This window comes from Balearica regulorum, chromosome 5, assembly GCF_011004875.1.
Source record: "Balearica regulorum gibbericeps isolate bBalReg1 chromosome 5, bBalReg1.pri, whole genome shotgun sequence".
Lineage (NCBI taxonomy): Eukaryota > Metazoa > Chordata > Aves > Gruiformes > Gruidae > Balearica > Balearica regulorum.
In genome coordinates this window covers 53199693-53250350 of record NC_046188.1, presented here as the reverse complement: position 1 = coordinate 53250350, position 50658 = coordinate 53199693, and the positions used below count along the sequence as shown (strand labels likewise).

At 53.7% G+C, this 50658-nt stretch overlaps 3 protein-coding genes and 1 long non-coding RNA gene across 5 annotated transcripts in view; 2 read left to right on the top strand and 2 right to left on the bottom strand.

Annotated features, from left to right (window-relative positions):
* Nucleotides 1-918: 918 nt before the first annotated feature.
* On the bottom strand, nt 919-3186 carry LOC142602085 (uncharacterized). The gene is made up of 2 exons (XR_012835758.1): nt 2776-3186; nt 919-953 (listed from the first exon to the last, which is right to left on the bottom strand). It is a non-coding gene; the product is annotated as an uncharacterized LOC142602085 (long non-coding RNA).
* Nucleotides 3187-13111: 9925 nt separating this feature from the next.
* Nucleotides 13112-19219, bottom strand: SYT8 (synaptotagmin 8). Its single transcript, XM_010308927.2, has 9 exons — nt 19112-19219; nt 17350-17484; nt 16833-16984; nt 16590-16685; nt 16178-16345; nt 15793-15960; nt 15474-15591; nt 14928-15061; nt 13112-14830 (listed from the first exon to the last, which is right to left on the bottom strand). Exons 2-9 carry the CDS (start codon nt 17435-17437, stop codon nt 14597-14599), a joined length of 1158 nt encoding a protein of 385 aa, XP_010307229.2. The 5' UTR covers nt 17438-17484; nt 19112-19219; the 3' UTR covers nt 13112-14596.
* Nucleotides 19220-21218: 1999 nt separating this feature from the next.
* On the top strand, nt 21219-28946 carry LOC104640541 (cytosolic 5'-nucleotidase 1A). 2 transcript variants are annotated; one of them, XM_010308926.2, is made up of 7 exons: nt 21296-21450; nt 23243-23300; nt 24013-24180; nt 24562-24691; nt 25266-25388; nt 26477-26655; nt 27213-28946. In XM_010308926.2, exons 2-7 carry the CDS (start codon nt 23256-23258, stop codon nt 27513-27515), a joined length of 948 nt encoding a protein of 315 aa, XP_010307228.1. In that variant the 5' UTR covers nt 21296-21450; nt 23243-23255; the 3' UTR covers nt 27516-28946. The 2 variants fall into 2 exon arrangements, with proteins under 2 accessions (XP_075611033.1, XP_010307228.1); XM_075754918.1 differs by lacking the exon at nt 23243-23300 and having other exon boundaries at nt 21219-21450.
* Nucleotides 28947-36772: 7826 nt separating this feature from the next.
* CTSD (cathepsin D) overlaps nt 36773-50658 on the top strand; it is a 16310-nt gene continuing 2424 nt past the window's right edge. Inside the window, exons 1-9 of the mRNA XM_075754915.1 lie at nt 36773-37017; nt 37443-37599; nt 39908-40031; nt 41611-41729; nt 45720-45919; nt 47070-47192; nt 48377-48521; nt 49469-49567; nt 50212-50658. The exon at nt 50212-50658 is cut by the window's right edge and continues 2424 nt beyond it. Coding sequence (XP_075611030.1) covers nt 36956-37017; nt 37443-37599; nt 39908-40031; nt 41611-41729; nt 45720-45919; nt 47070-47192; nt 48377-48521; nt 49469-49567; nt 50212-50373 — 1191 coding nt within the window. The 5' untranslated portion in view covers nt 36773-36955 and the 3' untranslated portion in view covers nt 50374-50658. The remainder of the gene's footprint in view (nt 37018-37442; nt 37600-39907; nt 40032-41610; nt 41730-45719; nt 45920-47069; nt 47193-48376; nt 48522-49468; nt 49568-50211) is intronic.

The window sequence follows — 50658 nt, the reverse complement described above, 5'->3', positions numbered from 1 at the left end:
AGGCACCTGTTGGACATCATCACCATATTGTGGAGTTTCTATGTGTCCCTGAAATCCTCTTTTCTCTTGGTGAAGACAAGCTTGAGCTTGTTGTGTTTTGGACGTATGGGGAGGTGCCAAGCAGAGCTGCAGGATGGAGCAACTTGCTAAGAGGAGACACAGAGTGACAAAGCCATGCACAACTCTCCCCACACCTTCCCTTGTGTTTCCCCAGCCACTCGCAGGCTTCACGCCCAGCCCTGCTCTAGCTCTGCCAGAAGCCAGGGAGAACTTGCTAAGGATGCAACCTCCACCCTGCTCAGGCTGCTCTGGATCCAGGGGTCACCAGATCGCCTTTGAGAAGCGATTTGGCAGTGCTCGGTGAGGTGAAAACGAGGGGCTAGGTGTGGCTAAGGACGAGAGGATGCTCAGCCAAGGGGCTGGGTGGTGGATGGGTGATGGAGGAGAGGTGGCTCTGGACCACTGCCTTCCCAGCACCATCTCGTGGCCGGCTGGGGAAACGGGAAAGGAGGGAAAAAAGCATCTGACTCCAAGCCAGGAGGCAGAAAAGACCTTCAAAATGGATTTTTTTTTTTTTTTTCTGTTTCCCATCTCTACCGGAAAGAGTCAGCAAGAAAGTCTTGCCATGAACCGTTCTTACACACACAGACCCAGCAACTGCTTTTCCTAAGGACAAACGGTGAAGCCAGGATTGATGCCATGAGCATTGCTAAAGGAAAAGACCCAGCAAGACACACTTACCTCTTCACTGTTCAGCATGAGCAGGTGGACAAGGAAGGGAAGGAAGAGGAAGGGGAGAAAAAGGCAGTTAGCATCCTAATAAGAAACAAGCAGGGAAATCTTAACGAGCATAAAAAGTTGGCGGTTGAAAAAAAGTTTTTAAATGCCAACAACATATTAGAGACAGAAAAATGGGAACTTACTCAGACATCTTGCTTTAGATGGTTGTGAGCCTGCAATGAAAACCAAGGAAAAAAGAAAAAAAAGAGTCACAATTATTCATGCTGGTGGTGACTTTCTTGGGTTTAAAAAAAAAGCAAGATGCCTCTAGAAAGAAAAAAAAAAAAAAAAAAAAAGAGGAACAGGTTTGTTCTTATTTCCCAACTTCTCCAAATTTTCATCATATGGGGAACTAGGCCACAGTTTATGGACAAGAGCCAGACACGTACCTACTCACAGCCATACAAACCTCAGCATCTGGGGACTTCTGGCCCAGCACTATTTGGTCTGGTCACAAAAAGAGATTTTTTGACAGTAATTCCTGGAGGCATCTTTCTTGTTTGACCCCCAGAAAACCATTTTATGCAATGAAGGAAGAAGAGGAAAAAGCTATTTTCAGTTTACAGCTTCACTTTGCCATGTGGTCTTGCCCCACTCCATGAACAAGAAATATCCCAGAGCCTGCGGAGGGTTGGGACACCCTGGGAACGGAGCCAGGCAGTGACCTCAGGTGACAAGGAAGGACTTCAGAGGATGCTGCTGTAAGTATATGCATCCATTACATGGGGCAGGGGAGCCTGTTCCAACAACCTCAGCACAGATGACATAGAGTGGGGTTGAAAGTTGCTGTTGAGTTGGTAAAGGCACAGTTTCGCCAGGTAATTCCTCACATTTCCTTTAAGCGGAAATTTTCTATGTGCAATGCAGAATATTAGGGAAGAGATGGAAGAGCACCTTTGTTTTGCTGTAAATTATTTCCCCGTAAGTGGAATTTTACTTTTCTAGCAGGACAATATCTCCTGCTTGTATCTCCTAATGGAAGGATGCAGGAGTGTCAGCCGAGCCCAAACTAAGCTAGTCCTTTGCAGAGCAGGCAGGGCCCCAAAACACAGCCAGGTGCAGACCAGGGAGGCTCTGTTGGGAGGTGAAGCGTTAACGGGGGCTCATGCCCGAGGGAGGAGGCACAGCTTGCAGGGCCAAGGAAACTTTATCCTGGAAAATGTGCAGGCCCAACACATTATTTGGATGGGGGGGGGGAGGTGGAGGAAAGTGCTTCTAAAAATGGTCAGGGAGCTGCAGAAGGAGCTGCAGCTGTCTCCTCGGACGGCAGCCTTTCCCCAGTGCCAGCCCCCGTGACTCAGGGAGGTCGGGGTGATGTGAAGCAAAAGCCACCGCAGGTGGCTGGGCTACAGCTGAGGGACAGGGCGGCCGAGGAACGCCAGCTATTTTTACTTGCATCCCTGCCCCGTGCCCGCACCCACTCACTTCGGCAGCAGCGATGCTCTGAGTGCTGAGGAAGCGAGGGGAGAACGCCAGGCTGCGGCTCGCTACTGCAACATGGGCTTTAAATCACCTGTTCTTGGCGGTGGGTTGGGGGGGGAGGCAGACAACAGTAAATTTGGATGCCATGCCTGTCTGAAAGTGTTTTTGGGGAGGAAAGCGCTGCAAAGACAGAGTTGGATGTAAGTAAGGAGCATCACCAAGTTACTGCAGGCAAGGATCCCACATCCTATGGCCCTGGGGATGTCGGCGTTAGGGAGTCTGTGGCTCCGCTTGCCCTTGCCACTGAAGCTGGAGAGCAAAACCAACCAGAGGAGGGGAAGGCATGAAACCAAAGAGAAAGAAGGTCACTGGAAAAGACAGAGGGAGACTTTCCGATGCACAGACCCTCTCCAACAGGCAAAGGATGGAGAAGGTTTTATTAGCACCCCCATTTCTCCCAGCAGGTCACCCCCACCTGGCATTTATCTCCCTAAAACTCAGGTGAGTGAATCTGCCCCCCCATCACCCCCTAAGAGCAAGCTGGGTCATTAAGAGACATGCAAAATGGCTCACCCGAGTCTGGAGGAGAAAATCAGAGTCCCACTGGCCGGACAGGACTGACTGGCAAGCCACAGGCAGCTGGTTGAGTAAGGAGGTATAAAAGGGCTTCTCGGGTGGCTCAGCAGAAAATCCACCTTCTCTTTAAGGGCATGGAGACCTTCTCAGACCAATGATGTGCAAGAGTCCCTTGTGCACCTCCCTTGGCTGGGGCAGGCCAGACAGGCAGCCCCGGAGGACAGGGCAGCCACCAGGGACAGAGGGGTGGGGAGGGGGAGGACATCTTCTACCCATGGAGTGGGTGGAGTGGGTAGAGTCACCCCGGAGGAGCCGGGGAGGTGCTTTTCCTCCGGAGTGCTGAGGAGGGAGCCTTCCCCCCTCCTCTTCATCCCACCAACCAGCCACACTAGATACCGCTTCAAGGTTGTGGGGAGTCCTGGCTCCCTGCATACAGCCATCCATCTGCAAGGCCTCTAATAAAATTTCCCCTCGGAGACACAGAGTGGCTTATCCATGGACAAGGGCACAGCTCCACTCGCCTCCAAGGGTGTGGGAGCAGCTCTGCCCTTCAGCAACGAAAAGGGGAAAGAGCCTGGACCCCACAATCCACCACCAATAGCACGTGCAAGAGCAATCCCTGAGCAAGCCATCCATCACTAGCATGCTCTTTTAACATCACTTACCACACGGGAAACATTTGCAGCTCCTCCCTGTGTGAAATATTTCAACACAACTAAGTTTTTTTTAAAAAAACCAACCTGTGGAGCTGCTGCAGGCAGCCCCAAGGCTCACTGCAGCGTGGGGGCTGGGGAGAGGCAGCAGAGCATCGGGGACCAGGCACCACACTACCAGCAAGAAAGGTATTTCACCCCCATGGGATGCCCCAGACCCATATCTCCGTGGGTCCGAAGGAGAGGCAGGTGGAAATATAGTTGGAAATACTCACCAGCCCCAGTCACAGCACATGTAGTCCGTGTGTGTATCCCATGGAGACAGGAGCCCAAACAGCTCCTGCCCTCCTCCCCCAGCCCAGGCGCTCCCCTTTCAGCCAGGGTTTTTTAGGCTGATTCAGACATAGCCCTGACAATATTTTCCAGGTGCCTCTCAGAAGTTACACAGATAGCAGCAAATCCACTGCTGCAGGCTTCCTGTTTCACCACCTTTAGCATCGTGCAAGTAATGCTGCAGATGCCGGCGCAGGAAGAGCAAGTCCTTGAGACAGGGCTGGTGTCTTGCAGGGGTTTGCCCCCGTAGCAGGTGGAGGAGGGAGATACCCCTAGTGTGGGCAAGGCTGGGTCCACTCAGTTTTCTCCCTCTGAAACGTGAAGAGGTAGATGGTTTGGGTAGCGAACATCTCGGTGTTGATGTATGCTGGCCTGTAAATCTGAGATACCCCCTTGCAAATCCACTGTGAGACTCCTGGAAATGCACAGCAAAGGTGCAGTTCAGCAGAGGTTTTGGCTGGTTTTGCCCTCATCTGGGCTCCCATGCAACGGCTGTGGGTCAGCACCTAGTGAAGGACCTGGGCTTGGGAAGAGCTGTAACGAGGATCAGCCCCATCTAACCCTCCTCCTCGCCCACCTCCTGCACGTGCATGTCACCAGGGCAGTGAGCTCTAATGGAGTCAGGGGTCTGCAGCTCCAGGCAGATCTAGAAAACACTGAGGTTAAACCCTAGCAGCTTCTGCTCCCCTAGGCGCATCCCTCACTGCAGCTGCTGAGGAAGACTCATTGGTAGAGGCATCACTGCACGCATCTCCCATCTGGAATTCAGCAAAAACCAGTTTGGCAGGAGGAATGTCTGCTTGTCCCAGCTAAAGCCGGTTTCTCAGAAAATGAAAAAACAGAGACAAAAGTAAGCACGCCTGCAGACAGAGAGCAGCCACTCTCAACAGCCAAGAACAGAAATCACCCATTCAGGGACAGCTTATCCGCTTCACTTCTCAGTGACAACTCCATAAGCCATGGTTGACTCTAAAGTTAAACCAACTCTTTATTATTCTTTCCAAAGTCTCTACAGCCATTTTCTTTAGCTCCCTATGCAGCTACACACATTCCAGCCCCTGCTGGCCCACCAGTACTCCAAAGAACAGCTCAACTATTGGTGGAGGGATCAAATCTGGGAGGCTTATCCATTCAAAAATTCCCACAGCCGAGGAGTTTCCTTCAGCCCTGTGAAATAAAGGCTTTCTGAACCTCCTGGAGTCCAGGCATGCTGCACAGCAAAAGAGATTTGCTCCAAGTTCAAGGTTTTGGTTATCAACTTGTGATTGGGAAATGTTGGCCTGAAACAGCTGAATAAAGAAGTTCAAAGAAAGAAGCGCTATGACCAAAATTTTGGCTAAAAGAGATGTGTCTGTAAGATATGGAAGGAGTGGATGGTGAGATGTGGTAATAGGGTGAGCAGAAGGTCAAGCCTCCGAGTCTGTGTAAGGCTTTCCCAGGAGGTTAAGCTGTAGGGCAGCTCTCCAAAAAAAAAAAAAAAAAAAAAAAAAAAAAAAAAAAAAAAAAAAAAAGACCCCAGTCCTAGCATGTCATGAGGGAGAAACCCAGTGCAAACCAGGAAGAACAGAAAACCAAAACCATCCTAAAGTAGGAGCTATGGTTAACATTAAGAAAGACAGAGGTTTCCAGAGGAAGTAGTGTAAGTGTTTGAGTGATGAATGAACAAGTGCCTTGCAGAAAACCTCAAGGAAGACATAAGAAAGCTCCAGGCAAGTCCTTCAGAGAGATGCTTGGCACTGTGAATATGAATTATGAGTGAGGGTATTGCACAGGGGCCACAATTGGACACACTGTTCACACTTGGGTACCTTTCCTGTGGAGCAGATGACTTTGTTCCCTTCCTTTGTTCCCCTCCACTCATGCTAGAGGAATGCACCATGAGTATGGCCCACTATTCCCAGAGCACTTTCACCAACTTGTGAGGCCAGACAGGGAAGAGGTGACATGTACAGGAGGTTCTGTCCTATGATTTAGAGAATCTCACTGGCACTGGCACCTCCAGGGAACCACCATGCATTGGAAGGACTAGGCTGATGAATCCATGCAAGCTGTCCCTCATGGCCATCTCCTACACCCTTACAGTTTGCCTCCTCTTCAACATCCTACAAGCATCAAGCGGACAGGCACTATGGAGTGACATGATACCAGATGACACTATGTCTTATTTCCAAGGATGACACTGTTAGCAGAAACAAGCTTTCTGCGCAGCAGCAGTTGAGCTCCTGGTAAAAGCTCAGGCAGGACTGCTGAGCGAACCAGTGTCTGATTTCCCTTTGCTTTCCCAAAATCACATCAGACTGAAGCAAAGCACATGGCTCCCATCCTGCCCAGATGCCCTCCCTCCAGTGTATCCCTAAAAGAGCTCCCCATCCTCTACTCCTGCCAACGCCAGTCTCTAGGAACTCTAGGAAGGCCATTGCCTCTGCATCTTGTGCCAGTGCTGTCCTACATACCCCACAGCTACAGTCACCTCATCCACCCATGAGATGCAGTAAAGGCTTTGGATGCTGCCAAGCAACATGGCCACCCTGTCCATTTAGCTCCATGCCACCTTCCTTGACAGGGAGTGCTTCAGGCATGTGATGTTGATGCCCCCAGGCTGCAGGGACATCTCCAAACCCACCAGCAGGTCCTGATGACACTCCTGGATGTTCAGTGGGTACCACGCCCTCATGAACTCGTAGGCTGCCAGCAGCCTCATGCTGTGCTTTATCATCAGGTACAGAATGGCACAAGTAGAACCTAGAGAGTAACCATCCCTGCAGTGGATGAGTACGCGCTTCCCTTTCTCCAGCGAGGCTTCAATGCACTCATTGATGTCCCGGAAGCAGGGCTGCCCCATTTCGTGATGATCCCCATGGAGTGGAGCCTGGATGTCGACCTTGAGGTGTGACCAGCTGTGCCTGAACCCTCCCCGGCGGCATGTACAGGGGATGACGCTCAAGCTCAGGTCACTGGGCAGGCTGCTCATGTCGAGTATGCTGTCAATGTTGTTTGTGCACAGCGCCCGCCCACTGTAGGCAGCGCTGAGGTTCCCCAGGTAGATGCAGTCAGTTATCTGAGCAATGATGGGTCCTGTGAAAGGGGAAAATGCAGGCTCTCCCGATTTCAGACCAGTGGGCTCCTCAGGATGTGGGTTGTTCTTCCAACTCCCTTTGAGGGATTTCTTGGAGCTGGCATGGGGCACGGAGCTGGAATCAGGCTTGGAGCTCCATAACAGCAGTGAGAAGAGGGAGAAGCAGCTGGAGATCTTGGCCTTGGAAGAGGAGTCTGCTGGACAAGGTAGAGGACAAGCAAAGGTGGGACGGGATCTGAGGGGACAAGAATGGGGTGCCCGCACCAGGAACCCCATGCTGTGGGCTGCCCCTCCACTCTTAGCCTCTTCCATCTGCAAAAAAAACCAGGAAAGGACTGGTGAGACAGCAGAAACTCAGGTCTCCAGCTGCATGAGCAAAGAGACATGAGCTGGCAGCTGGCTTTGCCCACAACAGTGCTTGGAGACACTAAAGGCCCTGAAGGCCTTGCACATCACCAGCCCAAATACCCAGCCACCCTGTTCCCCTGGGACAGGCACAAGCACGCTATAAAGGCTCACCTGGACCCGCAGACTGCTCTGCCAGTCCTGGGGTGCTGGCTTGCTGGAGCAGTCATCCCCTCCTGCTGAAGGCACTAAGCAGAGTGATTGGTGTGTCCTGCCGGGCTGTGCACCTACGCACACCACATCCCCACCCTTCTCTTCATGTGCTTCACTTTTACTCATCACCAGGTTTGGACAAGAGCCTGTAGGAACAGAACAACTCCATACGGACACGCACAAATACTCACACGCAGGTGCTTTCAATATAAAACCTGGCCTTGAAGAGAAACAAGGTATTTTAATGATCCCTTCTACTCTCCGGTGTGGGCTGCTGGAGGGGTTTGCAACTCATTGCAAGCTGGAGCCAGGAGGAAGGACGGTGTTTCAAACTGAAAATGTGAAGGGCAGCTGCAGGGAAGGGGCAAATAAAAGAAGACCCCTCTGGGTGAAGCCTCTTCTGACCACAGCAGCACCTGAGGGCTTCAGTCTCCAGCGATGGAGAGGCTGGAGAGCCAGGGTGAGGATCGCTCAGTTCCCAGCTCAGCCTCAGGCACAGGTCTCACTCCTCACAGGAGCTTTTCCCACTTCCACCCAGGACACTTGGACCAGAAGGTGCCTCAGACCCTGCCACAGCCCAGCCCCTTCTCCACAGCCCCAGGCTGAGTTGGCAGGCCCTCCAAAAAGCCAACAGCTGACTTCTCTGCCCAACGGTGGCCTGTGCCCAGGCCTTGAGCAGCTGAGGTGATCCCTCCGGCATTCCCACCGAGCCTGCCCCTGGATAGTATTACTGCAGTGACCTGACACCTGATCACAGTCCTTCGTCTGTCTGCACACCCTCCAACCCTCCTAAAGACCAGGACACGACCCAGAACGTGTCTGGAGAACATGCTGAGACCTCTGTGTGCTCAAATGAGGACAGTTGCAACATGTTGTTGCTCTCCAAAGGTCTTTCAGGCTCTCTGTGCCAAAACGAAGTAGCAGTGAGAACACTGTGTTAGTAAAAAAAAAGTAATAAAGCATAAAGCTTTTCTCTCCCCAAGGTCAGCAACTGCCCTACAAACCCGTGGCTATGTAGGGAATGATTCTCCAATTCTCCAGAAATTATCCATTTCAAGCTCACCGGCTTTTTGCAAGTGCTGCATGACCCCAGACACCACATTTTATAAAAATGCTGGGAGCTGCAAAGACCCTCAGCAGCCTCACATACCTGCACAACACTGAGCGCCACAGGAGAAGACAGCTGCAAGGGGATGGGCCTCTGGAAGGTCTTCTGGAGATGCTTCGCAATCAGGCCTGGAAAGGGAGAGGATGAGCTCAGACTAGGAGAGGACTGAACCAGGAAAACTCAATACCATCCCCCATGCTGCTTACTTCAGGGTATATCTGAGACAAGAATTTTCCCCTACAGAGCCAGACCCGAGTTTAGCACATACCCGTAAGTCAGGGTTGCTGTGGGATGAGTACAACCAAAACAGAGAGACCTTCAGAAGATTTTGTTTCTGGCCTTTGCATATATGAAGATGTCCTTTGTCACATCCAGAGTAAAGTTCCCCACCAGATTTTTATAACACCAAGGACAAGTGTTTTAACTGGGCTGTCTTAAGTGATGCCTTTCATGGCAAAATTCACGCTCCTATGTCAAAAGTGCTCTGACTTATGTAAGTTAAGAGGAAAATGCTCTCCATCCAGGGCAAACCCAGATGCCAACTGGCCAGAGCCTCCACCTGAGCCAGCCACCTCCTTCACAGGTGATGAGGAGAACTGGCTCTTCCAAGGGTGCAACTCTTCTCAATCTAAGCAAATTATGAATGTTTGACTACTCGAAGTGCCCATTTCCCACAGAGGGCTAGCTGCTCCCAGATAACTGGCTCAACAGGGACACCCGCAATGTCCATGTTTATGACAAGGGTGATGAAACCCTCGTTAGCAAACCTACCATCTTCCCAGACATTGCTCACAGGACTTAAAATAAGATATGGGTTGAGGTGTTTGCAGGTCAAGACCTCATTTCAGCTCAGTTGAACTCCTATTCCTAATTGACTTTGTGCTTGTTTCTGCTCAAATTGAACTGCAATAAGTGCCGGGGGGGGGGGGTTTCTTCACCTTTGTGTGAAGATAGCAAGGCTGGTTGAGAAATCCCCATCTTACTGACATGTAGCAAGTCATCACAGATAGGCATCTACTCACCCGTAACAGCAATCTTCTTTGGAGGACATCTTTTGCCTGGCAACATGACAGCAATGAAATCCTTGTGCTGCTTCTCCTCTGGCTCCATCCTGCTGAGACCTGAAATATGGAGAAATGGGGGTTTTAGGGTTTTTAGATCTGCTCACAAAGTTCAAATGGAAAGAGCCATCAAGGAGCATCTTTGCACACCGTTATCAGTCCTGTTCCTCAGATGGGACTGTTTGGGGCAGGAGGCTGCTACCCCACAAGGAAAACCCTCCTCCCTTCCTGTCCACAGCAGTGAGAGGTGCACCGGGATGTAAAGTGGTCCTAAACACACCTCTGTGTCACCGGACTGATCCAGAAACAAAACAAGCCCAGTCTGGGGCAGGAACAGTCCCAATGTGAAAGTCCCAGCAGCAGTCAGAGCAGGGGCAAGCGGGCAGAGAAAAGGTGGCTGAGAAAAGAGGTAGGGGGCAGGGGATGGGGGGAGGAAAAAGGGGGGGGAAAGAGTAGGAAAAAGGAGATAGGGAAAGGAGTAGAGATAAGGGTAGGGATAGGGGCTGGACTTGTTGCCTTTCTCTGAGAAACCAAAAGTCACATCCACAGCAGAGTCAGCCAGGGCAGAGGAGGAAGCAATCACCCCGCAAGGCAGCGGCACACCATCCCACAGCCACCCCACCGGCTCCCAGCTTCAGCACAAAGCCCCGGTCCCCTCCCTCCCGTGCACCTTCCCAGAGACCCCAGCACCCAGGCACCTCTCCCCTCCACCCCTTTCCCACCGGCGCCCATCGGGGGACTCCCCTAGCACCCCTTCCCAGCACCCCCCCTTTCCCACCGGAGTTTCCCAGAGGCTGCCAGCCGTCCCTCCCATCCCGCATCGCGCAGGACCCTGCAGCAAAGCCCCCCCCCCCCCCCCCCGCCGCGGTGCGTTACCGTAGGCGAGTGCAGGGTGCCAGGGCCGGCGGGTGCCCCCCCGTCTCCCCAAGACGGCCCTCCCTGGGGAGCCGGCAGCAGGGCAGCGTGCCGGGCAGCCTGGGAGATGTAGTGCCATTGCAAGCGTGGCCCGGGGCTCCCCGAGAGCGAGCGGCACACGGCGGGGCTCCGCGACGGAGGCGGCGGGGGGGAAGGCTGGCTGCAGCCGCCTCCCTCCCCTCCTCTGCTCCGGCCGGGGGTACCGGCTTTACTCCCACCCGCCTTGCACCGGCAGCGTCCCACGGCGGACCCCGGGCTGGCTGCCGGGACCCCCGCTCCTTTGCAAGAGCCTCGAACAAAAGCCAACCCTTCTTTCGCTGTGCTTCTGGATTTTAAGCCTGGAGGCATCGTTGTCTCATGGGTTGGTTTTTTTTTCCTCCCTCTGCAGCTACAAAGGATAAAAATGTGTTTTAAAAGACAAAGCTGCAAACCTGCATAAGACTTCGCCAATCCAGGAGCTGGGACATTTGAAAAGAAACTGTTGCGTGGCAAAGTACATGTTTCACCATAAAATTGTGAGATATAATGATGCTAGTTATTGAATATTTATAAAACAGGCACGCTTGCTCCTTGTGAGAAAAGCTTAGATACTTTCCAGCTCTCAAAAACTGTGAGACTAGCCAAAAAATCTGCGGCTGGAAGACAGCCAGCACATACCCAGGCTGAATGATGACAGCCCGTAATCATTTTTGTCTCATGGCAGATGACTGGCAACAAGCATGTATAAGGTGCAGCCTTCTCCTGGTGCAGCTCTTCTGTTTGATTGCCTGAAGTGCAGGGATAAAAATCATAAAAAATCACTGAACAAGGGAATAATTTGCTTTGGAGGTCAGAAGTCTTGGATCTGGATGTAAATAATTGAGATTATCAATCTTAATGGCAAACACCTCGATTTTCAGTACTTCTTGTCTCTCCTTAACAGACCTCTGCCTGGCCAAAACCCTGCTTTTTGCCTTGCCACCATCCTGCAAAGCTGCTAATTAAATGCAGAGGGACTGTCCCTTGCCTGAAGCAGAGGAACAAACTCCCCACCTGCCACCCAGACACCTCACACCATGCAGACTGGCTTTGGATACCTGCTTTTGCCCCCCCTTAACCCTCCAGCAAAACCCCCTTTGCCCCTGTGATGCAGGATCAGGCAGGCTCCTGCCTCCTGGAAAAAGCCATGTGAACACCTCCAGCATCGCTGCCCGGGTGTCAACTGTCTATGCAGCAATGGGAACGGGCTTGCACCAGAGCATCACAGCTTTCTGTCCCTCTCACACACACGCTCCATCTCCAGAAGAAGAAATCTTGTCTGGTGAGGCTCTGTGGGGGCCACAGACCAGATGACACAGAGACCAGCTTGGAGCACGTATCTGCCCTGCCCTCTAGACGCAGACAGGGGAATCCAGCACAGGCACAAGCTGAGGAGGATTTGGTTTCCCCCTCCTTTAATTTCTCGTTGCATCTTCCACTGGGGAATCCTCCTGCTGCAGGACTTCCAAGTATATGAGGAGCATTGTTTGGGCAGGAGATGCTTGGACATCTGGCCTTAGTGGGTGCAGGACAACTGGCCTTGCCAAGGCCACAGGGAGGTGAAAAGGAGATGTTTGCACACGAGATGGGGCTGTCCACCTTCCCATGAACAGGCTCCTGAGCGGGCTGCATTCACTTTGGGTGAAATAAGGCGTGAAACGAAGCCCAGCTCCGCCAGCCCTGTTTCAAACAGCTGCTGGCAGATTCAGAAAGGATCCTGCTGGAGGAGGAGAGCACTCAAAGCCTTGTTGAAAGAGCATGAGGCAGGTTGAGAGGGGAAAGCAAAGATAGAGGAAGAAAGCAGCTTTCGTGGTGCATTAAAAACTGGAGCTGGGTGGAGATCATCCCCACCTGCTCACCTCTCCCTCTTGAGCAAACAAATCAGCTTGCTGAGTTTTACAGCACCAAGGCTCAGCCTAGGCTGCCTGGAGCTGGCCCAGCCGGTCACTCACTCCCAGGGTCCCCAGCTTCCCCCAAAAAGCACCACAGGCTTCCCTCACTGCCTTGGCTCACCCAGGACTGTGCCAGTGATTTAGGCTCTTAGCAGGGCCAAAGCTGGACAGAGGAACAGTGGGCAGAGTGGTATTGGGGGCAACGTTTCTCAGGGAGGGGATGTCCCTGCACCTTCTTCAGCCACATCCATTTTGGGACTAATATGCACATGCTTTTATGCCCAGCCCCATAAATTATACAGTGAACCTCAAGGCCACAACTTCAAAAAAGGGGGCTGGAAAAAGCACACACACACAAACAAGAAATGCCTCTTCCCAACACCTCCAAAAGCCCTTCTGGGTCCTGCATGGCCCTAGATCACCACACAGCATCACCAAAACCAACCTGGCAATGGATTCCGGATCCCAAACCCAATTCAGAGATGTTCCCTTCTGCACAACCCGTTCCAACCTGATTTAAGGCTGAGACTGAAGGCTGAGACTTTGCAGCATGCCTTTACAAGTCTTTTCTCAGGGGACTGATTTCCTCTTCCATCTCATTAGCAGCCACCAGCAGATGCTGTTTCCCCAGCAGAAGCTACACTCGACTTGTTACAGCCATCTTAAAACCACCCTGTTATTTCTTCCCTCATCACAGACACAGCAAAGCCTGGAGAATATTTATCAAGAAGCAGATGCAGCAGCTTTATATAGTTAATCCCAGGTCATTAATCTCTATCAAGAGTTTTCATGATCTTCCTCAGCTTCACCACGTTTGTTTAACTCTCAGACGGTCACTCTGTGGAGCTCTGGGTAATTGCAGATTAACTGCTTTTCAATATTAATGGCTCCTCATTAATGCGCTGGGCTCCCTCCCCTCCAGAGCCTGGGCAATAGCTATTATTATTATACTTTCTTTTCATCCTTTGGGACTAAATACAATGATACAAGCCCAAATCTTCCACGTGCCATGGCTGCTTTGTAGCAGAATTATTTCAGAGCAAGGGCGATCACCTTCTCCAAGCAAATGCAGCAAGCTTCCTCCCACAGATGGCTCAGAGGAGCGGCTCCCAAGCCACCCCAAACTGCAGTGTACTGAAGGATGGGTAGGGACAGTGGCACCTCTCCTCATCCTTCTAGCATCCCTCCCTAGGAGGGATCTTTACCCATGTAGTCCCTATGCCAAGGCCACACGAAGCTGGGCAGGGCAGGACCTGTGGCCATAAAAACCTCCCAGATTCCATGAAACGTGCCCAGAAGTGATGTAAGGGCTGCAACCCAGCCTTCATCAGGGATCTCATCATGGCATGAAAGCAAGAGCCTCAGCCCCTCCACCCTGGCAGCACCTCCAGGTACCAGGGCTGCAAACCTTCCTGCACCAGCACAGCAGAACCACATGGGGTGGACAGAGCCAGCACTGTGCTGCCTCATCTGCATGCTCTGTGGGGATGGTCACTGGCAAGTCCCATCCTCTGAGGCACATCTTGGGATGCACGAGTCAGCACGGGCTGGGAGCAGGCTAAGAGCAGAGCCATGTGGACAACCAATGGCTGATTTTGCTGTCTCATTTAGCCTCTAGCCAGGATGCAGAGCATGCTTATTGGACAGGCACTGAAGAGCTAGTCTTGAATGTCTGACACCTTCCTCACCAGCTCGTCCTCTTTGTCTCCCCTGAAGCCTCGTAGGGTGCTTCAAGATCTTGGTCTTGTTTAAAAGCCTTCCCAGAACATGTAAGGCCTTCCTACGAACTCATCTCTTGCCGAGTTATTCACAGCCAAAGAAACTGCCCACCCCATGCTGCCAGCACATCCTCTGCTTTAAAAATATCACCAGACTCAGTGTTTTTGCATGAGCTTGAAGCTTTGTGTGTATTCGTCCCCCCAGCCCTTGAGCGGCTGGATGAGCTGGCTCCTGTGCCCATGCCATCCCCTCCAGCATCCTCTGCTCCGCATCCAGCCTTGTTCAGGGTGCCAAGCGCCCGCTCCAGGCATTACACAGGGCATGAGCTGCACCAGCAGCCAGATCATCTCTTGGCCAAAAAAGAGCACCGAGTCCCCTATCTGCTGACACTGAGCTGGACCGACACGTCCAGATGCTGCTCAGCAGAAGCCGCTCGCCCCTCCACAAGCCCTCCATCCTCCCCTCCAGGTGGTGGAGTCCCCCAACTATCTGGGGGGCAGGGGCAGCTTGAGGTGGGACTTCAGCCCCAGGGCTTTGTCGACCACGTCCGGGGGCTGCAGGCTGTGCCACTGGGCGAGGGGCCGGCGCGGGTTGGACAGCATGTCGGACCAGTGCCGCAGCTGGTTGCCCGTGGCCCGGCAGCCCAGGAAGAGTTTGCCAATGGGCTCGTTCTTGGTCACTTTGTCGTGATCCCAGACGGAGATGACCACGTCCACGTTCTGGGGAAGGGAGCAATGACATAGGAAAGAGGTTCAGTGGGAGGGGGCTCACCGCAGTAGGGACCAGCTCAGCCCTGGGCACTGCAGGGAAACCCACCTGGATCTGATTGAAAGGCACGTCAAAAACAAACATCTCATTGAAGTAAGGTCTTAAGGTGTTTTTCTTCACGCTTGTTGTCTTCTTCTTCCATTTCTTCCTGTTCAGGATGAGATGTACCTTAACAAAAGGATCTGAGGAGACAGAGGACATGGTTGGCACAAGTGACAGTTTTCATTGAGATCAGCCATGAAACAAACTCCCTGGGCCATTCTCAAGCAGAGCATGGCATCCTGCTTGTCACTCCTCGTGGTGAGCATCCACCTCTCTTCCCCTGCCAGCCACCCCCAGAGCTCACCTCCTCCTGCCACGAGCTGCCTGCACCATCCAGCCATGACATCTCCTCCTGGGAGATATCTCCAGCTCTGCCCAAAGCTGGAGTATCTGTGCTGGGGAAGGCTAGGAGCCAGCCAAAGGCTGAATATGGTGGTGAGAGAGAGGAGCAGGTCTCTGCACCAAGAGCTTTCAAGGCCTTGCAGCTCTGGGTGCCATCATTAAGGCCTGGGCAGGGGTAGGGAGATCTGAGCATAAGCAGTCCCTGCTGACCTGAGAGTCCATGGGAGTCCATTCGCTTCAGTTTCTTGGCTTCCAGGATGAGCACTGTTAGCTTGCCGGTGCTGGGGACATAGCGCAGCGAGAAGCAGATCTCCCCCAGCTGTTCTTCCTGATGGAGAGATGCCAGTGATGAGCACCAGGCTGAGGAGCCTGCTCACCTGAGGCTGGAGCATGATGCTGGACTCGGGTTTCTCAGGTGTCCCTCACCCTCATACTTGCCCCCAAGGTCCTGCTTCTTGACGTGGTGGTAAGCAAAGCAAAAGCAACATCACATCCCTCCTGGCAGAGTTTCCCACCCACCAGGACCAACCTCCACTTTACTGGCCACTGCCAGGTTGCTCCACTGCTCAATGACATGCTGCAGGCTGACACTGGCCAGGGGTAGGCGGACCTCACCGATGATGTCATGCTTGGTGAAGCGGTTGAAGTCATAGATCTGCATCACCAGCGTGGATTCAGGCACCTCTGCCTGGGGTACCTGCAGGAAAGGACCTGAAAGCCTGGACTCACTCCTCAGTGGCAGCCCTGCCCCATGGGACAGGGCAGCAGACATGATAACAGATCTTTCTGTCTGACACTTCCCAATCCCAGTTGCAAAGGCATCTCCCTGCCTGGAGAGGTTTATGCATGGGACACGGTGCCCATTCAATGCTCTTGATGGGACCACAAAACCTTCATCAGCTATAGTGTCCTACCTGGAAAGTGAAGCTCTCGTTGAAGATGGGGTTCAAGGTCTTGCGATAAACTTTGGTCTCGTACTTTTTCTTCGTATCAGATGTTAGGTAGACGATCACATATGGATCAGATGTGCCTCCACTGTCCATGGCCTTTAGCTCGGCTGCCTGCTTCACACCAACTTTCAGCTTAAAAGGAGCGATACACAAGGTCACTAGGTGGAGAGGATAGAGCCAGATGACTGAGGGTTCAGTGGAAAGCAAGCAAGTGCAGCAGGGAGGATGCCTCCACGCCTCGTGGGCATTAGAGCCGACAGGCTGTGGGCAGTGGAGGAGGTGCAAGAGGGTATGGCCCACCTCAGTCGGCAGCAAGGAGGGACCACACAAGAGCAAAGCCTTTTCCCTGCTGTGCCATAGCCACAAGCATCCCCACCTCCTGCGCGCAGAAGTTGTACTCCAGGGAGTACTGCAGCTTTCCTCGTCCCGTCTGCTCCATGCCCTGCTCCAGGTCCTCCATCTCAGGCTGGACCTGCAGAAGAGAGCGGCACTATCCCTCAGGACGTGCTCAGCCACATCCCCAGCCGTGCCATGTTCCCACCACCCCCAGGACCAGGCAGTGCGGCAGCAAATCTCTCAGGGAGGAGGAAGGTGGGGGAGAGGGGAAAGCACAACGCACGAGGCTAGCCGTGGTGGAGCCACTGACAGCGCACAAGCTGACTCTCTCCTTCTTCTTGGACTTCTTCTTGCCACAGCAGCACCTGATGATGCAGATGAGGAAGAGGAGGAGGAGAATGGCCACTGCCACAGCGATGAGCGCCCATTTGGGTACTGGTGTGATGTTCAGGGAGCAGAGATGGATGGAAGAGTTAAACCCAAGCAAAAACATGTAGAATGCATTTAAACCTCTTCCTGGTGCTTCAGCGTTAAGGAGTTGTACTTTCAAAATTGCCCCTATAACCCTGGAGAGGCCCCACGCAGGGAGGCTGCGGCTAGAGACCATACCCCAAACAGGCAGCAAGGACGCCCTGTGCTCCCAGAGTGCCACAGTACCACTCTGCAGCATCTCCACCCTGACAGACCCCGCTGGAAAAAGGGATTTGGAGGGAGGAAGATGTGGAGATGAAGCTTCAGAGTCTGGGAACCCCCCTGGATAATGCTGCCCAAGAGAGCGGGGCAAGCACCACCATACTCACATGGGATCTGGCTAAGCCAGCCGCCCAGGAAGCCTGGCTGAGCCGTGGTGGCGATGGCCGTGGGGCTGCTGGGGAGCAGGGAGGCCATCGCCTGGCCTTTCCTGGCTGCCACCGCCGTGACTACGCTGGGGTGACCTGGAGACGCAAGCAAAAATAACAGGGTGGGGATTTCCTGTCCAGTAGCACATGCTGGTGGCCCAGGGCTCTAATGAGAGCAAACACAATTAAAACATAGAACCCAAGCATTTAGGGCTTGGCCACTTTGGCAACGAGGCGTGAAACAGGAGGGAACCACAGGCAGAGAGGGCTCTGTGCCAGCCAGCCCCTTTGCCTATGGGCTTTTCATTTGTATCGTTGCAAGCCTGCCTTCGGAAAGCAGAGGGAGGGGGGGATGAATTAGGGAGTTTTAGCTTATTTTTGAGAAGAGGAATCACCTGGCTGTAGGGGGAATAAAAACAAGAGCTGTTTTATACTGGCTCCTCCCTGGCCAGGAAGCAGAGCTTGCCAAGGATTTGCCCAGCCCCAGGCAAGCCCCACCATTAGCCAACACCCTTTTTTGGCTATTTTTGCCTCTCTCACAGGACTGAGGAACAAGAGGATTTGCTCTTGGGCTTCCAGCGAGCCTGGTGTCCATGTTGCAGGTGGAAGTGGAGATGGTGGTACCACAAGCTGGGGTCATGCTGGCTCGGAAACATGACCCACGCACATGGCAACATTGATGCAGCTTAAGGGAAGGCTTCAAATTTAAAGCAGAAAGGTTTTTCACTACTGCTCTCCCCATAGCAAGCCCCTTATTCTAGCATGAACACTTCCTTGTAGCCAAAACTTCCTTCTTCCTTCCTTTTGGATGAGGAGCGGCAGCAGGAGAGGTGTGCCAGGAGCTGGGCTGCATGGCGAGCGAGTCTGCAGCCATCACAGTGTGCGGCACCCGGCCCCGGTGCCATGACTGTGGCTGGCAGGTGTGTGCCTGTTTGCTGCCGCAGCTGCCTGCCCCACGTCTGAGCAGGTCCCTGCTCAAGCAGCAAATGCCACCTTGCTCTGCCTACGCTCTGCCCACCCTCCAGGGCCATGGCTCCTTGCACAGAGATCTTCCTGGGGAGTCACATCACTGCGCTTCCCTCTGCTGAGCCCGCGAAGCCAGCAGGAGCCTTTAATTTTTCCAGCAGTGGGCTTTGCCACATGCAGGCATAGGGCTGGAGGGACTTGAGAATTGCTGTCATTGCTGCGGCATCATCGCTGGGGCAATGAGGTGCAGAATAAGTGACTTGCCCAGGGCCACCTGGGCCATCATCTGTGCCATTGGACACCTGAGCTCCGCTCACAGCTTCGCTGCCAGTTTAACGACCAGTTTCTCCTGTCCCCTCACATAGAAATCAGTAGCCGGTGACATGCCTGTGATATTTAGGAGGTGCCAGGCTGCGGCTTTGGGCTGTGGCTGTGGGTAGACATGACAGTGCAGGCACTCACCCAGCACAGAATTAGGTGTCTCAGCACTTTCTCCCTGCCAGACCTCCATGGGCTATGTCACATTAGTCTGACATTGGCCCTGGTTTAAAAAAAACCTCATCCCCGTCCCACAGGGTGACCTGAGCTGCTGTTTTGGGTACAATGGGGGCAGCCCTGCTGCAGTCTGGGAGAGGCAGTGAAGTCTCGGTGGGCTCTGCAGGGACCATCGAGCATCCCTGCTCCTGGAAAAGGGGTTGGGGGAGCCCTGCTTCTTGCTCCCACCCTGTGCTGACTGGGGTCCCGAAACCAGACTTACCGATGCGTGTCCTTCCCAGGTTCAGTCTCCCTTCACTGCTGTGTGGGCTCCTGGCCCAGCCACCACATGTGGCAGGGGCATACTGCAGGGTGAGACGGGACCCTGCGAGGCACAAGGGCCAAGAGTGCAGCGGGGTGGTGGCTGCACACTACAGCCAAAACAGGAAAGTCTGCTTTGCCAGCCCAGCAACCGGGCGGCCCCAGCAGCTCCGTCAGCCCCACCTCGCCGCTGACCCAAGCGGTGCTCACACAGGTGAAAAGCCAGCAGGGAACTCCCTGCCGGACCAGGAAGCAAAACCTGCCCTCCTGCCTGCAAGAAGCTGGTGGGCAGCACTGCCTGGCTCTGTGCCCTGGCAAATTCACTTCTCCAAGTTACCCCTGCAGCAATGCTGGGCTGCACTGCATGGCTGCAGGGACTTAGTACAAGGGGATGGATGCGTGCAAGGGGATGGGTGCGTGCAAGGGGACGGGTGCATGGCTACATCCATCTCTGGTGAGCTCTGCACTTGGGGATCCCAGTTCGTTGGCCCACTGGGGCATGCAGTGGTTTAATGCACCATGCGAGGGCCCAGGAAATGCATGCTGCAGTGGGCGTGAACAGGGATGCTCCGCTCCAATGCAGCAGGGAGGACAGACAGGGTGAGGGGATGCTGCTTGGGTGGCTCCATCTCCCAGTGCCAACAGGAGCAGCACCAGGCACATGGCCAGGAGCGATTTCACCGGCATCCCTGCCGCATGAAATTTATGTTTGCACACTTCTTCCCTTGCTGCCAATTCAGCAAAGTCAGCCCAAAACCTGCCTTGTCACCACAGAAATTTGGGGTGGTGCCGGAAGCAGTGATACTACTGGTGCCCAATGGCTGACGGGGACATGGGGGTAGAGGCCCTGGAAACCAGACCCGTCCCACCTCTGCCTGGCCACCCTGGCACACTGGTCCTGCCAGGTTTTCACATGGCGACCAAGGTGTTGCCACAGCGGGCACCTGGCCATGGGAGAGGTGCCAGGGCTACCCCTCGGCCATCCAAAACGCTGTCCCACTCGCAAGTGCCCTGCACTCTTGCTACTCAGAGAAGCATCATCTCCAGGAGCAGGAGATGCGGCGGGAACAATGCTGCAGCAAACCTCTGGGAGGGAAACATAGATACCAAAACACTTTTCGCTCTAAACTGGCAGTTCCAGAGGATGCATAGGAGAAATGTGTAGGTGGGACAGGGGAAAAAGGGAAAATGCCCAATAAAATCAGTCAGGGAAAGGGGGTTTGCATATGCATGCTAAAAGCTGAGCTTATCAGTAGCCTTTTTGACAGGCTGTTTGCTAAAGACAAGCATTTCAGTGAAGCCAAGCTGCGCAGGACACCGGTTGCAGCCTGCGCTTTGGGAAGAGATTTGGTGATGTTGGTGATAACCTGGTGCCACACAGGGGGACAGCTGCTTGGCCTTAACGCAGGTGAGTTTGGTCTCCTTTGGCAGGAGCCAGGCTGGGGAGGATGCTGCTCTGGACCGTCGTGCAGCAGCAGGGCAGGGAGGTGCCCCATCTGGGCAAGGGAGAAGCTGCAGGATGGCAGCCGCCCCTCTGTGTGAGCCCCCCCGCCCAAAATCTCACTGTTGAGCAGAAAGGGGGTGTTGAAATACTGCACCCAGCATGAGCCTTGCAGGGCTGGGTGCTGCACAGCCTGTCCAGGGGAACAAGGTCCCAGCCCCAAAGTCGCTCCTGCTTGGGGCGGTGCGTAACAAGCAGCTTCCAGAGAAGAAGGGAAAAAGGACCAAAAAATGTTACAGTAAAATTGCAAATGTGATGAGCCCCCGCTGCACACTGCCAGCCCTTCTCCCAGCTGTCTGCATCTGCCTGCATACACTGCAAGCCACTCTTGAACAGGTACCCCTATATTTTCGGTCAAAACCACAACCATTATGTATTCAAATGCTGGAAAATGAGAGGTCTGGAGGCACGCTATAAATACCCCGGCTACAAAAATAGACATCACAGCAGTGATTGTGGGCAGCGAGTGGCGACTGAGCACAAGCTCCGAAGGAGCCCAAAAAGCAGGACCGGGTCTCAGCCCCATCCCCAGAGCGTGGCCATGGCCGAGGCCAGGCCCAGGCGGCCGCGAGTCGTCTGTGCGGCGCCGGCTGAGAAACGCAGCCTGGCCCGGGCACGACGCCAGCCCACCCAGCTGCCTACAAATCCCAGCACGCCAGGGAGCTGAGCTGCACCCCAGCCTGGTTCCTGCCTGCTTCCTGCCGGCACGGGGAGGGGGAAATATAAACAGCAGCATCTTGGGCAAAGTTTGGATGCTGTCACTGGACGGGCTGCGCCAGGGAGCAGAGGCAGCACTCGCGGTGAGTTTGGGGTTTTCTCTCTGGCAAAATCCTGTCTGTGTGCAGTGGGGTAATACCTGCCGTGTGCTGCGCAGCTGTATATGAGCTGCAGGGACCAGCAAGCATCCACCTGAAATGCTTTCCTGTGTGCCTGGCATTGTGTGCATGGGGGGTGCTCGCAGTGGAGATGTGTGCATGTGCATATACACATATCTGTATGTAAACAATACCGCAGTTATTAGAGGCAGGTAGATGGAAAGAGGAAGTCAGATTTGGTTTGCGGCACTTGGAAGAACAGAGCAGAAATTAGAGGTGTTCTCCGTCCAGGAAGGGCTGCTCAGCTCCGTGTCCCCTCACTTGATTTTCACTTTCAGAAAAGTACTTGCTGAAATTCTGTCAGAGGAAAGCTTCTCCCCGCTCAGCTGGGCTGGTGGTTGCCACCCTCTGCCCTGCTCTCTGGGAGGAGACCCCTTCCCAGCATGGGGTGTGGGTGGAGGAAGCAGAGGGATGCTCAGCATCTCCTAGCTTTCCAGGCACCCCCTGGCTGGGGGAGCAGCCCTGCCAGCAGGGCTTTCCACCCTGGGGGGCAGTCAGGGGGTGCACTTGCAAGCACTGAGCCTCCCATGACAAGGCTCAGGCTCTCAGAGCTGGCATCAGCCAAGCGCATTTCCTACCAGCCCAGGCAACACTTTGGAGTCCCTGAATAATAAAAATTAATTAAAGAAAATTGCGGCAAAAGAAGGGTCTCCCTGGAGACCCTGACTTGCCCTTTACACTGTGTGCTGGCTTTGGTCTATGCTTGCACAGCCCCCAACCCAGTAATCAGGTAGGGCATGAAGTGGTGCATGAGGTTTTAACCCCCTTGCCATTCCCAGCACATCTGTGTAGAGCAGTCATTGCTGCCTCTGCTCTCCAGAGAAACCCTGCAGCACACTTGTAGGAGCTTCTGGGTGGAAATAACCCCCATGGGATCCTCCTTGGTGGGAATGGGAACAGTTCCCATCCCACAGGCTGAATCCTAAAAGTCCACTTGTAACACTGACTAGTGCATAGAACTGAAGTGTACAGCATGGTGGTTACAGAAACCACAGGACCTGGGTGTACAAAAATAAATGAGATTTATGATGCAGCTGCTAGGCACAGGCAGACCATGTAACCCCCCCAGGACTTTCATGTGCCAGACAGATGGGTTAGCACAGCCTGCACCAAGACCTTCAGTGTAGGGGCTGGCCGGCTCACAGGGCTGCGGAGGAGCAGACCAGCCCCATCAGAGGGGTCCCATCCTGCACCCAAGCCACACCACACATCTCTACCTACTCAGACCTTTTACAGCTGCAAATGAGCTGTTCATGCAGGGAAATTGCTTATTTGTGGATACAAATTCACCACTCAAGCAAAAGTAGTAAGAAAGGCAATAAGGATGTGAACTAGAAGCCTACCCATAAGATCTGACCTATTTTGGCTTTTAAAGACAGACTTTTCTAGGAAAAGAGCTCCACAACTGCTTTCAGCAGTTAACCCCAGAGGAAAAAAAAAACCCCAAAACTAAAAAAACCAAACAAAAACAACAACACAAAAAACCCCAACAGTGATCTGTGGTTGGAAAGCCACTTTTCCATCATATTTAATTGGAACTATGAGACCAAGTTTTCTCAGAGCAGAACTATTGTCAGCAGAAGCAGGTTCATTTGGGCTGCTCCACTTGGTGGATAAGTTGTCCACTCTTTCCCCTCTCTAGATTGGCTGTATTATAATGTATCAGTTTATTTTTTCTTTCTTATGTAATATATCAGTGTATTTTTTTTCTTTGAAGCTGAAAGCCGAAGATGGCACAACCTGAAAGCACAGTCATAAACACCGAAGTGAAACAGGTAAAAGGTTGTTCATTACAAAACACGCATCCTGTATTTCTAAAGCAAGTTTTGAAATGCCACCGCAGGAGATGACACACCACAACTTGGAGCTGTGGTGGCCTGAATTGCTTGTGCCCAGGTTTCAGCAGAAGTGGCCTGTCCCAGGGCTGCTGGGCACCTGGTCCCGGTGAGGTCCATATGATTTCTGCATGGGAAGAGGTTGCAGGGCTGAACCTCCAGTTGCATGGACAAGATGGGTACATTTGCTCACATTTAAATTTTGGAGCAGCCAGGGAGAAAGCAGCAGCTTCTGTACAGATATAGAGACTTTACTAGACTCTCCAGAACAGACACAAGTGAAGGGTAAAACCTCCAGTATGTGCAGAATAACCCAGCAGTGCACAGCTCAGCACAAACAGGTGACCATGGCTGTGCTGTGCCCACAAATGGCAAAATTATGAGTGTGAGCTGTCCTCAAAGCATATGGCACTTACCAGACAGCTTAGGGTTTCACTACCACCTGCCCCATCCTTGGCCTGAAGATGAAGATTTGGCTTGGTACCTCTTCTCCAAAGGCCTTCTGGCATCAGGAACCATGACGCATGGGTGATGCCTCCAACACCCAGCCCCACCACCCTGGTTGGTGGAGACCTGTGTCCCCCTGCTCACCGCACCTCCCCAAGTTCCTTCTTTGTTGTCTCCCAACCCCTCTTTCTTCTTTGTCCTGCAGAAAGACCCCAGCAAGGCACTGGTCATTGCGGTGACCACCAGAGCCATCTTCAACCTGGAGGAGGAGCACAAGCTCTACCTGGAGAAGGGCAAGGACGAGTACACAAGGCACCAGCAGGCCAACCAGGACAAGCCCCTGCCACCAGGCACAGCCTTTGCCTTCATCCAGGTGAGCCCCACGGCTGGCTAGGGTCACATGCAGACACTCGCAGGATGGGGTGAAAGCTCAGCTTTCCCAGCTTTAGGTCTCAACTCCCATCAGGAGGTGCAGATATGCCTTGTCCTGGCCTCTTGGCCTCATCACAGGGCATTGAGACATGTGTTCCTCACCAGTCCCACATGTCCACCTCCTCCCTGGTTGGGGTGTCCTGCTCCCTGCCCTTCTGGCGATGGCTTTTGCAAGATGTTTTCTCTCTCTGGTTCTCCATAACATGCTAGCCTTGCCATAGCTGATAGATACAGCTCAAACCACTAGCCTTAACTGCAAAAGAGCCCCGGCAAAGCCATTGCCATCATGCCCCTCCAAAAGAGTCTCATCTTCCCCTTGCAGGCAGTGCAGTATGTGAACAAGAAGATTCTAGAGAGCAACCCCTCAGAGAAGGACCTCTTTGACATCCTGGTGCTCTCCAACAACAGCCCAGAGAGCAGTGTGCGCATCATCAACAGCGCCAAGCACTACGGTAAGTGGGGACCCCATCCCCAAGGGTGCCTGCTTCCCCCAGGAGGTTGAGAAGCAGATAAGGCACCACAGTGGAGCATCAGTGGCAAATACAGAGCCAGGGGATACAAGGAAAAGGGATTATTTTGGAAACAAGCCCAATTCCTGCAGCCCCATGCAGCTTGTCCAGGGTACCAGAGCACCCCCAGGGTGCATGTTCCTTGGCAGAGCCCGGCTCCCTTCAGCCATATCCTTCACACCAGGGCGTCTGGCAGCATTTTGCACAGCCTTGGCATACTCAAGCAGCTACTAAGAAACAGAGTTCTAAAAAAAAAAAAAAAAGCTAAATCCCAGAGTGCTGTCAGGAAGGCTCATTTAAGGGAGGGATGAAGGGAATATTTAACTGCACTCTGCAGTTTTGTAGGAGCAACAGGGCAAGAAGATGCAGCAAGAACAGACTTTCCACACAGTACTCGGAAATGAATTGCCCCGAGCTCTTCTGCAAAGCATGCCGAGACCCGGGGAGGGGGGGTTGGGGAGGCTGCAAGGAGGATGTTTCCCCATAACAGACTTTGCTCACATCCCTTGACCCGAAGGCCTGGAGATCTCCAAGTTCTGCTTCGTCAGTGACGAGGACTCCACACAGTACCTGAAGTCCCATGGGGTCAAGCTCTTCCTCTCAGCTGACAGGACAGATGTCTGCAATGCCCTCCGGAGAGGTGCGTTCTCCCCTCTATCCCACCACACTTTTCCCAAGCAGCTCAGTACCAAGAGGCAACGCCAGAGCTCGTGCTCTCACAGGGGCAAGGGGGTGAATGGCACATTGATTACCAGTACAGTCCTGAACAGATTAATCTCTTCTGTCCCCACTAGTAGTCTGCAAATACACCAGGGTTTCTCAGATGCCTTCACAAGTCACTGAGTACTTTATGCATAATTCTGGCCATAGGTCTGCCATGGGCTGGTCATTCCCTGCCTGACATTTAAGCCTTCCTATCCAAAGATGCTGCCCATGGCTGCTCCCTGAGTCAGTGAGAGCGCACCAGCAATTCCCAGGGCTTTGTGAGGATGCTACAGAAATTTGCTTTCTTGGTACAAGCAGAGTTACCATGTGCTCAGTGATAGATGTAAGCACATGCTTGACCTGGATCAGAGGGAGTGCAGTCTCCCCAACAGCTTTAATGGGGTTAATCGCCTCCTTATTAATTTGCTTGGCTATGAGCACATCAGCAGGCCAAGGTCCTTCAAGGTCAGGAGCAAATCATCTGCAGCCTGGGCTTTCCTTCGCTACACAGCACATTCCTGGAGCCTCCTTGAAGAGCATCATTGCTCTGACAAGTGCCTCTCATCTGGGGGACAGGGTCCACAGATGAGGGTGGGCAGGGACCAGCTTGTAGGAAGAGACCTGTAATTAAGCCAATTACCCCAATCAAGTGTAGGTGCCAGTCCCTATTACTCACAGCATGCAGTGCTAAATCTGGGCATTAAAGCCAGGCTTGGCAGGGTAAGTGAGGCCCAGGAGCAGGGCTGCTCCTGGCTACATAACTACCCATCATCTCTTAGCAGACCTCACTATCTCTCCAGACATCAGCCTCCAATCAGCAGTGCTTTCATGTCCATCCCGATGGGGGAGAACACAGCCCTAGAAAGGCTGGGCTGACCCCCACAGAAAGCCCCCTGTCTTGGAGACCCCAGCATTGCGGTGTGGGACAGGGCCACAGCAGATGCTCAGGGAGGAGCTGGCCGTGCACGAGCTGCCCCCAGGAGGGGGCGTCCCTCCTGACACCCACTTTGCTCTGTCTCGCAGGGGTCTCGGCAGCGCTTGTCTTCCAGCAGGAGGTGCAGGCCCCCAGCACCCTGCTCCGCGTGGTGTTCGACGGGGATGCTGTGCTCTTCTCCGATGAGACGGACCAGGTCTTCCGGGAGCAAGGGCTGGAGGGGGCAGTGCAGTATGAGCGGGTGATGGAGGCTGTACCCCTGGGAGAGGTGAGCAAGCCATCTCACTTTCATGGGCACCCACAGGCTCTGCAGCCACCATGAGCATCTCTCCCGCTAGGGCTTTGCCCTCAGTAGCCAAAAAAACCCACACAAATCCTTACAGGTTCCCTTTGCATCCACCATTCGGTCCCTGATGTGGGCCTGATCTGGAGTTCCACTGGAGATGGATCTGGCCTGATGCTTCCTTATAAGTGAGCATCAGCTCCCAAATATCCAGGGTTGCGGTTACCCGCGTCGTCACCTTTTGTAGGCTGGGACTTCTTGCTGTGCAAGTCCCTGCAGGACTCGGACCCACAGGCACTGCCCAGTGGGATGTACATTCCTGGTCACTTTGGGATTAGGATGAGTGCCACAATGTTCACCTTCCTCCCAGGCACCCCAGTGCACAGCACCAGTCCCAGCACTGCCCAGTCCTGCACCTCACAGGCATCCCTGTGCTCTGCAGAGCCCTGAGAAGCCCGGGAAGAGGAACGAGTGGCTTGTACAGGCAGAGTAGACATCTCCTTATTTCTCACCAGCTCCCAAGTATCTTGCTGTGCTTCCAGGGTCCCCTGAAGGCTTTTGCCATGCACCTTGGGAAAATGCGCAAGAAGTTCAGCCAGGAAGAATCCCCAATCCGCACCTACCTGGTGACTGCCCGCAGTGGCCGGGACATGGGCATCCGAGCCATCAGGACACTCCGGGAATGGGGTCTGGCCATCGACGAGGCTTTCTTCATGGATGGGGCTCCCAAGGGCCCCATCCTCACCCAGATCCAGCCCCACATTTTCTTTGACGATGGGCTTCATAACATCCAGGGGGCTCAAAATGTGGGTGTACCCTCTGCTTGGGTCCCCTCCTGCTGCTGATGGGCTGCAGGGCAGCAGTCCTCCCTCCCAGCAGCACAAGGGACTGGGCCAGTTGAAGGCAAACCTTCTGGTAGAGAGGGAAGGATTTTGTAACCTGCAGCAAGCAAACCTCAAGGAAAGGGGATGAGAGCATTGCATGAGAGCATGGACTACCAGGCAAAACTTGATGCTCATTTCTGCTCCTGATATGAAGTCCTTTAGGTCTTAGGATAAAGCCAGGAGATGCAACTGCTCCAGGAAGGAAGGACACCTTTGCTGTGACACTGAGGACTACCACCTACCTGACCTGTAGGACCTGGGGACTTTTCTTTTCTGTAAAGAAATAAATGAAGCTATTGCCACACACATGAGCTAAAGGAAGCACGAAACCAAGCACTAAAAATGCTAACTTTGGCTGTGCTCAGTCTCCAAGATTTATTCCCAGGATCTCTGCCCAAAGGAAGCCTTCAAGACCCTGCCTCACCAGAATCACTCAGCTTGGTTTCATGAGGAGGCTGATGTGCTAGCAAGTCCTTCAGGCAGCTCCAGCCAAACTGAGCAGAGAGAGAAAGACTTCAAAGCTGTAAAGGACCTACAAACTGTTTAGAAATGGGTGACCAGGTTGAAGAAAGAAAGCCCAAGCAAGCTATTCCCCCTTATAGAAGAGATTATAGCACAAGACATCTTGCCTTAGGTGTGCAGGCTGCTCACAGAGTGCCCTTAGGAGACCCAGAGCTGTAGGACACTCAGCTCCTGGAGCTGCAGGAGATGGGCCAGTGACAAGACTGCAACCCAGCTCTGGGACTCATCCAGGAGATGGACCGCCAGGAGAGGGCACTGGAGATGAGCTGCCTACAGGACAAGCCATGCAGGAGCCAGGGCTGCAGACCAGCACCGCAGGAGCCAGGGCAGGACTGGGTGCCTGGGCCTGAGCTTAAATGGGTCTCCAGGTCTGTGGGTGGAGAGCATGGGTGGGGGTCCTCAGTGTGGCTGCTCAGGGCAGATGGGGTCCGTGGGTGTGCTCAGGACTCTGCCCGGCACCAAGTCAACCCCCACACTCCGTGCAGGAATGCCTCTCCTCTGGCAATTTGGACTCTGCTCCTAATTTTCCTGGGGAGCAAGCAGCCCCCCAAGATTGATTCGCAGGTTTCTTTCCCCAGGGCTGGATGTGAGTGGTTGCCACTAGAGACCACTGTGCTGCCTGGGGACACGGTACCCCAAATCCCTGGTAGCTCCCCAGAACAGCCTCATAAAAAAATACAAACTGGCTGCTCAGGGCAGTGCCAGCTGGGTGGCAGCAGGATTATGGACAGAGGAGATAAAGATGACAGTGGCTCAGGTTTTTTTAATCTTGGCATAATCAGAAAGTAATTTTTTTAAAGGCTTCACAAGCATCGCTCTCACCAATGCTTTTTCCCCCCAATAACTAAATAAATGAGCATCCCTGTGTGAGCGCTTGTGCCTCACTCCCATGTTCAGCAGTGTGGAAGGAGGACTGGGATAACTCATTGCTACTTTACAGACATTCAGTTCTTTTATCTGGTCTTATACGTGTGCATCAAGATGGGTTAAATACACATTGGATTGGGCTTTGGGTTAGGCCCCTGAACATCTTGCATCCGTGTCCCCAAGCCCACTCCTACTGCCTCTACCCTGGGCTTGGAGGCTCTGCACATCTTGCATTAGCAAGGAGAGCTGCTGGTCCCACTGTGCCACCGGCATAAGTCCTGCCCCTGTCACTGTGGCCACCATGTGGGTGCAAACTCAGGGCTGCCAGGGCAGGGCAGGGGTGCCTGTGTGCAGGGCTTCGGTAGGAAGCCACCTCCAAAGATGCAAAGCCTGGCAGGGTCTATGCACCAGCAGTCTGGCCCCTGGCCCTTTTGCTCAGTCCAGATGCTGAAATTAGATGTTTCGAGGTAGCAGCATCAACAACATCAGCTACTCATCATTCGCTAATAATGCTAAGCACTCGTCAGCCTCAATCACTGAGCAAACATTAATTATGGGATGCTCAAAACATGCCCAGTAAGCAGGTACAGATGTTCATCCCACTTTTATGCAGGTTGGATATCACGGAGCTTGGTGCAGGGGTGTGGCAATGGTGGTCCTGGACATCCTCTGCCGCTCTGACCCATTGCCTTTGCTGATGCCTGGATGGCACCGGCAGGACCTAGTCAATGCCTTGGGTGAAGGGGAATTAGCTGAGTCAAGGGTGGTGGGGACAGACCCACGTGAGCTGTCACAGGGCACGAGTTGCTGAGGCAGGGGGAAAGTGCCATGTGCCTTCCTCCAGCACCGTCAGCACGGCAGGGCATGACAGGGCAAAACGTGCCCAAAATGGGAAAAAAGGAAGGAAACTCAGGGTTTGCGGGGTTGCATCATATGGGAACAAATGCAGCTGCTTCAGGCCATGGCTCAAACATGTAGCATCAAAACTGCCCTTTACTGCCCTGCTCCAAAGATGTGGTATCAAAAACTGCCCTTTTCTGTCGTGCTCCGAAGGTGGAGCATCAAAAACACCCTCCAGCAAGGACTGCTGCAGCTTCAACCCCTGCTGCAAGAACAAACTTCTTGTTTCTGCCTTAGAGGCATCTGTAGTAAGTTCATTAATGCTTGAGATGCTCCTCAGGTCTTGGCTTTCTGAGGCATTTTAATCTTCCTCCTTCAAGGGGCTGCTGGTGCCCAGGGGTCTCCAGCTGCTGCTACATCCCAAAGGGGGTTTAGCTGCTGGGACTGGTCATGGGATGCTTCTCTGATATCAGGTTTTGGGGGCCAGGGCAAGGCAGGAGCAGGTCACACTGCTGTGCCACCCACAGGGACAGGCTTCCTTTGAGTCCTGATGTGTTTCACACCTTTCCATTCTAGGAAAAGAAATGAAGGGGTGCAAAGGGGGTTCCAAGGACCTGCACTTGATTCTGGCCCTTTCTTTCCAGCAACCCTGTCCTGCCCCAGCCAAAGCTGCCTGGTGTCGGGGTCCCCCCTGGCACTGACCCACCGCTGCTTGGGATGCCCCAGGATACCACAGGGAGAGAAGCCGGCTGCCTCCTCCGCTGAGCCCAGCCTTGCCAGCAGTGCTGAACAAGCGGCCCTTGTTTCGGGTTCCAGGGATTGGAGGCTGCAGCTGGCTGGCCCCAAGGAGTTTGCAGGAGACCTTTGCCCAGGGGCGTGCCCTTAAATCCCCACTCATTGCTCCAGTCAATTTAGGGTTGCAATGCTAAACACCCCCAACAACTTAGCGCTATGAGAGAGAAAGGAATTTTTTTTATGAAATGGTGGCCTTGCAAGGAGGGAAGATTGGCAGGTATTTAGCTGCTAACAGACATCTGCATTGGCAGTGTCCAAGCAGTTCGGCTTTATTGACTCCTGGCTGTAGTGGGAGGGGATGCTGGAGGCTGCAGAACCCAGGCACAGCTGCAGTGTCCATCCAGGATGCTCCCACACCTCCCTCCACCCGTAACCTACAAGTGCCTTCAGCTGCGAAAACAGGGCAAAGCATCTTCATGTTTTTGACCATAACCCTAACCTTAAGCCACCCTGGTGACAGAGGTCCTTGGGAAACACTCAGGGGTTTGCAGCCAGAGAGGCTGAGATGCCAAGTCTCACATTGCAAATAATTATTAACAGGGTGTTTTGGGTGCAGAAGCTCAGAGAGAGGGTGTGCAAAGCCACACTGTGTTTGCCGACGTGCTTAAATGTGGGTTCAAGATCTTAACCCCATGCAGGCACATGGGAAAATGCTGGCTGCAGTGGCAAGTGAACCTGGAGCTTAGGAGAAAGGTGACAACAAATAGGTAGGAATTAAGAACCTTCATGGGCATATTCACACAGCAGCAACCCTCCTAGGAGGTCAGGATTGATTCACCAAATCACCGGTGGAAGCTGTGTGGTTGCTCCCACTCCAAGGACACACATTGCAATTTTAAGCCAATCCTTGGGTCGCCATGGGGTGTTGACCTCATCTTTCTGAGCCCACTCTCCTCCCAGGACCAGAAGGCTCAATTGGTGCTTTGTCACATGGAGAGGTGGTTGCACAAATGATGGTCTTCTCAGGGCATCTTTGGCTGGAAATTCAAGGAAATAATTAAATGGTATCTAGTGTTGGCAAAGAAAATGAGATGGATGGCATGCTTGGATGTGGCTGAAGGCACGTCTCTGCATCATGCATGGAAACCCCACCAGCAAGCCGATACCCCCCTGCCCCAAGCTGGGCTTGCGCTGCCCCAGGGACCACAACAAGGACTGCTAAAGGCAGGCGACAAGGTGAGTCGGGTCCCGGTGTTCCCCATCACATCCTGGCGTGGGAGGCGATGAATCAATGCCATCGTTGCCGCTTACCACCTCATCCCGTCAGCCGCCGGTCACGCTGCCTGCTGCCAACGCCTGCCAGGGTTGTTGTTGCCCATCCCCGGCAATTTCAGCCTGCTGCAAAATAACTTGGGTGAGGCAAACACCACGAGATGCCTGCCCCGAGGAGTGGACAGGGCTAGCAGCTGGGGTGAGGCAGGTGCCCTCCTCCCTGAAGTGGGTGCCAGGCACGTCCCCAGCCGCGGGGGAGGATGGGCTGGGGGATGCGGAAGGACGTCGGACACCAAGCGGGGTCAGGTGCTGGCAGGTGGAGTGGGGGCAGCGGGGATTTGGGCAGGGCCACGGAGTGTGTGGGATATGGGGACAGGCGATGCTGAGTTTGGCAGCAGCCCGGTGAGGTGAGGCAGTATACAAGCAAACCCAAGTGAAGACACCAAGGCAGCTCACAGACTTAAAGACCATAAGCATTTTGCTGCATAAAGCCTTTTTTTTTTTTATAAATAGCTAGAAGAAAGACTGGAAGAGCAAGGTCTGATGGAGGAGGTCCACTGGGGTGAAAGCACCCCATGTTCAAAGGCTACTGCAAACAGCCCTGATGGGGATGGAGCCATGCTCAGGGCTCCTGCCCCTTGTGACACCCCGCCATGCCGCCCAGCCGTGCCACCCAGCCACCAGCAAGCTACTCTCACCCACCACTGGGATCAGGGTTTGTGGCATGAGAGACACCAAGGGAACAATTACCACCCTAAGCCTTTTGAAACTCCACTTAGCATCTCCCCAAGGTCACTGCAGCCCATGCTGGCAGCCAAAAAGTGTTTAAGCAGGCTGCTGGCCAGCTCTGCCTCCAAACCAGCCCCAGCAAGCCAGCACGGGTGGACTGGGGATTGCCACAGCCCGTGATGCCCAGGACATCTCCCACAGCGCTGGGACATAGTGGCCAGGGCCTGGATGAGTCCCTTTGCTGTGCCCAGTGCAACCTGTCCTCCGCTCCTAGGTTTCCCATCAGCTAGAGGTGCTACTAAAGCCCCTTTGGGTTTCCTTTTGTGGGTGTCACCCAGAAAAAGGGTGTAATTTGGGACGTGCCGGTGCTGCTGGAAAACACGCCCTCACCTTGTGAATTGTATGTCAATTCAGGAAACGGCGTTGGGAGTGGGTGAGGTCCTGGCACCCTGCCGGGAAAAAGTTAGCACCGCTTTGCTCGAGGGCTCAGGGCTGGTGAATCAGGCTCTGCTAATTAGCTGCATCCAGCAGCTTTGCACTGGCACCGGGACCTTGAGTTGGAGTCAGGGTGTTTGCAACCAGACCTGCCCAGGCTTGTGTGCCTATAGGCTCTGCTCAGCTCAGACTGAGGAATAGTCTTCTTTTTTCCTTTAGCAACTAGCTGTGAAATCCTGAACGCATTTTTCTGAATTTGAGGAAGACATTCGTCCTCTGGAAATCCCACTTGCAGCTTTGCATTTGACACCTCTTCGCCAAAAAAGTCAGCATTTCTGAACTGAAGCTTTCCTTGCCCTTTAGGTCATTGCAGTTCAGGGCATTGGCTACTGCTGTGATAAATAAATTTAAAAAAAAAATATCAAGGAAAGGGCAAAGGCAAACGCATAGCCATATGTAAGGAGAAAGAGGCCACCCTAGCATCCCTGCCAGAGTGCTGCCAGACTGCAAATGCTAGAGCCCCCCCAAAAAATAAAGAGCTTGAAACTAAGTACCATCAGGTCCCTGGCCATGCAGCAAAGGGCAGGTAGAACACCCTGGCATCACCCATGGAGGGGACCCCAATCTCCTGGGGCTGGGGTTGGGGTGCTCCTCCCTGCAGGAGCTGCTGGGGCTGAGTCATTCGACCCCCCCCCTTGTGAATCCTCTCCAGCAGGGATCAAGGTTGTGAAAGCGTGGCCCGCTCCCAGGGGTGCGTCACCCCACGCCCACGGCCATGGCTGCCGGGGATGGCACTCCGGCTCACTCCCTGGAGCCGGGAATGCGGGGGGCAGGGGAGACAAACCAGCAAGAGAGGGGGTTCATCCACCATGCCGAAAATAGGAGTGAGAAGGGACAGGTCCCTCGTCCATCTTTCGCACATCTCTGCCTACACCAGACGCCTCAGCCATGGCACTCTGGGTCTTGCTCTGCAAACAAGGAAAAATGCATAAAAATGCCCAAGCCCAGGCTCATGCCAATCTATCTTTTGGAGATAACATCGTGCAACTCTCATGGTCCCAGCCCGTAAATACGCAGACGTGCTCCCAGGTCCTGGTTAAACATGCCTGCTGCACCTCTCGAGGCCTTGACATCACAGCAAGCATCCCACAGAGGTGCTGAGGGAGCCCAAATGCAGAAATCTTGGCTCCTTGCTGGGCCCACTGGTCTGCCAGTGCACAGGCACAGTGGAGTCGGCTCCAAAACCGCTAGTGTCATGGGCTAGAGTCAAATTAAACACACGGGGGGTAAGCCTCCCCCCAGTCCCTTCCAATCCTGCAAACACCCAGAAGAGGATCAGTATTGTAACATTTTCTGACACAGCCCCGTCCTCCCTTTTTCCCAATAAACCACTGGGAAGTGTCCAGGCTCACCAGTGTGATGCACATACGAGTTGCTTAGAGAAGCACATCTAAAAGCAGCAACCCTCCCGCATTGGTGCGAGAGCAGCTCCGGACGCAGACACAAGCCCTGCTACCACGAAGCCCAAGCAAAGGCTCGTTCATAACAGCTTTGCTAACAGCAAAGCTTGCCCTTAATCCCATGGAATTAAAAAGAACAGACACAGACTGGGTCCGGACTGCTTGACCCTGCTGAAAGACTTTGCTCTGCACTGCGTGATGGTAGAGGGCTAGCATGGCGTGCAACCCTCACCAGCCCATCCCTGCACGCTGGAGCCCGCTCCATAGCCGTGGGATGCTGGGAGAGACTGGCCGGACTGGAAATGCTCGCAGAGGAACTGCTGTAGGCACCTCAGCCCGAGGGCTAAGTATGCATTGCCTGACTGGCTACGGTTTTGTGACCACTTCAAAGAGGAGGGAGGAGGGCTGGTACCTCGCCGGTTCCACCGCAGGCTCTAAGAGAGCCTGGGAGGATATAGGGGAGCCCCAGGCCTGGCGTCAGGACCGTCCTTTTTGTCTGCAAAGCACATCTGCAAGGGGGTTTAGAGCCCTTGGGGAGGGTGGGTTTGCTTGGGTGGGTCAGTGGTTGGGTTAGTTTATGTCTGACCCACTCCTGCTCACAGGCACTCAGCACCAGGGCTGCCGGTACCCAGGGGGACAAGAGGAGGATACCCCCGAACTAGAGCCCACGGCAGCAGCGACACTTTTGGGGTCAGGCTACAGATGCTTGGGACCCGCCATGCCTTGGCCCTGTGCCTGAAGAGAGCTGTGCGGGGTTTTGCTGAGTCACGCAGCGCCGCAGGGCCAGGAGGGTGCCGGGTTTTGCTGACTCAGGGTCAGTGGCATTCGCCTTGACCACGCGCCTGCGGGGGCAGGAGGGAAGCAGGGGCTGGCCGAAATAACGGGACCCAGCGGGCTCAGCCAATGCCTCCAGCCATTGCTCTGGAAAACCTCATCCCAACGGGCGCTATGTCCCACAGGGAGGCGGCAGGTTTCCCGATACCCCCGACTCCAACGAGGCATGGCAGTTTGGAGAGCTAGTGTGACGAGAGGCAGCCCAAGGGGAGGAGTAACCCCTAAAAACACTTGGCACGGACCACAGTCAGGGGTCAGCAGGCACAGACCCGGGGCAGTGGGATGCTGCATGAGGCTGTGGGAGGATGGGAAAGGCTCAGGGAGGCAGGGTGGGAGGAAATGGCATGAGGGAGGTGCCAGCAACATGAACCAGCGATTTTCCAGAAGTTGCATGAACATGAAGGAGGTGAGCGAGGGACAAGGATCCCACCACGAAGCCAGGGGTCCCCCACTCCACCAGTGACGACCTCGTCCCACAGATAGCTGCTTTCCCATCCCCCAGGCTGGGCACAAGCAGGAGCAGAAAACAAACACCCTAGCCCTCAGGACTTGGAAAGGAAAGCATCTGTAAATCCTATTTTATTTATTTTTTTTTCCAGCTGGTCTCGTGACTCTGTAAGAGCTCGGTCGGGGCAAACTGGGCAGAGATTAGCTCTGTCCATCACCTCCCAGGCCGGTGGGGTGGCACCTCTGAGCTCTGCCGTGACACCCAATGGTGGCAAAGAGCCCGTCCCCGCTCTCCCCAATGCTTGGCCCTGTATTCGGGGGGGGGTCAGACCTCAGGGTCTGCTGGTGGCCAGTGCCCCCCCCAGGCTCTGCCCAGCACCAGCATCATCCCTGATGGCTGTAGGTGTCCCAGTACCGACACAGTGGCATTTCGAGGAGGGGTGTATCTGGCTTGGCACCTCCCCAAACAAACTATGGTCCAGTATATGCCCACCTCCTCCCAAAACCCCCATCCTGGAGGGATGAGTCTCCCCGAACTGGGAGTGTCCTGGGGCCAGGGAGAAGCATGGGGCTGGTGACTGCCACGGCCCCCCTGGCCGGGGGGGTGCTGCCATCCCTGTGGGCCCAGCTGCAAAATTAAACCCTACTGGTGACAGCGGGTGGGCGGCTGAGGTCCAGGAGCAGCCATGGGCTTCTGGCAGGATGAGCCCTCGCCAGGGCTGGGGGTGGGGGGGGCATAGGGGGGCTGCGCTTGGCAGGGTTTCGGGGTGCTGATGACTGGGGACTGCCCCCCGCACCCCGCCCCAAGGAAGAGAGAAAAGCCAGAAAACCTGGAACAAAATAAAGCCAACAAAAAGGAAGGTGAAGACACAACAAAATTGAGCACGCGCGGCCGCTCGGGCGCCTCGTGATGTATTTAATGGTGTTTATTCCCCTTTTCCCGGAGGCTGAGTCACTGCCCCAGGCGCCGGGGCTCAGGCCCGGGGAGCGGGGGGGGGGGGGGGGGGGGGGGCGCGTGAGGCGGCGGCGGCAGCAGCCCCGGCCCCGCACCCCGCGCGAGCCCCGCCCCGCGCCGGCCCGCCCTCACGTGACCGCCAGCTGCAATTTAGCCCGTCAGCTGACTCGAAAGATCCCTGGAGAGGGGCCGCCGCTCCTACAAAAACAGGGACGGCGGCCGGGTGCGGCGTTGCGGCCTTCTGGTGGTGAGACCCTCTGGCCTGTGTCTTCCCCCCCACAGCCACCGCCACCACCATAGCCGCCATGGGGCCTCGCGGCCTCCTCCTGCTGCTCGCCCTGGCAGGGCCCTGCGCGGCCCTCATCAGGTGAGCCATGGGGGGGTCCCTCGGGGTCTGGCTGAGCCCCTCGGGTGGGGATGGGGCGGGACGCATGGGGCATCCACGTGACCTTTGGAGTCCTCATGCAGGCACCCCACATGGTTCTGCTCCCCCTTTCCATTAAAGCAGAGGGGAGAAGGGCTGAGATGCCCCCCATAAATGGGGGCTCAAAATTGATGTCCTGCCTATGCAAGGGTCTTGCCCCAGCTTCCCCTGTCCCCAGTGACCTTTCACAGGCACCTGCCATCTTCCCCTCCACCCGTTGTCTGGCTTTGTGAGAAGTGCTGAGCATGGCACTGTGAGGAGCCCGATGCTGGCAGGTCCCCTGGTTTTGGTGGAGCTATACTGCCTCCCTCCCCACGGGGACTGCCCCCACACACACTAACAGGTGAGCATTCATTCTCCCCTCACAGGATCCCCCTGACGAAATTCCCCTCCATGCGACGGGTCCTGAATGAGGTGGGCAGCGAGATCCCAGACATGAATGCCCTCACCCAGCTCCTCAAGTTCAAGCTGGGCTTTGCTGACCTGGCTGAGCCCACCCCAGAGATCCTGAAGAACTACATGGATGTGAGTAACTCCCCTCCCACCGATCACCCCCCTGCTGTGTCAGACCCTAGCATGATGCTGGCTGGGTGGCCATCACTTCTAGGGGTACCTGTCCTGTGGGTGTGGTGGGACATGCCAACCTCACTGTCCTACCACACCAGGAAGGAGGGAGAGATTCCTATAGGAGAGATTCATACACCCTTATGGCTTGGTGGGTGGTTGCTGGAAGTTGCTTCTTATCACTGCTAAACTAAAAATACTAATAATTATTAAAAAACCCTCTACTACATGAGCAGGAACTTTTCAGCTCACGTGACCTATTTTCTTTCCCTTCTGTCACTATTTAACAATTGTAAATAGGGATCTGTTCACTTGCAGTCCTTCCTAACATCTTCTGGCTTATTTGGGGTCTACTTTCTACAACACAGGGGCATAAAAATCATGCTCCGCTCCTTGGGGTGTTTGGATGTAAAAGAATGAGTGTGGGCCAGGGGAAGAGGACTTGGACTGGGCACCAGCTTTCTGTGGGACTGGTGATGCAGGACCCTTCCTCTCACTAGCTGTCATCTTCTGCATGGCCTTGGGAAAAGCCACCCTGCACCTCCACCTTCTTATCGGCAGCTTAGAGAGCAAAGGGACCTTCATGGTGGAAGCAGCAATAAATGGAGAAGCCAGATAAAGGACATGAAGTTTGCCCTTGCCCAGTTACCAGACACGTGTAGTGTTTCCTATGTCTGGGTTCCCCACCAGGTACCCTTGTAGTTCTTCAGGAGGTGGGATATGAGCACCGGCTGGCAGAATAAAGCTGGCACCAGATATTTGGGTGCTAATTCAGGATATTTCCCCCTGCTCCCCTTCCCCAGGGGTTCTTGTCACCTAGCCAGCGCTGTCCTGCCGGGACTGTGCTGGGAAGGGCCACTGGTGTTTTAATCAGCAGTGTTGAAAGCCAAGGCGCTTTCAGCAGTTGCACCACGGCGTTGTCACTTGTGACTGCAGCTTGGGCTGCCACTTGGAAGGACTCTGCTCCCTTGTCACAGGGGGACCAGCCCAACCTGCGGTGGGAGATAACGGGTCCCTCCCAACCTGGCTAAAAATGCTCTTGCTGCTGGAGGATCTGTTGGGATGAAATGCACAGCTTCCCCTATGCTGCCCTGTATGATCCTCACCTGGGACCCCTTGTGGGTCTGTGTATGTGATGTACAGGGCCTCTATACTGGGGGTTAGTTTTCAAGCCCCAGGAATAATTATCAAATCACTGGAAGCAAGTGCTGCCTCCCCATTATGGCTAATTGCAATGGATTATTAATTACTCAGTGAGCAACCCCTGCAAACTAAGTGCACAGGAGGTGAGCATTTTTGCTAATCCTGTTTTGTCCATCCCTTATCCCCTTAATTAAGTACCTGAGGGGTTTGGAAAGGCCACAGGCTGACTTCCCTTGCTAGCAGCCATCTCTCCAGGGCCCTGATTCAGCAGCTTGCCAAGCACGACATGGCTGCCTGTCCCTTTGGGAGGGCTGGGGAAAAATGGGTCCATCCAGGACCTGCTGAGCATTCCCTATTCATTCTTTCCTCTCTGGATAGAGGGATGCCTTGCAAACATCTCAGCCACCCAGGTTTCTTCCAGACCCAGCAGAGATGCACTTGCAGGGCAGAGGGGTATCCATTGGATACCTGTGCTGCAGGGACTTGTTGCAAACTCTCACCTCACAGGCCTAAATCCCTCTCTGGCAGTGTTGCTGATGCCCTTCTCTCCCAGCAGCTCTTCCAAAGTCTTCTGATGCCCACAGCTGAACATCTTATTCCTTCCCACCCCAGGGGTTCACCAGCCTGCACTGAAAGCCCCTAGCAGCTCTACCTCCACCTGTGGTGGGCAGAGCTGCTGCTTGCTGCAGCTCACAGTTCCTCTGCAAACTTGCCAGCAAAGTAGCTTCCCAGCCAGTTTCAGCTTTCAATAACACAGGTGTTTTGCTTGGCTTCCTCCCATTTTTTTTCCTCTTCTGTATAGTGAACAGCATGCTGGCTTGCAGACCTTCACCCTTGTCTTCTGCCCTGTGTACCTGCCCCAGAAGTCCTCCTCTGCAAGCACCTGTCTTGCTTCTCCCCAATTTATCCTTTTCATACCTGCTGTAAGGAGATGTGAATACCAAAGGGGAGCCTCCCTTCCAGAGGACAGAGTCTGGGAGCCCGTCACTGCCAAAAATGAGAGGGTAGCAGTGTCTAAATAAGAAGCCAGTCCCCTTTTTTGATCCTGAGAGACTTTTTTTTTGGTCTTTAATCCCCACTTTTAGTAAGTTGCCTCTGCTCACAGCTCCCTTTTCCTCCTTTGCAGGCCCAGTATTATGGTGAGATCGGCATCGGGACCCCCCCACAGAAGTTCACTGTGGTCTTTGACACTGGCTCCTCCAACCTCTGGGTGCCATCTGTGCACTGTCACCTCCTGGACATTGCCTGCTGTAAGTGTCACCAGTGCCAGCTGTGGCTTGGCAGCTTCTCCTTCCCTGCACAATGCAAATCCTGGCATTGCAAGAGGAGAAACTGACAGCAGTGTGAAAGGGCTTGTCAGAGGCTGATGGGCTCTTGGGGTCAGAGCTGGAAATAGGATCCCAAACTCCTGCATCCAGCCTTCATTACTCCCTTCCTGTTTTTTCCTCTGTCTCCCACGCACAGCTCCAATCCTTCCCCAGTAGCCTCAGCCCTGCAGCTGGGGAGCAGCATCACAGGTTGTGATATTTCTCCCCAAATTATAGACTGACACTGCTGTTGCCCCATTGTGCAAGGCTGGTGGAAAAAAAAAATCAACCTCTTGCCAGATCTGATACAACTGTCCTAGTTTCTGGTTTATTGCTGCATGGAGCATGTGCCTGCATGTTTATGGATTTATAATTAACGAAAGCCAGGTAGGCACGAGGAGATGAGAATGTCTTAGGCACTACAAGGTTTTTTGCTTTGTGGCATTCCTATGCAATAAACCTCCACAGTTGAAGGTTTCCAACCCAGCAATGGCAAAATGCCATTTAAAAGCCACTGGCTGTGCTGCTTGAGCAGAGAAACCTGTGGAGCCAACAAATGCAACCATGAAAGGTGGTGCACAGTGCTTGTTGGGGGTAGGGAGGAAATTTGGTCGTCTTCTATGGCCCTGTAGTGCCCAGAGAGGAGACAGACCACCTTCTTGCATATGTGAAATGAGATTTAGGACCCTGGTAGGGTGATGAGGTCCAGACCTGGTCTGTTCTGGGGGTCCCTGATCTCTAGCAGGGAGCTGGTTTCTCAAGGCAGCAGTGCAGGAGTTGCTGGGACCAAAGAGCTGGTTTTACAAGTATGCAATAAGCGTAACCTCCTGCCAGACTGGGATCCAGACAGCCCTGCCAGGGAAGTCCCTGTATAGCGTGTCGGTTTCTGTAGGGCTCGGCTGGTTTGCCCTCAGCTGCTGTCTACCCCGCTCAGCAAGCAGCCATGGAGCCAGGCTGGTTGAGCTCACTGCCACGTGCTGCTGCCCAACTCGTGACTCAGGAGGAATCTGCATGGGAGGAATCTGCCCAGCCATAAAACCAGGGGTATCTTTCCTTCAAGGGGAAAAGCAGCTTGGACTAGGGGAAAGCCCTTCTGCTCTGCAAACAAAAGAGTACTTTGAGCCCTCTCTGTGCAAAAAACAACTGTATAAAAAAATTCCAGCTAGTCTTAGTAAAAGGAAAAGATAAATCCATAAAGTGAAAATGTTCATGCCCAGCCTGGTTCCCCATGGTATGGGGAACATGTTTTGCTGTGCTATCTAATGCACCCTGACACACCAGCCGCGTAGTTTCTAGGCTGTTAATACCTGGTGGTCAAATCCAATTTAACAGCCAAATAGGATCAGCCCACCTAATTCCCCAGATGTTGGAAATGCTTTGTTAAGCAATCCAGGCTTGGCAAATGCTGTGTCCAGGCCCACCTTCATGTTGTTTAGTGTCTGGATGAGCTGGGCAGCATGGGGTTAGGTATCAAGGAGCATTGTTGATGTATGTCTCCCTGTGTCCATCTCCCTGGCTGCAGTGCTGCACCACAAGTACGATGCCTCCAAATCCAGCACCTACGTGGAGAACGGCACAGAGTTTGCCATCCACTATGGGACGGGGAGCCTCTCTGGGTACCTCAGCCAGGACACTGTCACGGTGAGTAACAACTGCCCTTGTCCTGAGCCGCCCCAGCCTGCTTTCCATAGAACACTCAAAGCCATTTGATTTCAACAGGTCTTGCTTCTTGAGTGTCCTACTTGTATTGAGTATGTTTCAATGCCATGTTTCCAAGTGCTTTGAAACAAGGTGGTGGTGATGATGACTGAGAAGGTGACAATGACCAAGGCAGGCAGAGAAGAGGGAAGGTATTAATCAGCAGGTCAGCAGGCTAGGAGTGTGGACTGTGTGAATGGTGCTTTGCAAACATGGTCTCTGGCCACCCCTCTGACCCTCTTTCCCCCAAGCCTGGAAATTTCCCAACCCAAGTGCACACCAGCCCCTCTGTGCAGGCTGCTGGTGGTGCCCAGCTTGTTCCTGGCTGATAACCACATGGTAGTGGACATCCATGGAGGAGCTGCCCAAACACTGAGCAAAATGGGCTCTTTGCAGCCCCGTCCTGGTCTGGTGTCAAGGATGGTGCTTATGTTTGCAAAGGTTGTGTAATGCTGGGGGACTTCCCCAGCAGCATTCAGGGCCCAGCCTGAGGTAGCCACATTGCTGGTGGTTGCTTCCCATAATTTCCTCTTCAGCAAGCCAGGGCTGAGCTTCCTGCCCTGCAAAGGGTGGGTGCCTTTTGTGACTGCCTCCCAGGTACAGGTGCTCGTGGGAGTTTGCCAGCTGCTGAACATCAGTGATGTACATGCTCCCAGATTGCTTGCTCTCCTGGCAGGGATAAGAGCATGTGTTTGCTTTGCAGTGGGGAGACAAAGCAAGAGTTTTGAATAAGCACATAAATCTAGGGATTTGGGGTATTGTGTTAGGTTCACCTGAAAATTATTGACCTACCAATTTCATTGGGATCAAGAGGAGACCACAGTGGGAGTTTCATGCAAGGAGCACTCTTTAGCCTGTCCTTATAGCAGGAAAATTTCAGGCTAGTCTGGAAGCACCAGCCATTGCTTCTGCGCTGCATCCAAAGATGCCAGCAGCTCAGGCTGGGTGCAGGACCCTCTTTGGGGGAGAGAGCTTTTGATGGGCTCAGTGAACCCTGAAAATCAGTGCAGAAAAGGCTTTGGGGGAGAGCCCCAGAGGGTTGCCAGCAGTTCTGCACCTCTGGTTTTGTTCTCTGCCTTCTGCAGCCCACCAAACTTTGGGACTGTTTCAGTTTTGTTTCATGCTATTTATTTCCTGTGTCCCTTGGTTCACTTAGAAACACCCTGCCACAAAAAAAACCCTGCCCATCTGAGCCTTCCTGTGGCTCTTGCCAAATGAAGGCACCCTGCATGTAGCATTAATGGATTCTCTTGTGTTAGGTTTGCAAAATACAGACAGAGCAGGTGGAGGCATCTGTGCTTGCTCCAGTAATGGAGCAGGGCAGTGAGGCAAACAGCAAACTTTATTGTCCTGTGAAAGTGTGGGCTGGTTTAAGCACTTTCCGGCTTAATGCAGGGGCTGAAGTGAGTCAGAAGGAAAATTGCAGCTTTTTCTTTTTTTTTGTTTGTAATTATCACCCTAATGCCTGCTTGCTAATTAGCTCTCCACTTTCCAGCAGCTCAGAGAAAGGATTTTGTGCCTGAGCTTGTTTGGGAAGTGGGGATGGCTCTTGGCAGCCAGCACGGCTTGTAGCATTTGGTTTCTCTCTGGGCAGAATCAAGAGAAACATCTTGTGTGGAGTCTGAGCAGCGTCATGCTTGCAGTACACAGGGCAACTCAGAGGTCAGGGACCTTCAGCTTGGACACTAAAATGCTTCCTCTGATGCACAACAGCCTGTAGGCAAGCTCCCACTTGGGTGTAATCTGGAAATACAGATGTTGAAACCACCTTCAGGGTGACCCTCCTCTGGCTCCAGCTGTCCCCATGGGTGGAAGCAGTCACAGCAGCCTGTGGTAGCACTGACATATGACTGAAAAATGCTGGTTGGCAGGTGGTCCAGAGTCCTTCAGCCATGAATTTTTTTAGAGAGTGTGACAAGCTCACGTTGAACATCCTCTCTTTCTGTAGAGGAATGATGCCTTGTAGTACCACACCCCTTGGTGCTGCTTGCCCTCCAAAGAGCAATGGGTTCAGCCAGCCCTCTGGTGCTCAGGCATCTTGGCGCTTTATCACAGCCCAACCTTGAGATGTCCTTCAAGGACAGCAGAGGAAGCATTGCCGGCTATGGGGCATGAGGTCTCACGGGGCTGCCATGCAGGTACAGCACACAGGAGATGTCCCTCCCTGCCTCTCCCCTGTGCCTCTGCAGGGGGGAGCCCTGAGCCCCAGTGCCAAACCATGCTACAGAGACAGTAGTCTGCCTTCACTGTCTGGCAGTTGCCTGCTCAGCTGAGGCTGCTAACAAGGAGGCTGGGTGAGCTGCAGGGTGCTGACACCTGTCTGCAAAGTGCTGGAGGGTGGCCACCATGCAGCCATCCACTGGTAATGATTTTTGGTCGCTTCCTGTCTGGGTGAGAGCCAGCTGAGGGATGGAGACAAAGGATCTGTCACCTGGAGCCAGCACTCTGCTAAAGATGCTCTTGGGTTTCAGTCCTACTGAGGACCGAGTGTAGGCAGGGTCTGCTGAGACCGTACCACCGGACAGATATCTGCCTCCTCTTGGGATGTGCAACCAGGACAATAGTCAAACCTGACACTCAGTTTTATCAGTCCATTACACTCTAATATTTTTTAAGTGGAACCCTTATTGAACTCTCTGAGCTGTGCCCAGTGGTGGAGCGGTGGCTTTTGTAAACCTGCAGCATACAACTGGCACACTTGCCGTGTGTCAGCAAGCGGATGCATTGCTGTGAGCTGTTTTGCCCCACATCCTGCTCTGTGGCTTTTAGCTTTTGCAAGGCTCGATCGCCCTTTCCTAGTGCAAGCCTCTGATACCATTAAAGCAAAAACTGCCTGTCCCAGCCTTGCACTGTTTAACCCTGGGGGGATATTAGTAATTTACAAGGATCGTTATCTGCCATCAGGTAGGAGAGGCCAGCTTTTTAGTCCAGCCCAGTTCACTACAGGGCTGCTAGCTGCAGGCTGAGAAGCTGAAATTGTCCTAGCACAGATGCTAAAATTGCCTGTGGTCAGCCAGAAGCTTGAAAACCTCCTGAACTGTTAGAGCCAGGAGCCAGCAGACACGTTCTGCTCCCTGTCAGCAGAGCTATCCTGCTTTCTGTGATTTCCTTCTTTCTGGGGATCTGCCCTTGCAGGGTGTTTCAGCTTTCTGGGGGAAATGCCAGTCCTTCTTGTGGCTGGCAAGAGAGGTGACCTTTTGCATTCTCAGTATTCCACTTGCTATTTTTGTGTTCTGGGCTCAACCTTGCTTTCCTGGCTGGGTCTTCTCCCCTCCCATGGGAGGTCTCTGCAGGCTGGTGGGTCTGCTGGGAGGTACAGCAATATCCCGGGGATGTTTCTGACATAAGGGAGATCACAGGGGTTGCTGGCAGAGGTGAGAGATTTGTGCTTCCAACTGCAGATGGGTGCAGAGCCTGAGGAGTTAGGACATGGAGATCACTTAGATGATGTCCATGGTGGAGAAGAGGTTTAAAAGCACAGCACAAGAGCTTTTCAGACTGGGAGGAAAGGATGAAGTAGGTGATAGGGAAAGGGATGTAGGGGTGATAAAGTGATATAGGACCCTCTGTGCAAACAGGAGGAGCTGCAAAATGGCATGGCCAGTGCTGGGACCCAGCAAAAGGCTGGAAGTGCTGAGGTGGGCAAAGAGCAAAAGGGGGCGTCTGCCCATAGGGGTGTGCTGGGCTTTGCAGGGACCCAGGAGGTGCCACTGTGTGGCCAGAGTGACCTGTGTCCCCCTGAGGAGGACGGCACCAGGGTGTCTGGTTTCTGCAGCTTCCTTCAAATGTAAGGGTGAAAGCGGGCAGGAGTGCGGCAGCGTGTTGAGGGATGTGCTACAGCGTGTGTCCAGTGAGATCCTGTTTCCACACTGATCCCCCGAGACAGTTTTCTTTACAGTCTGCTTTTTCCCTTCCTTCCCCATCTCCCCTCAGCTTGGTAACTTGAAAATCAAGAACCAGATCTTTGGGGAGGCTGTGAAGCAGCCAGGCATCACGTTCATTGCTGCCAAGTTTGACGGCATCCTGGGCATGGCGTTCCCGAGGATCTCTGTGGACAAGGTCACCCCTTTCTTCGATAACATCATGCAACAGAAGCTGATTGAGAAAAACATCTTCTCCTTCTACCTGAACAGGTAGTGTTGGGTTTGGTAGCGCACCTCTGGCAAGCCCAGCTGGGCATTTCTCTATGCCTCCCCATAGCACCTCTTGTCATGTGCCAGTTTACGCCCTGGCCAGCACTGTTACGGAGGTCTCAGCAAGGTCTTCTTGCTGGAGCAGTCAGGCCAAAATCTCTGTTTACTGCTTTGAAGTAAGAAGGGAAGTAGAAATGCAGCCATTTTACTGATAAAAAGCTGCATAGATCTGCTGCCAGACTTCTTAACTGATGAAGAGCAGAGGATGCTTCCAGAGGAAGAAGAAACAAAAATAAACAGGGTTGTGATCATGAAATTGCACGCTGCTAGGCAGTCCCCATTGGAGGAGTAAACACAGCCCCAGTCTGTTGCCACAATTCTCAAGCCACATGGCCACCACCATGTCACGTCCTAGGCAAGCATGCCCCCCACCAGTCATCACTAATGATGTGGCTAATACTCCCTCATGCCCCAGGAAGTCCTCCTGTGAGGCTCCCAGTGCCTTCCCACCTACTGCTGCTCCCCCCAGGACACCCCATCATCCTCCTGGCACTGCAGGGGGCACTCTGAACTACTTCAGCCCAAAAAGTAGCACACCAGGAGCAGGAAAGGCAGGGAGCGCTGCTGCTGTCCGCTCAAGCGCCAGCCCTCCCCCATCACCATATTTCTTCCCATCTGCTTGGCAGTGAGCTTTTATCTGACAGTAACCTTGAGGATTCGACTCCAAGGCTGCTGGCTGGCACAGAGTCGGGTGCAGATAACCTATGCTGCATCAGCCATGTCCAGCCCTGCACAGGTGCTTGTTACAAGCTGATTATTAGGAGGGTCCCTGTGCCAGTACTCAGTTCCTCTTTGCTGTCCCCCTTCTCTGCAGCGAGTTTCTTCAGGTGTCTGTGCGAAAGTATGAGGCAAAAAGCTGCAGCTGGGCCAAAATATTCCCATTTCCCCACCCCAGCCTATCTCACAGTATCTGTCTTTATATTGACATATTATAGCACAATGTAAGTAATCTGTTTCCAGTGCTGTTAATGCCATGCTTCACCCCCAAGAACCCCAGCATATGTTTTGGGGGCACACAGAGGGGGTTGTTCTCACCCTGCCCTTGATGTTCATGGATTTGGGTTGGTTGTTGTTTTTTGGTTTTTTTCAGAGACCCCAGCGCTCAGCCCGGTGGTGAGCTGCTCCTGGGAGGGACTGACCCCAAGTATTACAGCGGCGACTTCAGCTGGGTCAATGTCACGCGCAAGGCCTACTGGCAGGTCCACATGGATGCGTAAGTCCCCCCCTCTACCCAAATACATGTGTGGGGGCACATGTGCAGACAGCTCACACCTGGGTTGGGCTGAGACCCTCCCCGAAAGGGAATCATCCTCTATCCCTGCAACACAGCCATGCCAAAAAAAAAAAGCAGATTAAAATCCCACCCTAAGGCTGGGTCATTTGTCGCTGGAAGGCGAGGAGAGGCAGAAAACAGCAGGAGATGTTCTGCAAAATCCTTTCCTCTTGTTTACAGTTTGGCCCTTGCAAACACCTGCTGCGCCCTTGTGAATCGGGGAGAAAAGCTGGTGTGTCCACCTTGCAGGCAGGGCGAGCTCCATAGATTAAACCCTGGCGTTGCTCAGCTCTCAGCAAGGCCTGAGCTGTGTGGCTCACTTGCACACAGCTCCAGAGGAGCAGGATGAGGCCCCAGGAAGCCAGCCCTTGACTGAAGGGCACGGTGCGGCAATCAGCACGCATTGTTGGAGGCAGAGGGGGGAGGAGAGCAGGCTGAGCTGCCGGCCTGCCAGCCCTGTGGTCTATTCTGAGCTCTCCCATGTGATGGGAACTTAAAAGCAGCCTGTGATCAGAGTGCGTCCTTTTCCTGGGGATTGCATCCCTCCCCAGCTCAGGGTTTTAGTTCTCATCTTCCCCCAGCCCTGCCACGTTGGCAAAGCGTGGCAGACCCTTGGCTAGGAGGCTTTATCTGTCCGTGCCACTGTGAAATGCAATGCGGGTGAGGAAGCCAAGCAGTTCCTACCTTGCCTCACCGATCTACATGAACCCCCTCAGCCATCACACCACCCCTTCAACGCTTTGCTTTTTGCAGTAGCACAGGTCATATGAGTCCCTAATGCCTCGCCCTTAGCTTGCTCATGTGCCCATTAGTCATGGTGTTTAGCAGGCAGGGTATGCAGGCAGCAGTCCGGGCTGCCTGCAGAAATGCAGTAATGCACCAAGGCACCTGCTCAGTTGGGAGCAGGCGAGGGCCCTGTGGAGAGCCAGGGGTTCTGTGCACTAAGTTGGTGCTGCATCAGGGTTTCTGAGCATGTGTCCTTCCTGGGCATCTGTCACAGCCCTTCCTTGCATGCCTGTGTGCTTCCCAGGCTTGACCATCTTCAACTGTTTGCCTACTGCTGCCCGCAGCCTTTGCTGGGAGGCCCTCTAAGGGTTGTCTTCTGTCTGGGCATCTCTCCCCAGGGTGGACGTTGCCAACGGGCTGACTCTGTGCAAAGGGGGCTGCGAGGCCATTGTGGACACAGGAACCTCGCTCATCACTGGCCCCACCAAGGAAGTGAAGGAGCTGCAGACGGCCATTGGGGCAAAACCACTCATCAAAGGCCAGGTTGGGAAAGTGGGAGTCCATGGCCATCATGTAATCTGTGCTGATGCCCTGCTTTGCACCCAAATGCTTCTAGAGACCCGGGTCTTCTCGTCCCTCTGCTCTCCATTCCCAGGCTGTGCTCCTGGAAAAGCCCCTGGCATAGCAGGGACCCCTCAGTCTTTTGACCTCACGTAGCATTCGATGCCCTGCTCGTGCTCTTGGTAGAGGGCACAGTCCCGTGAACTTCAGGAGGCTTTGGGTCACCCCTGCTGCCCATCTCTGGGAGGCAAAGGAGAAGGGGTGCAAGTTGCAGCTGAGCCCAAGGACTGACATTAATGTGAGTCCAGAGGCACTTTATATTTAATGCAAATGACAACACTTCCCTGCCAACTTTTTAACTATCTTAGCTAATCTTACAAGATCATCCCTCTTCCCTGAAATTGTGGAGGGACAGGGATTATAAGGACCTTGTAGAAAGGATGCTCTGCTCTGAAACCCCTCCCAAATCAGAGCCATGAGCACTCATAGGGCTTTTATGCAGTGTGGGGAGACCCCATGCTGCAGCAACTGGCTTAGACCTGCCACCCTTGCCAAGACTCGCCAATGTTAAACTGCCTTTGTCTATTCATCACACCACGCGTCCCTGTCTGTGTCTGTAGGCTGTATCGAGCCACGTCTCCCCCTCCTGTGGCAGAGGTAAGACCCCAGCCCTGCTGCATCAGGTGCAGAGCCAAAAAAAGAGTGAACCCAGCACCCTTTGGCTCCGTCCCTATCTCTAAAACCCTCTGGCCCCTCAGCTTGCAGCCCTGGGTGGGGAGCAGCCTGCTTATCCCAGCTCAAGGGGGATATGAGCAGTTCTTAGGGAAAACCACAGCAAAGACATGATTGTGTCTGGGGGAGACCATGCCCTTTCCTGAGGACATGGGAGCTGCCATCTAAGTCTAAAGCCTTTACCATTTCTGTTTCAGTACGTGATCCCCTGCGATAAGGTGTCGTCTCTGCCTGTCGTCACACTAACACTAGGAGGGAAGCCCTACCAGCTCTCTGGAGAGCAGTATGTCTTCAAGGTGCGTCCAGGCAACTTTTGCTTTCTCTATTCAAACCTTAACCATGAAATCCAAAAATGCAAGAGCAGCAAAGGCAAGGCTGGAGCTGGCACTTGGAGAAAAGTCTGAAAGGTTGGGGTGATGGGGTGGTGGTGCTGGCTGATGGACTCAGGCAACCTCACCAAAGTCCTGCAGTAACAAGACCCCCTGCGTGATCACGCTCATGAGGGATGGCAGGATGGGAGAGGAAGGGCAGGCAGGCTGTTGCACTGCTTTGTACAAACATTTTGCCCTTTTTCTGCTGGATTCTGATGCCATGAGGCCAGCCTTGTCATAGCAGAGGCCACCAGCCTGGCATTTAAGCCATCACAGTCAACTTGCAAGGACCATCTTGTGTAGAATTTTGACAACAGCTCTAATTCAGAGTTGCATGGGCTGGGAGGTTTATGGGCACGTGCAGCTTTACTTGATGCTTTGCTGCGTAAGGGCTCTGGGAGGGGGAGCTGGGTTTTGGAGCTGTGGGAGAGGCAGGTTGGGAGTCTTGCAAGCTGTGGATCTCAGGCTGGGAGAAGCACAGCCAGTGTTGGCAGGTGTTACTGCCAAGCCGGTGAGGTTGAGGAAAGAGGAGGACCTCCTTGGACTGAAGCTCTCACTCTTTTTTCTAGGTTTCTGTACAAGGAGAGACCATCTGCCTGAGCGGCTTTTCAGGCCTGGACATCCCACCCCCCGGGGGCCCTCTCTGGATCCTGGGAGATGTCTTCATCGGTCCCTACTACACTGTCTTTGACCGTGATAACGACTCTGTTGGCTTTGCCAAATGTGTCTAAGCGCCTGACCCCCACTGCCTCTGCCACACACACACTTACATGCACCGGAGCCATAGAGAAAGACTACCGGGATTAGAAACCCAGTGAGTGGAAAGAAGGAAAAAAAAAAAGAGATGAAACTAGATTTAAAATTATATGGAAAATAGTCATTAGTGCCCTGCTAACTACTTTTTCCCCTCTGTTGAGTAAGTGGTGCTGGGAGGTCTCTAGTTGACAACTCCAGCTGGATTAGCCCCTTGCTTTACTGCTAGGTCTTCCAGTATTTGTTTTTAAGAATGATTCTCA

Bases quoted from the DNA above. Each gene is read 5' to 3' on its own strand.
- SYT8 (XM_010308927.2), bottom strand. From the start codon at position 17,437: ATGGCCTCCCTGCTCCCCAGCAGCCCCACGGCCATCGCCACCACGGCT. The intron at 16,686-16,832 runs GTGCGTTGTGCT...TCTCTTCTGCAG, and splicing joins GCTCCACCACGGCTAGCCTC to GTCCAGCCTGAGATGGAGGA. The intron at 15,062-15,473 runs GTCAGCAGGGAC...CTGTCTCCTCAG, and splicing joins GGACTCCCATGGACTCTCAG to ATCCTTTTGTTAAGGTACAT.
- LOC104640541 (XM_075754918.1), top strand. From the start codon at position 21,403: ATGCTGTCACTGGACGGGCTGCGCCAGGGAGCAGAGGCAGCACTCGCG. The intron at 21,451-24,012 runs GTGAGTTTGGGG...TTTGTCCTGCAG, and splicing joins GAGCAGAGGCAGCACTCGCG to AAAGACCCCAGCAAGGCACT. The intron at 24,692-25,265 runs GTAAGTGGGGAC...CTTGACCCGAAG, and splicing joins CAACAGCGCCAAGCACTACG to GCCTGGAGATCTCCAAGTTC.